Here is a 54700-nt window from a genome sequence, read left to right as displayed (position 1 = left end):
AAGAACCAAAGAGAGAAGAAAGGTGGTTTCCAGGTTCCAACAGACAGCAGGAACAGCGAGCACTAAGCTAGAGCAGGCTGCTATAGAGACAGAGGTATGACTCCATGGCAGCATGCTGCATTAGCCAGGTCGAAGTTGAGAATACAGCATGTTACCCATCCAGACAAAGCAGTGTGGCTGTCAGGAAGGAGTGAAGAGAGGAGCTTTGGTGCCTGTCAGCAAAACTGTGCTGTGAAAAGTGCTGTGAGCACATTTGGTCTGCAGCTCCTCCTAGACTGCAGAGGTACCAACCTGAGCCTCAGTACCTGCTGTGCCTGGGAAGCTAGGTTTGTCAGGGCTCAGAACTACCCTGCAACGCAAGTCCCTCTTTGCTTTGTGCCTCTGTCCTGGTGGAACATGCCAGCAGTAGAACTCTGGAACATGCAAAGCCTTGCAAGCGCATGAATGCCAGCTCATGAAACAAACACGGAGGAAGGGTTTTCTTTCCCAAGCCAAACTATTTAGCCATTCACAAAAGCTGAAAAGGCATACATTAGTTCTACTGGGGAAAAGAGACCATGCGCAGAGGTGCTGCGGGGCTGTACTGGGTGGAGTGCTGAGGAGCAAAGGCAGGTTCTGAACACACACTTCTTTTGCAAAGTAAGCTCTCTGTATTCATCCAAGAATGTCTGCAGTACAGGGTTCATCTGGTATAAATAAAATACAAAATTTTACAATGTCTTAATCATTATTTTAACAAAAATACTAAAAACTGAGTAAAAACTGAAACTAAAGTGGGGAGGGAGACGATGAGCCACAAGGGATCTCCATAAACATCTGTAGAAATTGGATAGTAAAAACACTTTCTCTGTACAACAAAACCATCTTCTTGGCACCTCCCTGTGCGACAGGCAGCAGCAGCACTGGCCACAGGACAAAGGTTGCGCCAGCCCCAGCTTGAGGGTCAGGCTGGAGAGGCTGTGTGCAGTCCACAGTGACGTCTGCCTCCTGGATCAGGCTGAAGTGCCACGGATCAGTAGCGTCCAAATGGGTTGTTGTTCTGCTGTGTCTGTGTATCTGTTGAGGTCAAGACAGGCAGTCACAAGGTCTGGTTCAGGAAAGAGACCCCTCTCCCCATACCACCAGCACCAAATGACAAGCATTTCACAGGCATGAAGTATGACCTTTATGGCACTTTCTGCTCTGCTCATTTCTCTGAGCCTTGAGGCAGCACCACAGTCAAGACCCACATTCCTTGAGGAAGACACAGATAATGTGCCAGTCCTGATGCTGAAGCTCTTCCAGAAGCAATCTCCCTATCCCTTGTGGTGGAACTGGTGCACCATCACAAAACCCTGAGAGGTGGCAGCGAGCTGGGAGGGTGAGTCTGGGGATAAGTTCTTTCTGATTTGGAAAGAAAAACCAGCCTATAAGATTCCACAGCACCTGCAGGCATACAACTGCTCAGCCAGTATCAAACACCCATCCTGAGGCACACCCAGAAATCAAAGCCAGTGAAGGTTTCAGAGACAACCATCCTAGCCCTCTGTCAGTACCTCGGTACAAATAAAGTAACATGCTAAAGGACTTCCAGATAGCACAAAAAGGGCAGGAAACACGGTAAAGTTGTATTCAAGAACATCATGAACTTCCAGACTGCTGGGACTGATGTTTCGTGATGTACAGTGCTCACAGGATGCTCGAGTACTGTCCTGTTACAATGGAACTCTGTCAGTCTTTCCTGAAACCCCATCAGCACACTTGATCCTAAGTCAGGTTAAGTAAAAGGAGACCAGTGTAACCTGGTTAGCCTGCTTTCCTTCTCAACCCTGCTGGACAATAGCACATTCAGAGATACCCTGGAGTCTCCTAACAGAGTCTATCCTGGGGCCAAAGTATTCTTGTGCCCCTCTTACAGGCTGTTCTTGGTTTATGTCCTGCTTTCCACCCTATCCCAGACACTACAGATAGGAACTCCAGATGGAACTGATACAAACCCATTGAGGAAGCATGGAAGCTGCATGCTGACACATGGCCCATGTAAACCAGCTCTTTGCTGTACAGAGAGTATACAAATATATGGCTCTTCTGCTACGATACATTTGGATTCCTATATGAGGTCTTGCTGTACCTGAATGTCCTGGCTGGAATCCTCACACAGACTTGTGGTTTGTGAATCAGACCAGTGGGAAACCCAGCACTTAAAACTGCTGCTTTGGGAAGGGTGGTTTTTTTGGTCACAAGGACTACAAATTTTTCATTAGGGGACAAGTATAAGTGCAATTTCCAAGTCCCCATTCCACACATTATTACATTTAGCACAGCCTCACACTTAAAGCACTGCAAAACCCCTGGCAGTCCTTTTCTGGGCATTTTCATAGCATGTCTACCATTTTTATGGCAGAAAAGCCAGCGAGGTGACAGTAAAAGAGCAGGCCATTCGGAAGGGAACAGCACAGACACTGGGTTCTGGTTCTTGATTCCCCAGACAGTAGTTCAATGCAGATTATAGGAATACAGTGCCAGACTGAACACCATCTATGCCATTACCCTGTCTCTGCTGGCAGCCACAGAGGCCCACATAACACTGCAAACACAGCAAGCATGCGGTAAGACTTCCCAGAACACCCTCCCTGCCTCCAAGAAGTCTTGTCATGATCACAACATGAACACAGTATCCCTGGGTCATCCACCAAGTGAGTGCTCCCCAGGATTACAGCCTCCTTGTGCCACTTGGAGGTCATCAGCAGCAGAGGAAATACCTCTGGATGCCTTAAAGCTCCAGACTGTCTCCTTTCAGGTAAGCTCCGTGGTAGTCCCTACAAAGGCTCAGCTCCCTCATCCCTCTGCAGGCAGCAGCAGGAGCATGTGTAAGGCTGCTCACAAGTTGGCAAGTACTGCCTGCCCAGCTACTGTGTTCCCTTGGGCCAGGAGCTCTAAGTCCTGATGCCACCTCCCTGTCAGCATCATTTGTGGCCTGAGATGGACAGTCTGGCTTGGTCTTGCTTCTCTACACCAGGGTACCTACAACAGAAAACAGTGGAGAGGAGACAAGAGACAGGATCAAGAACACTAAGGCTTACTGGAAAGCTGCTGCTGGAGCTGTCGAACCAGAGCAGCTGTCTGCTGCTGCTGCTGTGTCTGCTGAAGGCCCTGGCGCTGGAACTGCAAAGAAAGAAGTGTCATTATAGCCACACCACCAGGCTTGGCATACACAGAGCCCTGGGAAGTGCAGGGGAGGGGGAAGGGGGGATGCAGGTGGAGCACTGCTGGCTTTGTACTGGACTATCATGTCCCTCTGCCTCTGAGCAAACACTCACAATGGGCTGCTGGGGGGGAAGAGCCTGCATCCCCAGCCCTGGGGGCTGGCCCTGCGCCTGTGGCTGAGGCACTGTGGAGACCTGGGGTTGCTGCTGCGGCTGGGGTGGCTGTGGTTGTTGCTGCTGCTGCTGCTGTTGCTGCTGCTGCTGTTGCTGCTGTTGCTGCTGCTGTTGCTGCTGTGAAGACGAAAAGGGACCATCAGGGAAGTGTCTGGGCAATACACACAGCAACAGGGCACAGGAAGGACTGAAGGAGGAAGGATGTTCCATGCAGTAACACAACCCTCTTACATCGGTTTCTCTACAGGTACCTAAATTACCCAAATTTCACGAGGACCCTGACCTGGGCTGGGAAATGGCAAGAAATACAGGGACAGTAACAGGAAAGTAAAGCTTTTCTGCAAGATTAGATACTGACAGACAGCAGGAAGAGAGCTACAAGTCTACTGGTCAGCTGGGGAATGACCAGCAGCAAACAAGAAACCAAAGAAGAAAACTAAGAGCTACCTCAGGAGGTCAGCTGGCTCCTCCCCTGCCTCCTGGGTAAGATCAGCAATAGTGGCTTCACTGAGTATTTGCCCTGACCTGCCCTCAAAATTTTTCCAGAGGCAGCAACAATGCTCCTATAACCTCCCTACACAATCCACTGCAGGTCACACGTACTCTACTGTTTTCCCTAACCTCTACCCTGACTCTCCAGTGTTATGACTGAAGATCGTTTCTTGTCCTCCAGCCAAGGCACAATAAGGGGGGGGGGGGGGGGGTTGGCTTTTTTTTGAAGACAAGAACTTTGGAGATTTTCCTCTCCTCTTGTCCCTCCCCTCCAGCTCAGTGCTCAGCTATTTCAGCCTTTCCACCTCAGTTACATTCCCCAACTCCTCGATTTATCTTGCTGCTACCCTTCTCTGCCCCTCACACCAGCCAGTGCTGCACTTCAGTATAAGGATGCAAATAAAACTGAATGCAGTGTTTCAACCTAGATGTTGACAGAACTAGTTATGGTGAGAAGAATATTCAGCATGTTGGACTTGGAGTCAGAATATACCTCCTATTCCTCAGCGTTTTAAATTTCTCCTAATTTTCAGACATTTCTCCCACCTGCCAAATGTAGTTTTGAACTCTAGGTCAACAGAGAATTTCTAGCAGATCTAGAAAACCACTAATGATATCACAGAAAACCACCATGGGGATGCTAGGTACAGTCTCAACCACTGGCTCTAAAGGTTAAGGTTCAAATCTTGAACAGACTCAGAAAACAGACAAAAATACAATCAAGAGAAGGGACAGTATTTTATGAAGAGGTTAGAAAAACCTGGACCTATGGAAGCTGCAAGTGCTGCTTAGGAATACGTTGGGTAAACAGCAGAGAGAAAAAGGAGCCAGTAAACAGTAGGACAGAGCAGACAATAATAGCTGGATACAAGAAGCAGTCACAAATGCATTGAGGCTTGGATCAAGGATTAAAAGGCAAAAGGGAATGAGTTTGTAGAAGAGCCTCTGAATTTTCATCTTAAACCAGCTTGGCCACTTAGGTTCTTGAAATGGATGCTATGACTTGGGTTCAAAAGAAAGTACATGGCTGGCTAAATGAGCCAGGATACCTCTCCTGACTTCACATCCTACCTTCTTGCAACAGATGACTACCAACCCATGCAAGACAAACCAAAAGGCCATCTGTCCTTTCTACAAGCTACTGCACCATGACAGTCAACCCAAGCACCAGGAGTCTGCTCTGCATCTGGTATACCTCTGATAACACAGCAGGAGACCCAGTAACAGGGGAGATTTTGTGCACTCCACATGTTTTTTAAGCATCCAAGCGATGTCAGATAAAAGCTGAAGGTTTACATGAAGTTCCTGAGCTAGGAAGTGTGAGCAATTTGTCTGGGACATGTTTTTTTCCTAACTATGACTGATGGAGAATGCTTAAAGAAACCAAGTGAATAGTCAGTGGTGCTACTCATCAAAAGCACTAAAAGCTGCTGACCACCCTATGGTCAGTCTCTTGCTCAGTGCAAGGCAGCAATTCTCAAATACTGTGCTCTCTGCAGGAACCACTGTCTCACCCAGGTCCCTCTCAGAACACAAAGCCTTAGCACTCTGTGCCATGTAAAGTCTCCCCATATTCTACAGGTTTGCTAAACCTTGCAACTCACCAACTAACCAAACTGTTCCTGTGTTTCTGTCAGTTCATTACATTTCTGTAACTCCAAGAAATGTATTCATAGTTGTACATCATATAAGCATGTAATGTTTGTAAGACCATAATGCAAATCCATGGAATACTCATGTCTGTTGACACATGCCTCTGAACTTCTTCAAATCTAAAGCTGGGTCTAAAAAGCTCACTTTAGACCAGTTTTTCACCATCCACTGTTAGATGTGCAGTACAAGGACTGATTCACACCAGATTTCCTGCCACTGAATACTGCAACCAGTGTTTAATCTTGTGAAAACGCAGCTGTAGCCCTAAAAATGATCTTGTAAGGAACAACTCTATGTCTTGTGTGGGCAGGGGGATTTTCACTTTGTTTCTAGCTCTTGCAACATTAACAGCTAGCTTTCTGTGCAATCTTACTGGCTCAGCTGGAGGAGGAAGAGGTGGCGGCAGGCCACAGGGGACTAAGCAGACCTTTACTGCTACTAACTTCCCTTTGGCTCATGCTGGGTGATTGGCAAAAGGCAGTGCAGCATGTGTCTCCATCCCAAATGGCCAGTTCTAAGGAAGGAAGAACCAACTAGCAAATTGTTACAGACAGGCCTGAACAGAGCTGACATCGTTCCTGACTCAGAGGGGCAGAGCAGAGTGTCGCTGATACAGAGGTAAGCAGCTCTGAGCAAGCCTCCTCCAGGTCCAGCAGCCTTTCTGTTGTCAGCAACCACTCACCCTCAGCATCTGCTGCTGCTGTTGCTGCTGCTGTCTCAGGTACTGCTGCTGCTGCTGGTCAGGCAGGATCTGGCTGGGTCGAATTCCTGAGGGGACTCCTTGGGGACCCAAATGGTTCATCCCACTCATCATGGGGGCCTGCTGTATTGACTGGTGAGGAAACCTGCAAGAGAAAAGGACAAGCTCATGGAGTAAAACACTGATGGGTGGACAGCTTCTTTAATCCAAACCCACCTTCTGCCATCAATAAGACAGCCCAAACAGCCCCTTTTGCAACCCATGCTGCCTCTCTGCAGAAAGGTGAGGGACTCCAGGGCCTCTCAAGGGTTTCAACCAACCTGTTTTTTTAGAAGCCCTAAGTAACAGCCCTTGGCCCCCTTTTCTGCAGGTTTCCATGCTGGATTTATGCCTGCTCAGGAGCATTGTAAATCCCATATCCAGCCCTTTGATGGTGATCTGCTGGTTATTAAAACCAAAACTATAACTTTCTCAGGTAATCTTTCTCATACTTCCCAATACCACTTTCTCTGGCTGCTAACACTGTCTCCTGCCTGCAACTAGCATCTCCAAATTTCACCCTCTCTATTTCTTTCCAGGACTGAAAGCTAGAGAAAGATGTCCCCCTGAGGGCACAAAGGACTCAGATGCTGTGAACTAAGCATAGAGAACAGGCTCTTCATGAATTGCTGTTAGGGCTGTCTGAGGAAATACAGCTTACTAACATCCATTAGGGTGGGAGGTACCTCTGTGTATTGCCCAAGGTGTGCCCATAGCCAGGAGCTTGCTGGTGTACGTAGCCACTTGGTCTCTGCTGCATCTGTCTAACAGGATCCACCAGGGCAGGATTAGAGCTGGGGTGGGAATTCTGGTAGGGCTGGCCAGAGTAGGTAGGAGGTACCATTGTGCCTGACTGAGAGGGATGCTGCTGAAGGCCTATGTGGGAGACGTAAGATGTGTAACCCTGAAATGAAACAAAAAAGCCTTTTTCAGTCATGGGGTCAAAGGTACAAAAGAGATCTGGGACAAGAGGACATCAGCCTCTTGCAAATACTATCACAAGGCTGCCCATCTCTGGGATTCAGATTCACGATGCTCAATAAATGAGAATTTAGCAGCAGAAATGAAGATGCTGCCCTGTGCTGGAGTCAGATGCCAGTCTTACCTGTGGTCACTGCCACTTACCTGGGAGGGCTGCAGTGCTCCATAGGATGGGGTTGGAGCCATCTGGCGCACAGGCTGCTGTCCCATTATGCCTTGGCCCTGCTGGAAGGCCACAGAGAAACACTTTTTTCAACATCTCCAAAGGGCAGGACATTGCTGCTGTCTTTTGGGCAGCTCCCACCAAACCAGACAAGTAGTTTCATTGCTAAACGTATGCGGCTGCTGCACAGCATGCAGATGCCAGTGACTTCTGCCTCATCCCAGCCTGGGACAAACAGGCCACTAACATCCCTATCCCTCCATAGCCAGGATGTGGTGTGCCCCTTTCACTGCCACAGATGCCCCCATGCACCACAGTTACAGCCTCCACCGTGTTAGTGACATGGGCCCACAAAGCAGGTGACACACACAGTGCTGCACCAGAAGAAAAGACAGAGGAGACACCAACTTTTCAGACAGAAACAGATAGGGTTTGAGAGCTCTGGCTAGAAGGGACAGCTACCCCAGCAAACCAAACAGCTTGGGCTTGCTGTACTGTGGGGTCTAGCAACAGTAAGAGCACAGCACTGACTTACCAACTTTGCTTGAAGCTGCTGTCTCAGTATCTGTCCCTGGGACACTGGAGGCTGCTGTCTGTACACTGCTGGCTTGTAAGAAGGGTCAATGCCCATCATGCTCCCCATCCCTGGAGGCAGTACACCACTATAGGGAGGACGACTCTGAACTAGTTTCCCCAGTGGCATGCGTACAGGTCTGTAGGATGTATCTAGGCGAGGGCCACCTGCAAGAGGAAGAGAAAAAGGCTGTCAAGTTCCATGCTATTGCTGATCCAGAATGACTGCTCATCACTAGACACATGACAGGAAAAGTGGGAGGGAGATGTAGGGGAAAGTGGAGGGACCTGCATAGGACCATCTCACAGAAATGGTTCTTACAAGAGGCTCCCAAAGAAATGCAATACACTCCTGTCTCCTGTGCACCTACCTGCTGGAAGAGGCTGATTCTGGGCATAGAGACCCACTGGTGATTGCCCATATGCCAGCCTTGACATAGTGCTTCCTGACTGGTGATGCAAGAGATCTGTAGGCATACCAACTCCATATGAAACCCCTCGGCTAGGGCCCAAAACAAAATCCTGCAAAGACAATGAAGGAGTAAAAGATCAATGTCCACTGGGAATTCACAGACGGATGAAGAGTATGAAATGGTTGCAAAGTCCACAGGAGGAAGCCCAGGACGCTATCTGAACTGGGCAGCCTTCTTCCCTCCCACCAGGTATTAAGGAAATGTCTCCTCTGCTGCAGGCTAGAGAGTGGGACAGAGCTCCAGCACTCCCAGCTGAGAGGAAACACACCCCATCTTCACCATTACACCACACTCAGACTTCTCAGGAAGAGAGCTCTGTGGGAGTGCTCTGTGACCAGGAGATGGGGAGGCCCATAGCTGTTGGGCAGTCAATTACCTCAGTTTTGCTGGCAGATTGGTTGCGTTTCTTGGTTTTGCTCTGTTTCTTCTTGCGTTCTTCAGTAGAGGTGGCAGGATTGGAGCTTGTTTTATCAGCCTTGGCTGGTTCCGCTGCTTTCTTCTCCGGCTCTAAAGCCACAGGTGTAGGAGGCTCTTCCTCTTCAGGGGGCAGTGGCAACGGCTCCAGGTAGTAACTGCGGGGCTTGGGTTTCAAGTGTGTGTGGTACAGAAGAAGCCTCTGCTGCTCCTCAAACCTAGACACCTTGCGATCCACCCGGACTGTCCCAAACCACCCCCAGGAGAGGGGGGCCGAGTGCTTTAAGCCCTCAAACAGATCCCAAGGGGAAATCTTCTGCTTTGTAGAGACTTGCAAACCCTTTAAAGCAAAAGAGACAAGAACCTCCAAGTCCCTGTTGTTTCTCCTATGAGGGTACAGGAAACTCAATGCTTTCTTCAGGCTCTACTCCATGTGTCTGAGTAAACAACCTGAGCCCTTATTAATGGTCCCTGCTCTTCCACATGCAGTCATTTCTAAAGACTTTCATCAACAACTGCAAGTCTTCTTCATCCCATCTCTGCCAGTCTTCTGCACACTGGTACTGCCCAGTAACTTACATGACAGATTACAGGTTTCTCTTTATGCTTTATATAGCCGTAAGTATAAAACCAAAGTTTAAATAGCTTCTCAAGGCCATAGCAGCATTTACCACTGAGCTTTAACACCCAGCTTTGCCCTTTTTGGGCATGGTCATGTGCCAACTTGTCTGTGTACAGATAGCCACTTCAAGCTCAACAGGCAACAAGGCGCTACATACAGAGGCCTCTCAAGCTTTGTAGACTCAAGGCATCAGAGGACAAGGTGACACCTGCACTCGAGAGCTATGATGCAGACAAAAAGGCTTCACTAACCTCCTTCTTGAAGATGGAGTCAAATCCAGCTATTTTATTGCCTTTAGTATCAATGAGGGATCCCTGAGGTTCACAGGTGATGACATCTCGGGTCTGCTTGGGAAGTGGCAGTAGCTGTCGCACCTTCTCCAGGCTGTCAGATTGCCGGTCCCCCAGCTCTTTCTGCACAAGTGGAATAGAGAAGACTTGAATAATTGCTTAGGAAAAGTCATCCAAAGCCCATCTGTGCCACTTGTTTGGTGTCAACTTCCAACCCTGCAGTACCTCGCACCTTTTCACCCTTCAGCCCTACAGAGCCATTGGGGTCACCCTCACTGCTTCATCTAAACAGCAGCAACAGGACAAGTACCATTTGTGAGACCCAGGTAAATCTGCATAGCTTGTCAAGCACTACACATCACACACTGCTTCCCATACAGGGTTGGTGTCCCTCACCCTGAGTTTCTTGACAAGATTCATGTATGCCCGCTTGTTCTCCTCCATGCTGCCCTGAGAAATGCTAGACATATCAGCAGCCAGGGTGCCGTTGATGAGGACACTCAGCATGTCCAACACAGTGGTGAAGAGTTCACTGTTGGTGAGAGCAGAAAGGTCAGAGCCACCAAGAAGCAGATATAAAGCTTCTATCATCATAGTAACACCAAACATTACTAGATTGCCAAGAGTCAGAAGTGCCAAGCACTCTTCAGACTAACCTGCCACACTAATCCTCCTTTTGCTTATTCACCACAGGGTGTTCACCTTTGCGTCAAGTGCAGTATCACAGATTAAGACTGGTCTCCTGTCTATCCATTCAGCTTCTCCAAAAAACAGCTCTCCCCTGCTTACCTCTGTGCAACTGGAAATCCAAATTTGCCTGCTATTACTCTGAAATCTCTTTTGGCTGTCACAGTGCTTCTGAAAAATAATCTACAGAGACAGCTAGCTCACATAAGAAAAGGGGCCATGCTAACAACTGCCTCGCTTGAGAAGTGCATGGATCAGAAGTCAGACAGAAAGTTACTTGTTTGACTGCATGTCCACAGTGCCACTGCTGATGATGTCCAAGAGAAGCACAGCCCATTCAGTTGTCTGCTGTGTACTGCGTTGAACTGTGTCAAACATTCCTCCCACCTGGCAGAGAAAAGTAATTTAGTCACAAGGAGACCATGAAGAAATACTACAATTTAGAAGTGCGAAAGGATCTTAAACCAGAGCAACTCCTGTACTACAACAACTCCTCCTGAGAGCTGAACCAGACTGAAGTCAGCAGGACAAACCTCAGATGCAAGTAGTAGTGCTATGGAATGCAAAAGCATTGAAATGGGAAGGCACATCAAAACAGAGGCCAAGGCTGTGGATTTCATCCTGGCAAAATACAGCAAAAGAGTTTTTCCATGCACCCAATCGCACTCAGAGCTCAAGACCCAGAAGCAGCACAAATGCCTCTCCTGCTTCCTTGCCTCAGAACATATATAGCCCCCTCCAGCGTGTGCCTGCTCCAGAGAAATGACAGAAGCAGGCAACTCTTCATCCCATATGGTTTGGTGCAACTGCTCACCAAATTCAGCCGCAGCTTGAGGGCCTCGTGCATCAGCTGCTTGGCTTTGCAGTCATCTTGGTACTGATCTTCCCGCCAATTCGTTACTATCTATGAAATGTACAAGAGAGGACAGGGCTCACAAACTGCATGCTCGAGCTTATAAAGAGCTGTTTGTGCTGCCCACTGTTCAGTGACAGAGGTGGTCAGCTCAAGCACCCCATACCAACCAGGCTAAGATCTTTGCAGCGTTGAGCATGTAATCAGACAGACAACATCCCTGAGGATGTGCCCAATAGCCTTGCTGGAGGAGCAAGCCCTTAAGGGATGCAAGGGGAGAACCAAGACACCTACCTGCTGAACCTGGCTGTATAGAGAGGTGAGGAGGCCTTCACGCTGCTCATCTTGTCCTTTCAAGCATGTTAGCACCAGTGACAGAAATGGCTGCTGGCTTAGGAGGGACATGCTGCAGAGAGAACAGAGCTGCAGCTATGCTGCCAGGCTGGGGGATCAGCACAGCAAGCATTGTCTGCCCCTTCCCCAGGACTCACCTCTTCTGCTTCTGGCGGTCCCGCTCTTTGCGGGATGATGACCCCAGATGTTGTCCTTTCTCCAGTTCTTCTCCAGCAGCTTTCAGCACGTGGCCCTGCACTGATGTTGGAAGCTTGGCAATCAGGGGGGCCACCAGCCACACACCTGATCTCTCCAGGGAGCTGTGACAACATAGGAGAGAAAACCAGTTTGCCATCCAACATACGATTCAGACTTCTCTATATACAAGGCAACTGCATACTGGGACTACACCTACCTGAGGATGGGTTTGGATTTGTTACTGGCAGGCGTAGCACTTGCTGAGCTACTGATATTGTTTACTCCATTGCCAGCACAGCTAGCAGAGCTGGTCTCTGCTGATTGCTGGAACACCTCAATGGTGGCTTTGGCTATATTTTCTAACAAGGAGTTCATCTCCTGGAGATAGGAAAGAAGAGATAGCAAAGTCCTGCTCTGAGAGCACCCACTGACAGAGCTTGCACAATTCAACTCAACTCAGTATAAAGCCAGTTTGCCAACTTCCCCATGTCTGCTGCTTTTCAGGTCTCAGACTCATTGCATCCTTCTCATGCTTTGCTTTTACAGGCCTGACACACTCTTAGTTTAGTTTCTCCCTATTCCCACTTCTGCCAGGCCACCTCCCCAGCACCTCGTAAGTAGCCACTTCAACACTGGCAACACACATCCCTCTATGGTCCCTCTGAGCAGGAACTCACATTGTTTGTTGTCTGCTTGATCATGAGCTGCAGCTCCAGTGAGGACTGCCTCATGGTCCACTGGTCCAGATTCTGCAACACACACGTGCATACTTCATGAGTCCTTACCTCACATCAAGCTACCTCAACCCACACCTTCAGCTCCTGTAATAATGAATGTCAGACCCCTCAGACGGCTGCATTTTGGACAACCCCACTCTAATGCTACATCAGGCAGTTACTAGGACACTCAGATACTGCCAGGAGCCTGTACCTGCAAGATGCGTTTAATCCTCTGGCGCTGAGGATTTTCTCCTTCCTCATTGTCCAGCAGACGGTGTGGGTAACAAATCAGCTGCATCAGCCTCTGGGCCTGTGTGCTGCTCAGGACAGGATCCTGCAAGTCATTGCTGTCTTCACAGAGGGACTTCAGACATCGCTCACCTACCCACTCCTGCAAGACGAAGACGGAGTCAGCACAGACAAACTGATGTCTGACTCCAAACTGGCGCCTCTGCTTTCAATTTCAGAGAGATGCAGGGAACATAAACTCATAAAAACCTTATTAGTGTGCAGTTATGCCTGATAATCATTTCTCTTCATTAACTGTACTATCCTTATTCAGCAGGCATCAGGCACAGCACAGCAATCACAACAGAGGAAACATCGACTTTGACAAGTCAGCAGTAGTGAAACACAGTAGCTGCTCTTTCTTTTGGTAAAATATTGGTGTGATTTAACAGTACAGATTCCCTGCCATGCCCAGGCTCCATCGACACTGCTGCTTGAGCTCAAAAGATCAGAGCTGACTGCTTTTAATTATTTGGTCTATTTCCTGCACAACAAAGCCCTGGAGCTGTCCTATGTTAAGAAATTCAGGGCTGCAGCTAACACTATACTAGGACGTATCTTACAGAAAACTACACCCCTTAATTCACAAATTGTGATGGAAAAAATACTCCATCCTTAGTAAAAAAACAGTGACTTTACTTCTCAAAGCCTGGATGGGGAAACAACAGACTGGACCCAAGTTGCTTACAGTCACAAATCATGAGAAGGTAGACAGAAAACTGTCAGCCTCTCAAATCCAGTTGGTACTCCCTAAATGTACAATAAAGGCAGCAGTTTCCAAACCAAACACGGGGTAGGTGTTTCTTCACACAATTTACAGTTAACTGCAGCACTTGTTACTGCAGGATTTTTTCACATTAAAAATCAATTAAGCAAATTCATGAAATTTCAATCTACACAGGACTGCTACACAAGCACTTCTGCAGCTGCAGAGCAAGCCTGATCAGAGAATTCTTCCACTGAGAAGTGACAACTACAGGAGAAAGGATGAGGACCCAGTTCATGAAGCACAGGTGCTGGTGCTAAGCCTAGAAAGCTGGGAACAGCCCCCCTCGCCAGCAGCCAGCATGCTAAGCACTAAGTAGAGCACAAAGACTGAAAAGGCTAAATCTCTGGTTTCAGATCTTTGTGAATCCACAGCCCAGAACTTCAGCTTCATCCCAGATGAAGTCTCCACTTTGCAGTACACATGACCTATTGCATATCCAATGCCTACTGCATTTCTTCCTTTAGTGTTGCTACACCATAACCCCTTGAAACTTCTCTTCCTTGCCTACGTAATATGCATATCCTTGGGAAGACCTTTTATGTCACTTGTTCAGCTTCCTGCAAGGATTCAGACTTCATCTCTAATCCACTTTATTGGTATAATCAACTACCATCTTCAACACTGAGGGATCTCTAGACTCTCTCTGCAGTATTTCTTCACAAAACAGGCACCTCTGTAGGCTTTATAGTACCGAAAAGGCCGCTCATCCGTCTCTTCCCAGGAGAGCACTATGAACACAGTCTCTGAGCACTATGGACAACCCCACCATTCCAATTGCCAGATTTGAGTTAGCACCTTTGACTCAAGCCTCCCTCTTGGTTCCCGTGGTGGTTTATCACAGCTCTATGAAACTAACCTTTTCAAAAGGCCAGTCACAATTATGCTTCTTCATTTAAACAGGGCTAAGGGCAGAGCAGCAACTGAGTCATAATCATTTGCACCTAAGAAACCTTTTCTGCACCCCCTCATGATGCTCCTTTTCTGCACCCCCTCATGATGAAGTCTATTACAAAATATACACCTGAATATGTGATGCAGCATTTTCTGAGCTTCAGAAATCACAAGCCACGGTTTAAGTCACGCTAGACATTCCAGAATTGATAGTGTGAGTCCTGCAGCATCCACTGGTCACACTGGAGGTGGTAATATTAAATGCATCATTTTACCAGCCCTTTCCAGCTGTAGGAACCCTGCAGCTCTGGCATGATTTGGTGGTACTTGCTGCTGCATATTGTAATGCTCACTTCTACATAACTAGTCTCGCCAACAGTTGGTATGAATAGTGATACCTGATACTGCTCTTCCCTCGTGTACAAACACACTCTCTTTCTACCTACTATGAGTCCTTCCTGCATAGACTGGGACCAGCAAGTATCTATCACTGCCAACGCTGAAAGCCGCTTTTCAGTAACACCAAGTATGTTGAATTTATGCTCATAAATAGGTGGCTCCAAATCTTCTTTGGTGGGCTGGGACACCGCTATATAGCTAGCCAATTAATGAACAACACTGTCACAAAGCACAAGGACAACACAGCACTAATGTGTTGTGTTTAGACATTAGTAATAAAGAATATAGGTTTTAAATTGTAACTCTGCATCTTTCCTGTTGACAAAATAAATTTACAACCAAGGACAACCTGCAACACCCATTTTCATACAGCCGCTCCATTCTGCAACCAAGTACCTTATTAGCCAGGTTTCAGTTCCTCAAATGTCAGTTTTCCACAGAGGAACAGAAACACTGATACTGTCAGATTAGGCTAAGCAAAAGATTTTTGTTGTTGTTCCTTTAATTAACTAAACAGGGCACTGCAAAGTCCAGGGATACATTAACAGTCTAGCTGCAAGCAACACTTCAGCTGCATTCTGAAAGGCACCATTTATGATTTCAACAAACTGTCTTATCTTCTTTGACTCCAGCAGACATCTCAGCAAACCACTCCCAGCATTCCCCTTGTACATGAGCCCTGTGCTGTTGCCAAAGCAAAGGGGATGTGCAGTCCTTGCATACTGCAACACCCAATTCTGGACAACTGCTTGTCCCTCTGTTTTTTGCTAATAGTGAGCAATCCTTTGCACCATCACGTGGCAGAAGCTTCTCCACATAAGTACATCCCATATGATTGGATTTGGCAGGTATCTCACTGCAGAAGGGGAAAGGACAAATCTAGAGAGGGGACAGACTCACCTGTTGACATATACTCCTTAGTACATACTTGGCATAAATATCCAAGCTAGCTGTTTCTACAGTTACTACCCGACCACCGGACTTCCTGGCACCCAGTTCATCATCCATGAGATCATCAACACCTCCAAGGTGGGAAAAGCCAGAGCCTTTCAGTTCTGCATCTCCTGCAAGAAAAGCACAAGTGTCACTTAACCACCAATGCTAAACCCAGACTGACCCACAAGGTATCTTGAGCTTTTAAAAACTGTCTCTGCAGCTAACTGATATGAAGCACATTTACAGCTCAACCAAAGGGCTTCAGACAAGCCACATATCCACCAAAACAGATCTCCTCTGGCCTATACAGCCAAATGCATGAAATACAGTGCCTTTCTCCCACCCCCTAAAAAACCTTCTGAGAGGTTCAGGCTAACACAGGTACACACCCAGAACAAAGACAGCCTTCAGCACTGCAAAGACCGCTCCATCCACAATCCGGTTCTGGGAAGCTGCCAGTAAGTGACGGTCACAGGAAGAGCGAATTCCCACTGTGGGTTTGTCTGCAAAGAGGACAATGAGGAAGGGCAATACCCAGCAAGAGAGTAATCCAGAGCTGCCTGAATTATATGCTAGCCAGTACCTCAGAATCCAGCTCAGAGGCAAGTCCTTTTCCAAACTTTAGCATGGGGTCCATTGAACTAAGTTTCATGAAGTATAGTGCCAACCACGAAACTAAACCATGATAGCCAAATGGGGAGCAGTGCCTGTGGCACAAATTCAAGTTCAAACACTACCCTAACTGGATTACAGGCTGGGTTTTGAGATCTGAGCTATCAGGATACTGACGAGGAGCCAAAACCAGAGCTTCCTGGACTGTTTCCAGACAAAAAGGGAGCGCTGTAAAATGGCAGCTTCTGGCACCAAGTTAAGAAGCTATACAAAGCTCAAGACAAAAAAGAAGTGATCACTACTCTAATGGTTTAGTGACAGCAAGGCCACCTCTACTGGCTGGTTTCCTGCCTCCAAGACCTCCTCTTCCCCAACATGCCTGGATACCATGGAATGACATAAATGGAAGGATATTCTTCTTTGTTCTCTGCAGAAAGTAGTTTATCAGGCTTTGCCTGCTTAATTGAAAGCAAGCAGGTTATGATCTCTAATCATAGGACCAGTATTTCTTTTCTTGGGGTGCAAGAGCCTCAGTACTTTCACAATAAAGAAAGGTTCTACTTCCATTCACTTACTGCCATCCTGCTGGCATGGGTTCAGCTGTGGAGTCTTAAACAGATGGAGTAAGATCCGGCAGGTCAGGCGTGCTCCTGGTTCTGAGTCCTGTTCACTGCAGGCTATGTAAAGAGAACAGTCCACTGAGATTTCTTAAGCACTGGAACACTGACTCTCAATCCAAAAGCTATTCACAGTGCACTGCCCTGAAGCAGACAGTTGTATTTACAAATATGGAGCATGTGCAGCAATTAACATGCAAGTGAGCAAATCAATCAGTATTATCCCAAATGACATGCACTGCATTCTGCTTGCTCCATCTTCCCAACTTCACCCTGTCAGAGTCTGAGTATTGCAAACCCCTGGGCAAAGCTAGGAAGGCAGAGTAAAGGCAGAGTAACTCAGGTGCTGTAGGCCCAGCTGGTCAGCTGGCTGCTCTACCCAAAATGCTAAACTGAACCACATCAGCAGTGGGAGGATTACTACTGGAGTTCACAGCCGAGTACGCTGGTCAGAGAGTGTGGCTGATCACACCTCTCTGTGCTTATTTCAGCTTGCACAAAAAACTCCAGAGAACAAGACACTGAAAAACGTCAGCACAACCAGTTTTTGATAGAAACCAAAAGGCCAGAAACTCTCTAAAGCAAAAAGCTCAATTCTTAAGTACCATCCTACAAAAGAAATATTGGAGTCATGTTTCACAACTATGGAGATCACAACGTACCCTTCAAGCACAGGCCAGAACTGAGACTAAAGACCAGTTTTCTGCAGGGATGCACTTACCAGCATTGAGGAGTGAGGGGATAGCAGCACAACGAATCAGGTCCTCCAGCAGTAAGCACTGCCGGGCAATGAGAATGGCAACAAAGGTGGCCAAGGAATCATGGAAAGATAAGTCACTGACCTGGAAGAGAGGATACCAGCGAGTGATCACAACAACTTCTGCCTCATTCCCTCTGTCAGCAATTCCTCAGCTTGCCTAGGAGCTGGGGGGCAGAAGGACCCATAACCCCAGGTCAGTGTCCATGAGCAGCCCAGGCTGCAAAAGGTGTAACACCAAAAGGTAGCCCTGGTTTTCAAAGCCTTTCCCCTGTCCTCAGAAGACAAAGCCTCCATCCCTTGTTCATTTCTGCCTTCTCCCACGGGATCCCTCCACTCCTGCTTCAATTCCTTTTCCCCTTTTGAATGTTTGCACTTGCATCAACATTGCAGAGGAGATCATTGAAGCCACAGGTCCCATTATTGGAGGAACAGCACAAAGCTTTGAGCACACCCAGCCACTCAGCGCTTAGAGACTTGCAGTAGCCAGTTAGCTCAGCACACAGGATAGCAATGTCGTTCACCCTGGTAAACAAACAATGAAAAACAGAGGGTCAACTTTGCTGCTCATGCATGCCATCAGGTCAGTGATTCTCTAAGGGACCCCAGCCTTTGCTCCTTCTTCCTCACACCTCAAGATAGCCAAGGAATGGCTACTGGCTTTCTTATCCTCACCTACAGATTTTACTATCTCAATAGAACCGTGCAAGTTCTGCCTCTCACCTGTCTGGGTCGTGATGTCCCACACACACGTGCATAAGTGCATTACAGACAAAACTGTAGCGGTTGGCTGGGTTTTCATTGAGGCTCTTGCCCAGGTTGGTGTATGTAAAGTTATGAGCAGATGGATTTTCAATAGTGTCAATCATGAACTCTGGTTCCCATAGCATGTTGGAGTCAGATGGCTCAACATTGCAGTAGATTGTGTTCTTCACCTTGGAGCAGAAGTCACTAAACAGGACAGGAAAGATGAGGAATACAAAAACATAAGCTTCTATTGAACTCTGGTAAGTAAAGCAACCCTGTGAAAGACAAGTCCTCCCTGGGCAAGAACATGGGAAACTCAAGATCACTATGTACCAACAAAGCCGCAGCCAGAAGAGTGAAGCGGGTCTTTTGTTGCAGAAGCACCTGGAAGTTACCTGTGGACTGGATGAACGTAGCATAGGACTGGCTATTACAGTTCAGACTGGGGAAACACCTAGCTCAGCCCCTGGTGTCAGAGCAGCTGATGCCCAAAGAGTTTAAGAGCAAGGCAGGCACACGGCAATACTGCTCCAGCTTCCTTCACCACCCTGCTGCAATCTAGGGCTCACAGATGCTCAGAATTAAAGATAATGCCCTCCTCAACAGATCTTCGTGAAAATTTGCCCACCAACTTTTAGAATCCCATAAATTTTTTACATTCACGACATGGAATGAGTTCCATGATAACTATGAGAACTATGAAGTTTATTCTTTTGTTCTGAACCTACCATTTGTTATTTTCCCTTCATTGCTTTTTGTGCTTATATTATAAAAAAGGAACATCCAGTTTATTTTCCATATCAACAGGAATTTACGAACTTCTATCATTCCCCTTGATCTCCTCTTATGTGGGGAGGAGATTCAGTTCCTCATAAGTAAGTCCTTCCAAACTTCTGGTCATATATCCATCCTCCTTTGGGCCTAACTTCATTTCAAGCTTTTTGGAGTCTATTGCCCCAAACCACAAGTCATGGTGTACCATGACTCAGTGATCTAATGATGCTCTCTGATCTGATCTCTGTTGCTTTCCAAACAGTACCCAATATTAAATTTGCATTTTTGACCGTTACTGAACACTCTGATACTCTCAATTCTGTATCTGTTAAAGCTCAGACAGTAGCATATATCCATACCTACAGAGTTTAGAAGGGGTCAAGGACAATCCTATGTGCAATTATTTTACGCTTAACTTCATCTGCCAGTTTATCACCTTGTCACCATCACTGTGCCCTACTACAACAACCTGCAGCCACCCTCTCTTGCTACATGCTGAATAACAGTTACATGAAAAGTTTTGATGTAGCCAATCATACAACTTCCAATAAGGAGAACAGCATAAGCACTAGCAAAGTCCTCAGGACTCCTCAGGAAGGGATCACCCTCAAACTATTAACTTCTTCCCATTCCTTTGCTTCATCTCTAACCTACTGGCTGCCTGCTAGAGGATATTCCTTTTCATCTGTGGCCACTTACTCTAAAGTCTTGCTGAACAACTTTTAGGAATTCAGTCAGACTAAGATGAGGTTTCTCCTTTCTGTACGCGTGATGAACTCTTTCAAAGAACTCCAATGCATCTGCAGCCACAGCACACACTCACTTACTGCTCGGTCATCAGTTTGGTAGGAACTGACCTCTCTACTTCTATGCTTTAGGAGTGGGGTAAGAAAAGACCTGTGGAGGTACAGAGGACTACTGAAGGCAATGTACTAAAACAAATTTGACAATACTACCTGTGAAACAGCTGATACTTCAGCTCCCCATTGAGAGGATCTCAAGGATAACCCCATCAAACAAGAGTACAAGCAAAGCTTAAGCCAAGGTTCTACACTGGTCAGCACCCACTGCATCCCACCTGGCTCATACTCACCTAAAGAGCTCCCCAAATTTACTTTTGAGGTGACTGCAGGAGGTATACAGGTCATAGAGATAGGCCAAGATACAGCGCTCTGCTGAGGAGCCATCTGAGCGGTTCATGCCATGTTTCACCACCCCGCACAGACTGCATAGAAACAAAAATAACTGCTGCAGGGACACAAGCAGAAAATCTGAAGGAGTAACCTCATTACACAGATATCTTCCTGACCTCACAGCAGCACTCAATGGGCAACATATCCTGCTCCCCACAAATTCCATGAGCTGAACTTCCAGACACAAAGATGCTGCCATTTAGGAAGGATACAGATATATCCCTGCCCCTTACAAGCCACCAGAAGATACACTGCTTCCTTCCACACAGTGAGGGGAAGATTCCCTTACCCTTCAAAGACTTGAGCCATCTGGTCCTGGTTCAATATAAGGCAGGAGTGGTAGTGTCGCAGCACAGCCACGATGCACAGGCACAAGCTGGTAGTGTAGCTGCCAACAAGGTCGGAGGATTTCAACAGCAGTTCTGCCTCCACCACGCTCAGTTCATTCAGCAACTGCACTCAATGACAGAAAAACCCTTCAACAGCCACAGGGGTAAGGTATGGTCAGAAATGGAGCAAGCACACCACACCAGCCTATAGGACCTGCCAGGAAAGGGACTGGCAGGCACTCTGTGTCTAGAGATGTACCCCTGAAACAGTTGGCATGCCATACTTGAGCAATGTCTCACTCAGACAGTACCAAGGGCTGTCAGTGCGAGGGTATCAGGGAGCGACTGGGATATGGCCACAGATAGTAGCCGGAAGATTGTTTGGTACTTCTACGCTGAGTAAGTCTCTATCAAGATCCCTTTTTAAGGCTAACAGCCTTAATTCCATCAGCAACCATAGCAAGGCTTCGAGACACCTGGCACAGGCTGCAGAAACAGCAACAGGATTTTAGCAGGATCCAGAAGGCAGCCTGCGCTGCCATGTGCCAAGGATCCTGCCAGGGCAGCGAGGTGGGAGAGCTGCTGGAGGCAGACAGCTGCCTTCTCACTCAGCACAGGGCCTTGCTGCAGCCAGGCACAGAGATGCAATGCAAGTCCTTTGGAGACAACCCTGAAACCTCTGGAAGAATAATCCTCAGAAAACAACATGTAAGACTACCTGCCACAACCTATGCTTAACAGCTGTAGCCCAGGAGCACTGCAAGGACATGACACAGGTCAGAGGGTCACCAACAGTTCCAGAAGTCAATCTATTGCTGCACAGATCTGCTGTCTTTCAGGCTGATGAGCCCTGACCCAGAAAGCATTTAAGGACACTGGCTTACCTGGATGGCAAAGTCGATGAGACCACTGATATTGAGTGAATACTCCATCAAGTCAAATATGAACTGCACATGCTGTACCAGAGGCAGGTGGTATGACATTCCCAAGGCAAAGCTGGTTATCTGTTCCAAGACATTGCGAGATACCTGCAAGTGCAAGAAAACACAGTCTCCCCATGAAGAAGTCACTCAGCAGGCCCATCTCCCTTTCCCTCCAGGGAGCTGCTCTAAGTAACGTGAAGGAACACAGTCAGAGCCCAAGAAGGACAGCAGTCCTGTAAATTTCATACCTGAGATGTGACTTGGTGCTGATCAAAGTGAGAAAGGTGCTGGAACTTTGCAAAGATATCTTCAGCTGTTGGGAATGCTTCTGGTTTGCTCTTTTTCCTCTTCTGGCCTTCCTCTCCACCTACCAAAGTTGGGAGGACCAGAAAACAGTATTAGGTGACCCTTCTCATCAGAGGAGGACTAGACATCAGCCATTAGCACCTGTCAGTCCCTTAGCAGGATCAGCCCCTGCCATGCAGCATAGCCAAAAAGCCCGAGTCCCACACCTTAGGCTGATAAGGACTATCCTGAATTCAAAATAATAAACTGCTGAGGAAGGAACTCCTAACCTGAGAATGACAGGAAGGTTAATATCTAATTTATCCCAAGTGGCAGGTGATGGTACTCTTTGCAGGCAAAAATACTTTCTCTCCATTTAGACATTCACTAATTCCCTGAGGACAGATGTTCTGTATTGGAGAAGTTCAGCCTCCAAAGTTCTCTGTTAAGAGCACCCCATCTCTTTGAAAGAATCATCTTTCTATCACATTTCAAGTTACCTTTCAAGAACCAGACCAAAAGACAAAAGAAAAAATTGTAGCCAGATTCTCAGCCAATGAAAGTCAGAGGCTTTCTATGGGTCCTGACACAGCTATCCAAATTTCCCATCCAGTGTATTTAGCATGTGCCCCAAGCATAATGGCATGCTACATTTAACTTTGCTGAATATGCATAGGCAAAGTCCTCTTTACTTCTTGTGCAAGCATCTAAATGGAAGACTAAAGAAAATCTGAAAAGGAGGAACCTTTGGCTAGGGTCTCACTCTGAACAGACATGACTTACTGCTCTGCTGAAGAAAAGTGGCTTAATAAACAGATATTGTCAGCAGGAAACCAATCATCTCACTTGCTGGTTAGTATGTCTGGGAACAGAGCACCATTCCAGACTCTCAGTGACTGACTGAGTTTACCAGGCACTGTAGATTATATAAAATCCTTTCACTGCAACCCAAAGGAGACAACTCAACTGGAAAGATGCTTCCACTTCAGAGGCTCAGACTCTACTAACCTGTCTCTGCAGTGCTCTTTCTATTTAAGACTTTTAGAATGTCTTTGGTTATTTTCTTGATCGTATGCCGAGCATCATCCCGTTGCTTTCCAACTCCAAAAAGAACTACCAGCCGTTGGTTACACTCGTGACTGCATGATTCCTCCTAGAGAACCAGAAAAGGCAACTGCATTAGCAACTACAAGCCTGAATGCTTTCACCTTGGTTTACATCTTCATCTCTCAAAGGATGAAGAAAGCTTCATCTTGGAAGTTGTTCTGGGTATAAGCAAGGAGACATCTTAAGTAGCACACCTCCTGCAGCAGTGCAGGAAAGCATAACTGCTCCTTACCCACCCACAGCAGTACTGCAGGGAAACCTAGCAGTCTCGTGAACAGAGCACAAGGCAGCAACAGGGGAGGGATTATGAGCAGGTCTCGTACCTGAGGAATAGGAAAGTGTGTTGCATACTGGATGTGCCGAGGCTGGTCATACAGGGATGCTAACATTCCTTCCACAGACTTATCCTTCAGCAGAGGCTTTGCTTCCTTTTCAGGATCTGGTTTCTCAGGGGAAGGGCTGGCTTTAGATTCACAATGCATTGGAGGAGAAAACATCTAGGGAGACGTAACAACAAGAAAAGGTAGTTAGGGAACATAGTCATGCAACAGTGAAGACTGCTGAAGGAAGGTACACCTAACTCAGGTCTAAAAAGGAGCAGGAAGAGAGAGAGTTGGAGAAATATCCAGTTCTTAGGGCAATGACCAAGGCAATGTGCTAAGACACTATTCCCATTTCTGCTTCTGCTCCATGTTGCATACCAAGTTAAAAACAATGGGGTATAAGTAACTATGACTTCGTATTTTGGGAACCACCTCTATAGAACAAGCAAGGACCCCGGGAAAACCACAGAAAAGCCACAGCTCTGTACATCACACCTGCCTAACATATCTTGGAAGGCCAGAAATGGCTAGAGGAATGAAGGTACTTGGGGATTTTTCAAACACCACAAGTTATTTTTATTGTTAAATGCTTCAAAACATTCTGCAACCATGATCTTCATCAGGGACTGCAGAGACAGGACAACGGGTGATGGGTTCAGACTTAGAAAGGGGAAGTTCAGGTTGGAGGTAAGGAAGAAGTTCTTCCCTGTGAGGGTGGTGAGGCACTGGAACAGGGTGTTCCAGGTTGGACAGAGCCTTGGGCACACTGGTACAACCCTGACACCTCCAGCACACCGGAACAACCCCGTCACTTCTCTGGCTCTACAACAGAGAGGAAACGCACAAAAGCGAGGCACCTGCTGGCCTTGACTACCACATACTGACCTACTTACTGAATAGCAGGCAGAAAATGCAGAAACATACCGAAAAGTCTGTTTTCTCCATGTCATCAAAAAGCATGCTGGAGTTGTGGTCAATGTCAATGGGCTCAGAAAGACCTGTGTCCTGGGAAGAAACAGAGCAGCTTTAGAACCTGGTGATGTACCAGGAAACAGGAGAATATTTATTTAACACAGCACTTTAAAGGAACAACACTTATTTAATAGTTGGCGTATTGCTGTCACTTGGACAGTGACAGCAATATGCCAACACACTCATGGGGCTTCAACCCAAGTTGAAGCTTAACACACTGCAAACATCATGGACAGGCCTCACACAGCACCTGCTCTGCTCTGAGCAGTGCAAGATTTTCCTGTCTACCCCTTTACATTCTGCAGGCCCTTTCCAGCCACTTAGGACATAGCTTTCTACTTTTGAAACTGAAATGCTAAAGGAATAGGTTGGGGAAAGGAGAAGCATGAGTCACTTGTACATCCTCCAATAGATAACAGCAAAGAGGCTGCAAAGCTAGTAAAACCAGGCAAGCACAACACAGGGTCATGTTGAGGAGGGCCATGATGCTTGTGCTTTCACCTCTAGCTTGATGCCACTGTTTCCTTCTGTCTCCTTCCTGTCATGCTCCTCAGCAGGGTCATCAAAGGGTGAGGGCGGGCGAGGCCCATGAGAATCCATAGCAAGGTCACCCCGGGAGATGAGTGTGCACATGTAGATGTTGTGAGAGAAAACATCGTGTCGGATTAACTCACAGAACAGCAGCACCAGGTTAAAGAACTCCACCTTCTCATTTTCCTTCCCAGGATCAGCTGAAAAGGACAGCACAGACAGTCAGGGCTATCAGAAGTCTTCTGCAATGCTAAGCAACAGCAGCCACCTAACCTAGGACTAGAGAAAGCATTTCCAGAGATCTCAACATAGCGACTGATAGACAGTTGTGAGATTACAGCAGGGACTAAAAGCAGAAAGTTCAGTTTCAACAGATAGCAGTTAAGTAAGTCAGAAGCTCTCCAGTTAATCCCTCAGGCCAGATGCATAGGACTTCAGCCTGGAAGTGCCATTTCTGGGTGTACAAACCAGCATCATTAAGAGTTGGTAGTATCCTGTCCCCCTTAATCTGTTTCAGTACTTCCACTGAGAGTACTTCCACTCCATTCCAGAGCTTTGCCACTTACTAGTTAGAAACCTCACTCTAGTTCTCAGCCTGAATTAATTCCAAGTTAAGCTGCACTCATTTATTCTCAGCCAATGCTCTGTTAACAGAAGGGCTTCTGCGTTATCTTTCTGTCACCTGGCCCTCCAGGATGCTTTCCCTCCCTCTCCAAGGTATGCTCTGGATCATGAGAAAGCCAGAAAGAGATTAAAGTACATTCAAGACCTACACACAAGAGAAGAGCACACAAAGTCTGCAGGAGAGGGAAAACTAGAAGTTTTATTACATACTTAACATAGGAGCTTGAGTGTCAAGGAATTGCATAAGGACATCCTGAAAGACAGGAGCGCTGGCTGCTGAGAGAGAGCCTGAGGAGATGGAGCCCTTCTCATCCACAACTTCAGAGTCCCCACATCTCTGTGGAAACAGAAAAAAAGTACTGCAAGCTGTCCCAGAGGAGAAAGTCACTATCCACAAACCCCCAAAAGAAGTTTCAAGAGACTTCTCCTATCTTGCACTTACAGGAAAGTCACCACAAAGGCTTCTGTGAGCCACTTCAGTCTCCAAGTATGCCAATACTTCTGCACTGCAATCACCTGTCTTCAAATGCAATCAAGAAATGGGATACACACCATCCCACTGGCTCATTTATGATCTACTTTGAGTTAGATGGAGCAAATGCCATAATTAACAGCACCAGCATTAAGAGGTGCTGAACAGCCTTTCTTTTTGGTGCAAGGTAGATAATAATAGTTGTGTAACTTCTCCTCTTCTCATCACTGCTACCTTTCCAGGTATAAGGGCATACCTCAGCTTCTATCTCTGCTTGACGCTTCTCCAGGAGTTTGGCCACAACCATAGCCCTGTGGCGCCCAGAGCGCTTATAGCTGACAGCCCACTCGCACAGCAAGGCCACCACTGCATCGTCATCAGGGGAGATCTGTTGAGATACAAGCACTGCAGTGAGAACCTGAGCCAAGCAGAAGAGGTGAGCAGTCCTAAGGCCTCAGGCTGGATATAATAGTGAGTCTACTCCTAGTAGAGCACAGCCAGAAGACCGCTACATTCCTGGAGGACAGGTGTCAAGCTAAAGCTTTGACATCTCTGCCTTGACTCCACTTTGCAGCATGAGGTGATCCACAGCCCTTGACAAATCTCAGGATGGCACTGCTTCAGAAAATCATCTCTTTGGGCAGGACATCTATGGAGTGTTAATCTCAGCACAAAGTGAAAAACAGCTTCGAGCAGTATAGGGAGCATGTAAACTATCATACCTGAGCTCAATGCCAGGAACCAATACAGTATTGCTAGCACTATGGTCCTACATGTAAGTGCTAGGCTAAAAGAAACTTGAACTGTGAACTCTGACTGCCAGGAAGCAGCTGCCAGCCCAAAATCTGATCAGGCTAGCATTTACTTCTCTCAGACACATAATATGTCCTTATCATTAATGTGCTATGTGGACTCACGTCCTCCATCAGGAGACCTCCTCTAACGGCTGCGTAGATTCTCTCAAGCTTACACATATTTATTAGTGCAGACTTTCTAGAGCATGGACTCCCTTTTCTCACTTTAGTACCTCCCTAACTTAAGGCTGTGCAAAATCTTTTTCAATGGAGACTGCATCTCCTAGCCAAATGCCACCGCCTGGTCAGCTCTGCAGATACAGGACAGTAACCACGGAACAGAAAAAGGAACATAGCCACATGGAAGATCAAACCCAGCAGCAAAGTCCCAAGGCACCTCATGACTGTCTTTGGTTGGACCCAGCCCAAATATCCTGTTATACAAGGAATCCAAAGAGTTGCTGAAGTCAGATCTCTCAAAGCTGTGGCTGTCCAGAACTTCTAAAGTGTGCAAGACACGACCAATAGTGAAACCTAGAAGAGGACAGAGAAGAGAATGCCTACTTGGCAACTGGTACGACACACTCTGGAGCAAAGGTTTCCGTAAGCTCGGGAGGCTGCCTAAGGAAAGCTGTACCAGTCAGGCAGGGATAGCAAGCTTAGTATCCTGACTCTCACAGAAGCTAACAGCTGATGTTAGGGGAAAGCATCTGAACATGGCATGTATACAAAAGTATAGTTCTCTGATCCATATTCCCAGCTTCCAGTAACAGGAACTCTTTTATACCTGGGGAAAAGGACCTGAGCAAGATTTTGCACTGGAAAGAAAACCAGCCATTTGTGTTTCACCCACTGCTGACAGTAAACACCAACAGCAGCACACAGGAAAAACACAAAGAAAACAGTCAGACAGGAAGTTTCTCAGGGTAACACATGAAACACAGGGAAAGAAACTTTAACCTACAGCAAGTTACCTGCTGTGGTTTCTTGGCACTTGTCAAATGACCAGCGAACCTCCACAGCCTGGCCACGCTCCTTTATCTGCTGCTCAATCTCACGCAGCTTTGCCCGAACCTGGAAGCAATGCACTTGTGTAAAGATACAAAAAGATGTTTTACAAGTACTGGGTACAAAATTATCAGAAAACAAAGAGCAAGACAGCAATTCTACTCAAGGTTAGATTCTGCCCATCTTCCAAGGGCATGACCGTCTTGCTTATAGCAGAATGGGAGCAATTAATTCCTTGTGAGCGAGACAGCACATCCAGCTCTGCTTATCACACAACATGAAAAGAAAATCCTGAAAGAGCTAAGATACCGCTATTACCTTGGGCCAACAAGAGCCCCCTTTTTTGAAGGCTGCTCACCTGCTGTGTAAAGGCTGAATTTCCTCCTGGCATGGGCAAGTTGGATGGGGCTATGGGCAGGTGGTCCAATGGGGAGCCAGTCTTTATCCTGCTATCAGTCAGTGAGTAATGCCACACAAGGGCACTTGGGCAACACAAAATTATACTCTGCAGCAGACAGAAAAGTCAGTATGGTTGAAAGGTCAAAACCAATGAAGTTCAAGTACTTTCTACAGAAATAACCACTCCTTTATCCCACACCCAGACACTCATTATCCTGCATAAATATTTACTATTTGGGGGAAGTAGAGGTGAGTGTTTAAGCTCTCAAAGTGTTTGGGCTAAAGACCATATTAGAGTAGAAAAGAAAAAACTACTATTTCTGCTGCATTGAGTTTCTTGCCCTAGGTATGCTTAGGAAGCCAAGACCAGAATTCCACATTATCCAAATGCAGTACACATGGCTGCAGAGCTCCCTGCTGCTCCTAAACAGAACTTATTTTCTATAACTCACACAGCCAATGCACAACCCCAACCCTCATGGTCCAGAAGAAGCATTTACACTAGTGGCTTACAGCCCTCATCAAGAGTAAAGCGTGAGAAGAAACATGAGTCAACAAACCCAAACACTTTATAATGTATTATTTAATAATCACAAGTATGATTATAGTAATGATTCTAATAACAACACTATCACAAATGTATTTTCATTCTTTTGTGACCTTGTACACCCAGACAAACACATAAAACTTCACTGAACAATCCCAAGGAAACACCCCTACAGCTTCTGGCTCACAAGGAACCAGACATTAAAATGGACAACCAAGGTTGTTTTAAACACTCAAATGAAAGAATTCACCATATCTGGAGAACACCTGAGCAGAGGTTAATGATGTACACTGCTAGAAATGCGTGTTTCCAGCCTGACTTTACCCAGCTCCAGCATCCAGCCTCTAGGTCTTATTCTGCCTTAGCCTTATCTACTATCTGCAGATCAGATCTGTAGATTTTCTATCAGAAGAACTCTTCTAAAACATAGCAAAAAAGATCAGACCATCATTAACCAACTTGAAGTTGTTCATCAGGTTGTGTTCAAACCCCAAATCAGCCACATCTTTGAGGTGTATACGCTCATATATTTTTCCTAAAGCTTCCCAAACAAAGTATTTGTGTATTTAAGAAGACATGTTTTATCACACACAAACTAGAAAAAACCCAAACAGCTGAGCTCCTCCCCATCCCTCTGTGAGTTAGGGGGAAGAAGATGGGAAGTGAGCAGGCAGCTGTGTGGTTCTGAGTTACCGGCTAGGCTTAACCCATAACAGGGGCTGTTTGTTTTTAGGAGCTCACAAAATTACAAAACACTCTTTCATTTTTGACATAATTTCTTTCCTGAGATGACAACCTGTTACTGATGTCCTCCAGGTGAAACAACCCTTTCTTTCTCATCCCCTCTTCAGCAAAGCTTTCCCAGCTATCTGGGGCACCTGTGAATAGAGCAAAAGGCTCTACTCCAACCCATTTTTCTCATGCAAGTCAGTCAAGGGCATTGCTATAGCACTTATGATTGGTACAAAAGCTCTGTAACACCTCAGCCAAGACCCACCCTCAGACAATCATGGTTTGATATTTCTGTACTCAGGAAGTTGCTGACTCAGACAATAATGATGTTTCTGCGATGGCACACAACCTAAACTCTCCCTGTTGATGCCAGCATCACCAGCCACTCCTCAAACCTACCTGGAGGATGCAGCTGAGCCCATAAACCACTGGCCGGTGCTGGGGGCACAGCAGCAAGTCACTGAAAGGGCTGGGAGGAGGATTCCCTGCAGCTGGCTGAGGGGTGGGAGTTGAAGGAAGAGCATTTCCTGTCTGGGCAGACAGGATGTGGGGTGGGTGCCCACCAGCACCATCCAGCTGCATAGCAAGCCTGCGGGTGCAGAAGTAGGCCAAACGTCTGGACAGGTATGCAGACTGCACAAACTCTCCAGAGTACTGCAGGAGAAGAGTAAAGCGGGAAAAATCCTTGTTACAAGCAACACAAGAGAAACCCTTGACTGTCCAAAGCAAATACTGTGTGGCACTGCCGTGGAACGACAGTCCGTTTTTACAGAGAACTCATTAAACATCATGTATTGCCCACTGGCTACTAAGCATCAGAAAAGCCTTTTAAATGCTCTATGGGAATGACTTTCATGTATCAAAATGTACCCACACCCAGTTCCAAAGGTCTGCCTATAAAGTGTTGCAACAGGAAAGAAAAAAAGAAACAGTTGTCATGTACTGGTGAACAGCCAGTCCAACTATCACAGCTGCGACAGGCGCAGGGATTACCAAGTCCAGTGCAGAGAAACAGGAGAAAGGAGAAAGAAACAGAATACGGCAGGAGTAAAAGGTCTCCTTCCATAAGCAAGGATCGCTGTGGCTCCCAGCTACCCCTGAAGCCCAGCAACTGTTCAATGGATCCTTTTTCTTCACCCATTTTACATTCCTGGTTCTGACTTCATTTGAAGTATTTTGTGCTCTCTACAGAAATGGATGGTTTCGGAGCTAACCTGGTTAGTGCTGTACAACATTCTACTCTTGCCTTGAAAGTCCACTGTGTTTAATTCTGCTTCCGAGAGGTGACTCTGGGGGTGTAGGGTGGAGGGAGGGGGCCTGCAGCTGTAAAATGTGAGGCAATGTTGGCTTTCTATGTAATTTTTTTAATGGCCAAAATACTCAATTTGCAATTTTCTAAGAAAAAAACAAAAAAAAACCCGAACAAAAACAAACAAACAAAAAAAACCCAACAAAAAACCCACCAAACAAACTGTAGAGCTGTGGAAGCTTTCTTGTAATATCTGAAAGGAATAAATGGTGAGCCCTTTATATTATATTAAAAAGGAAAAAAAACAAACACAGCAAACAGATGCTGCAAAGCCTGGAGCAGCTCTGCTCTGGAGCCAGGCTGAGAGAGCTGGGCTGGGTCAGCCTGGAGAAGAGAAGGCTCCTGAAGGGGAAACCTCAGAGCAGCTCCAGTGCCTAAAGGGGCTGCAGGAAACCTGGAGAGGGGCCTGGGACAAGGGCCTGTAGGGACAGGCCAAGGGGAATGGCTTTAACCTGCCAGAGGGGAGACTGAGATGAGCTCTTAGGCAGAAGCTCTTCCCTGTGAGGGTGCTGAGGCGCTGGCATAGGGTGCCCAGAGAAGCTGTGGCTGCCTCATCCCTGGCAGTGCTCAAGGCCAGGCTGGACACAGGGGCTTGGAGCAAGCTGCTCCAGTGGCAGGTGTCCCTGCCCGTGGCAGGGGTTGGAGCTGGAGGAGCTTTAAAGTCTCTTCCAACACAAACCATTCCAAGATTCTATGATTCTAAGAAGGATGCTCAGAGGGACACACCCCAGTGTTCTCTGTGCAAAACAGCTCATCCTGCCTTAGGTGACAGGAAGGGGAGAGACAACAGTGGAAGTCAGCACCAAGTACGTATTTCTCACCCGCAGCAGCAGGGGCAGGAGCATTTTCAGAAATTCATCTTCTCCTGACCGTATCTTCTCAAAGCATTCAAGGACCCACGTCAGGAATTCATGCCGGTCCAGCATGCCATCCTGCACACAGATATAGGCAGAGCAAAACAAAAGCTGAAGCAACATGACAGAAAGGCAGAGAAACAGCAGCTGCTTGCTTTTTAGCAGTGGAAATCACTCTAGAAGTTTGCACAGTTCTGTACTACCCCTTTTCTACTACTGAGCTCAAAACTACCTCCAGTTCTACAAGTCTATTCATAGAAATAGAATATTCTGCAAAAATAAGTCACTTTGTACCACCTCCCCTAGCCTTCTTGTGCTGCACACACAGGAGCCCCCTTCAGTGCCTCACCTGGAACATAAACATAGCTAGTTTTTCATTGTAGTCCCACTGCTTCAAAGCTTGTTCCACCTCTTGGGGCACTGGCCCAGATGGTGAACCACATCCTTGCGCTGGGAGCTGCCTATAGAACTCTGCGATTTTCTGCAGCTGCTCTGACAGGTACTTGGTGATGATCTGTGTCCATTCTGGAGAGGGGGAAAACAAGTCAGCAATGAGTGTTGTGGTAAACAGAAGCAGGAAAGAACCAGGCTGGTGCACAGGAAGAAACACAAAGTGTTCCTGTCATTTGAAAAGGACAGAAAGACAAAGAAAGAATACTAAGTGACACAATATTAAGCTTGCTTGTGGCCTGGGGGTGGTATGGAAGAAAAGGCATCCAAAGAAATAGGAAACAAGGGGAAAAACTTCCATGTTTAGGGAGCATGGTTACTTTGTACCAGAAAAGTTGGGAAGAAATATTCCTCATCCAAGCTGAGAGAGCTGGGCTGGTTCAGCCCAGGGGGAGACCTTAGAGCAGCTCCAGTGCCTAAACGGGCTCCAGGAAACCTGGAGAGGGGCTTTGGACAAAGGCCTGTAGGGACAGGCCAAGGGGAATGGGTTTAACCTGCCCGAGGGGAGACTGAGATGAGCTCTTAGGCAGAAGCTCTTCCCTGTGAGGGTGTTGAGGCGCTGGCACAGGGTGCCCAGAGAAGCTGTGGCTGCCCCATCCCTGGCAGTGTTCAAGGCCAGGTTGGACACAGGGGCTTGGAGCAAGCTGCTCTAGTGGAAGGGGTCCCTGCCTGTGGCAAAGACACAGGAAGTGGAACCGGATGAGCTTTAAGGTCCCTTCCAACACAAATCAGTCTGGGATTCTATGAAACCAGAAAACAGGGGAGCCCTCCTAGTCCATGTAATCTGGGGGAGGCCAGGATGCAAAAGATGTTAGATATGGGATCCAGTGAGGCTAAATCAACAGGGAGGGAGTAACACACCAGAATTCTGTGGGAAACGTACTTACTCACTTGAGAAGAAGCTAATCAGTCATTGCTCAATTATCATTTACAGTCTTTGTAAGGTAAAAAAAACCCCAACAGATTGTACAGTAGAAAGACACGGCAGAACTTAATGGGGAGAACAAAGAGGTAGGCTTTCAGGAAGTATTTGTGGCTGCTAAGACTTATTGTTCAACAGTGTACTTTCACAGGTGGGCCCTGTTGTTTTAGTTCTTCATGTCAGAGCACTAGGACTTAGCAGCAGGAAACAAGCATATATGGAATCCCAGGCCACCTCTTACTATTCAACACCAGGCTGAGAAGAAAACATCTGTTATGGACAAAACCAACGCTTACCAATGAAGGGATCAATGACATGACGCTTTTTCACCTTGGTTTCTGTGATAGCAGCATAATAGGCACAAGTCATTTTGATGAGCCAAGCTGCTCTCATTACTGGAACAGTGTATTTCGCCAAATAACCAAAGACCTCTTCCTTCTTGCTAAAGATTGGCACCTGTAACAGAATTGAGAAGAACTGCAACCAGGGACAGAGACAGGAACTATTCCAAAGCAACTACACACACCGCTCGTGCTGCAAGCTGTGAAAAAGGTAGTGTTGCTCTGCATCTCAAAACACCGCAAAAATTCACCTCTGGTCAGAAAGTACCAAATCCACATTTCAGTATAAACAGAAACAAAACAAACTGAAAGAAAACAGAAAACACAATTACATTACTGTAAATTCACACCCCGAATCCTGAAAACAGCTTTGAGGGTATCCTCCAGAGGTGATATAAAAAAACTACAAAAGATACAGACTAAGAACTGAGTCAGAAACACACAGTATCTACTCCAAAGACTGAAGACAGAACTCTTCATAGTGGTTATAAAAGTCTTGTAACATCACAAAAAGATTGCGAGAAACAGGGAATTTGAGTATTATAGTAAGAAGGGATTCATAAAGCCAAGAGTCAAAATTCAAGATACAATCTGGGGGAGAATACCAGTGAAATCATCACAATGAAGATCTATAAACCAGGAAGCAGTAATACATCACAAGAAACAGCACAGTTGTGGGGCTCACTTACACACAGTATTATGGAGAGCAAAAGTATGCCCATGTTCACAGAGGAATGAGACAAATTCACAGGGAATGTGTCCATTTGAGAGCTAGCTCCAAGTCTCCCACTACCTGAATTACCAATGCTTCAATCACTTACTTGCTGTGTTTCTTATATTCTTCCCAACCATTCTGATGCCTCAGAGACACACAGACAGACTACTTGGCTACAGAGTCACTGCTTCCATGTCTAAGTCCATGAAAACTGATGGAGCCCATTGCAGAAACCTGGGGAGGGCCTCAAAAGGTTCAAGCTTTCAAAGTGACCTCAGAAAATTGACAGCCAGCATGCACAGACAGACACAAGGGCTAAGTTTACAAAGAGACAGATTCTGTGAAAATCTGATTATTTTCCCCCCAGAGTGACTCAGAACACTGAGGACCAAGCTCCAGCTTCTAAGCTACTTATGCTACTGTTTCACAACTGGAAGTTATGTTTTTACTCAATACATACCCAATTCCTCAGTTCCTTATTTACAGGCCCACCCTGACAATCAGCTCCCACTGCTACCAGGCCTCATACAATGCAGAGTAAGACCCTTCTATCTTCTTTCATATTCCACAGAATTCACTGCTGTCAGGGAACTATCTAGCCCTGGGTGCCAGGGCACAGAAATGCTCTGGCCTGGCTGAGACCAAGCTATTATACACATACACTTCTCAACTTAAAACCAGAAATGTGTCACTGCAACCAAAGCCTGGGAAGTCACTCAGCTGATTATGCCCAGTAATTCTCACTGGCTTTTGAGAACCTGACAAGCCCCCCCACTATGAATAGCCCTAATCCAAACAACAGAGCAGAGGCAACAGTGGCAGCTCTTCTGAAAAACTAGCCAAACCTTTAAATAGATCAGTCGTATCATGCAAGCAAAAAGCTTACACAACCTCCAAACAACAGACAAGGAACCAGTTCCCTGAGTGGGGATGACGAAGCCAGTGCACTACAAAACCTGGATACTCTTCAAGCTGAAAGCTTCAAGAGATGAAGAGAGAAGAAACATCTCCAAATTATAAAAAACTTCTACTATAGAAACATTTCAGAAACAAGCAGAGATTAAACACTCTGCCCTGCCAGGCAGCCTCTCCTGTGACATACCTTCTTAGCGAGATGAGTGAGGGGCTTAGTTCCAGCCAGGTCTGTGAACCAGTTGTTTATGGCACTCTGGGAACGTGCTGTCACCAGCCAAAAGTTATCCTTCTGATTCACCTGGGGTTTCCGTCTTCCTGTGTCAGGCAATGTATTGCACCGCAGCTTTTCTGCGATAATACTGCTAAAATTTGAGCTTATCTGGGGAGGGGAAGGGGGAAAGGAAAAAAAAAGATGAATTACAGGTTCATAGGTCAGAGATCTATTCGCTGTGCTTAAAGATCTCATCATTCCTACCAGCAGTCTCCCCAGTATCTACACAAAAAAAAAAAAAACAAACCCAGCACATAGTTGCCTTTGTTGTATTTGCAGAGAGGAATGTTTCTAGACAACTCATAAATTGACCAAGCAGGGACTCAAGTTGAGGTGAACACAGTTCTCTATAAACACCTGTCAAACCAGACAGAAGGCTTCGTGGACAGATGTCAGCCAAGGAAAACAAATATACTGTGCTTACTGATGCCTTACATCCCAGGTCACCACTAGTCCTCTGGTCAGGGAGGCCAGGAAGTCAACATCTTGATTTCAGAATTACAAATTACAAAAATGGTATTGAAGCCCATGTTTAAATTGCCAGAGGTTTCAAGAAATCTTACTTCTCTTCTACCATGGCCATAATGTAACCAAACCAGTAAGTTTCTTATTTCCAGTATCCTAGCCTTCTGCTTTAATTATGGAATATAAGAACTATATAAGAATAAAGGAACTCTGGATGCTGGTTTAACATAGACCAAGACAAGAACCTACTCTCTCAAAGGTGGGACACGGTTCCAAGAGAATGCAGAACTTTGACTCTACAGGGAGAGAGAGTTAGGGAAGGGTCTCCTGGGCCTGGACACCAGGAAGGAACGAGCCCCAGCACTATCCAGGACCCAGCAGCCTACCCGCACAGGCACCAGGCGCTGCCGAGCCCCCACCGCCCGCCCGGTGCTTACCTTCGCCGGGTTGAAGTTGACATTTTTGGCACTGCCGTGCTCGTCCCCGGAGACCGCCGGCTGGTTGTTGAAGCCTTGTTTGACGTTCAGCGCAGTCAGCTCGTCCTGCGAGGGAAGCGCCGTCAGCAGGGCCCGCCGAGGCCGCGCCGCACCCCACGGCCACGGCGGCTCGGCCAGCGTGGGGCCGAAGCGAGGCGAGGGCCCGGCGGATCCCGGCCTCCCCCAGGCTCCCGGGGGCAGGCAGCGCCCCTGCCGAGCGCTGGGACACGGGAACCCCGGCTTCCCTGGGCCAGGCCCGGGTCGCTCTCGCCCAACCACCAGCCGCGAGGCTCCTCACCCAGCCCCAGCCCTGCCGCGGGCTGCAGGCATGACCCCCGGCCCCGGGACCCCCGCACCTCCTTCTGCTTGGGGTCCTGTGGGTACACGTCGGGCGGGCCGAGGCGCGGGCGCTTCAGCGGGCGGTGCTCGTAGCTGAGGACGCCGAAGGCCGCCATTCCGCGCCGGCGCGGCCACAACAAGGGCCGCGGGGGCCGCCCGCGCCTGCGCCCTGTGCCGGGGAGACCCGAGCGCTGCCGGAGAAGCCCGAGTGCCGCGACGCTGTCACAAGCGCTCCGAGAGGAGCCGGAACGGCCCGAAGCTGCGCCGAGGAAAGACGAAAAGTCCCAGGCGCCGCAGGGCAGGGCCCGACCCTGCGCCGAGCGGAGGCGGAAAGTGCCGAAGAATCACGGAGCCGCCCGAGGGGCGCTGCGCCGGCGGAGCACCGGGCTGAGGTCACGTGGTAGCACCCTGCTGCCGCCGACCCCAAAGCCTGGGACATCCCGTAGGCCCGGACACCCCCCATAGCCCCGGACACCCCCCATAGCCGCGGACACTCCCCATAACCGCGGACACCCCACACCACGACCGACGCCCCCGAGCACACCCCCGTGGCTGTGCTGGTGACCATTCCCCCGTCCCTGCCCATCACTGGCACTAGCACTACGACCGCCCCCTGTAACTGTCCCCTTCTCCTGCAGCTGCTTCTGCGAGTGCCTTGGTGCTTGCCCCGGCACCGCCGCAGTGACTGCCAGCGCTGCCCAACCCAGGATGCCCACGGGCGGGCTGTGGGTCACGACCTCCACGCTGACTCTGCTCGTGGGGGACAGAGCTCGTGGGATGAGCCGTGGGGACACGGCAGCGTGAGCCCGCGGTGCGCAGAGGGGTGAGCTGTGCGGCCTGGGCAGGAAGGGTGGCGAGGCCCCAGTGTGGTGGGCGCTCGGGCCCTGTTGGAGTGAGCCGTGTTTCCCACAAGAGTCACCCGTGGGGCGGTGCCATGGGGCAGGAAGCGGCAGCCCTGCGTGGTGGGCTGTGCGCAGAGGCTGCTCGCACCCATCCTGCGGCTCACCCCGCCATGGCAGTGCTCAGCGCCTTCCTTGGCTCTGTTCTCCTCTTCGGGCTGGGCCCCTACCTCGCTGCTGCCCGCAGCCCCCCAGGTAAGGGGGCACATGGGCCCCGCCGCAGGGCTGGAGGCTGTGGTTACCACATGGGTGGTGGGGCTGGGGGATGTTGGTCCCTGGTGACCCTGAGGATGGGGTGTGGGGCTGTGTGGGCCAGCGAGCCCCTGGGAATAGCTGGGAATCCTGTGACTGCCCCACTGCATCCTGGGACCCCCAGCACCTTAAGGGCCCCTTGAGGGCCATCTCCATGTCAGGAGAGCCACGCTGTGCTTGGGTGTCCTGTTGGGAGTCCTTGCTCCTTCCCCAGTGCTAGAGCATGGCTGCCGGCTGCCTCCTGGGCCTACGGCTCTGTTGGTGCTGGGCCTCTCAGTGCTACAGGAGGGACACTGGCCATGGGGGTCCTCTGTGGCAGGCCGGGACGAGGGGCAGCAGCAGGACATTGATGTGCAGGTCCTATCAGCCCCATGCATCAGACAGGGAGGGCATCAGACGGTGGATCTGTGCAGCCGCCCTTTTCATCCTGGTCTTGTCAGTGGGGCCATGCTCAGGAAGGAGACAGGGGCTGGGGACAGTGGCTCCTCTTTCCGCCAGCACCCTCACCCCAGCCATTGTTTCCTAAGGAAAAATCCACTTCTTGGCATGTGTCAGTAAAACACCAGCTTCCCATGGAGCCGCAGCCCCTCCATATCCCTGCATCTCCTGGCCTTCCAGGAAGGTGCCCTCCATCTCCATCTGCAGAAACAGCCAGAGAGCAAAGCCTGTTTGCTCCATCGTGTTGACATTACAACCCAGAAAGCCCAGCTCTGGCTTTCTCTTGCCCCCTCGGTGCTGGCTGGTGGGTTGGACCTCACAGAAGGGACCACGTGTCCCATTGCCTGAGTTCTGGGGGGAAAATACCACCTTCGGGGAGCCCCCAGGACAGCTCGCAGCCACCAGCAGCTGCTGTGATGCTTGCAAGGGCTCTGTGAGGTGCCCCAGTCCATTACAGTTGCTCATTCCGCAGCGAGCTGTGCCATTACTGCCAGACCAGCACCGCGCCGGGGGCCCCGCAGCCCCCAGCCAGCCCAGGATGTGGCTTCTGGTTGTGTGTCAGGCCCAGGGCTGGCACAGCGTGGTGGAAGAAGGGGGCAGAGGAGACGATGTGGGTGCCTGGGGCGGCTGCTCAGCCTCTGGCACTCAGCAGTGCTTCCTATGGAGGCTGAACCACCAGGGTCTGTGGTGGAGGGGCTGCAGTGGGGAGCACACCCCATTCACCAGACACGAGGACACGTGGGCACCTGCAAGCACCCAAAAGGGTAACAGCGAGAAGAATTTAGCCAAGATGGAGACATCAGGCACAAATCCTGGAAAATGCCCAGTTTTCTCATGGAGCAATCAAAACGGGTTGTCAGGGAGGGATTTCCATCCTGTCCCACAGTGCCCAGGGCTGTGAACAGCAGATGAAGGGAGTGGATGAAGACATCGGGGTGAAACACCACATCCAAGCAGAGGAGCCAACAACAAGGATGTGGCAGGGAGAGCTGCTTGGCCAGCACTCCTCTGGAGCAGGATGCAGGGCATTGCCAGCACAGCCTGTGTGATAGGGATGGTGGGGGCCCGGCACTGTGGGCTGGGAAGAGCTGGGCTGGCTTGGCTCATGTGGAGGAAAGCCAAGGGGATGTGCAGGGCCTCCTGCCCCATGCCGTGTCTGCCCATTGCACCCCTGGCACTGCTGCCCACCGCCACGGTGCCTAGCAGTGCCTGTCCCTTGCAGGGGTGGAGTGTGTCCTCTTCAACGAGGAGTACATGACCTGCACGTGGGGGAGCAGAGAGACGCTCACAGCCAACTACTCCCTCTACTACTGGTAGGTGTCACTGCCCCTCGGCCAGCCCCACAGCAGGGTGTCCAGCAGTGGGTCCCCACATAGGGGTCTCCTGCCAGCGTTGCTGGTCCCAGCAACAGCCTGCTCCTCGTCTCCAAGCCCAGAGTGGGGGATGCTCTGTCCACAGAGCAAGGGGGGTGGAATGTGCTGGCGAGAGGGGTGCTGGGGAAGGCTGGGGCATGCAAGGTCCTGGGGAGCTCTGTTAACCTGTTGTGGCACAGGTACAAGAAAGCATCCCCTGTGGTGGAGTGCAAGCACTACCTGCAGGACCATGGCACCAGCGTTGGCTGCCGCTTCAGTCAGAACGAGATAATCCAGTTCCAGCCTTTCCATGTTCTCCTCAACGCCACTCTCGGCAGCAGGACCCTGAAGATACTCAGCAAGAGCATGGAGCTGCAGGACCTGGGTATGGAGTGGTGGGGGGCACACACTCTCCTCTGTGGGGCTGCTGCAGGGGCCAGGAGCTGGGTTGTGGGTCCCCAGGGCTGCCCCATTATGTCCCAGTTGGTGTTTGGGCCACTGGGGCATGGGGAACGGCACTCACTGGGCATCAGCTGTACCCTGCAGTGAAACCAGAGGCACCCGTCAACCTGACCATCCACAATGTGAGCAACAACCAGCTGCAGCTGACCTGGAGCTCCCCATATCCCAAAGCCCAGTGCCTGGAGCACGCTGTTAAGTACAAGAGCAACAAGGACACCAGCTGGATGGTGAGAGCCCCCGGGATGCAACCACTGTGCCTGGGGACCAGCCATGCACCACAGCAGTGCTGGCCCGCACTACACAGCCCACATCTCCCTGCAGGAGCACCGGGTGAATGGAGACATGTTCTCCTTTCCCAGCATGGACCATGAGAAGTACTACACCTTCTATGTGCGCAGCAAGATCAACAGCTACTGTGGCAGCACCCAGCTTTGGAGCGAATGGAGCGTCCCTGTGGTCTGGGGCAGCAACTCCACCAGCAAGGGTAGGTCCTGAGTGCTGCAGTGGGACAGGGTGGGCTGAGGGATGGTTGGGATTGGCAGAAAGGGCCACCATTGTGCCCACCCCACTGCCATGGTGGTGCACCTGCACGGGCCCATGTCACCATGGCTCTTTCCAGGCACAGCAGAGGAGCAACTACACTGGTTCTGGATCCACACAGTCTTAGTCCCCATTGCCTCCTGCCTGATCTTGCTCGTCCTTGTCATCCTGCTGGTGCGCATGGAAAGGTGAGGGGGGGGGGGGGAGGCTGATGGGAGGCAGCATCGCTGGGGCTCTTCTCCGACACGACACGTCTGTCCTGCGCAGGGTGTGGGTCATCCTCATGCCCCGGATCCCCAACCCCAGCAAGAACTTTGATGAGCTCTTCATCACCCACAATGGCAACTTCCAGGTAAGACATCTGCAGGCAGCCCTGCCCTGCAGGCTGGGGCCAGGCTGGGTGGGGGCTCTTCTCACCCACTCTGTTCCCTGCAGGAATGGGCTGGAGTCTCCAAAGACATCGTGGAGAGCTTCAAGCCCAACTATAGCGAGAACATCTGCTATGTGAGCGAGCTGCCCCCCAACAACAGCTACGAGCCCCTTTGGGAGGGCAGCAACCAACCCCCGTCTGCAGTGCCTGGGGCCCCAGCCCCCCCTCCTGAGCACAACCCCTACAAGAACAGCTACATGGGGGTGTGACGTGCTGCTGCACGCTGCACCCTGCACCCTGCAGTCTGAACCCTGCTGCTCCGCAGCCCTTGCTACCTGCTCGCACCTAAAGCCTGGGACCCCCAGCCCTGCTCCCTGCCACAGCCCCAGTGACCCCGCAGCTGCAGGGTGTGGGGTGAGCACCAGCAGCACCGCACGGCGCAGGGTGCGTCCTGCATGGTGCTCAGTGTGCGGTGCACAGCACCATGCGTGTGCTATTTCAGAGAGTCATAAAGTCAACCAGCTTGGAAAAGCCCTTTCAGCTCCTCCAGTCCAACCCTTACTCCAGCACTGCCAAGGCCACCCCTAACCCATGGCACTGAGGCCTTGTCTCCACGGGGTGTGAACACTCGCAGGGACGGTGACTGCAGCCCTGCCCTGGGCAGCCTGTTCCAATGCCTGAGCACCCTCTGGGGAAGGAATTGTTCCTCAGCTCCATCTAAACCTGCCCTAGTGCAGCTTGAGGCCGTTTCCTCTTGTCCCATCCCTTGTTCCTTGGGAGCAGAGCCCAGCCCCTCCTGGCTCCATCCTCCTGTCAGTTCCTCTATGGGGCGCACTGGGTGGTCTGTGGGGTGCAGCGCCCACAGACATGGGGACACAGGGACGAGGGTCTGTAGGGATGGGGGGACATAGGAGTGGGGTCACACCGGGACTCAGGGATATGAGGGAATGGGGGGCATGAGAGTAAGGGGAGGCGGGAACGGGGAGGACACGGGAACGGGGGGGACACGGGAACGGGGGACATGGGTAGGGGGGATGCAAGTACGGGGGATGCGGGTAGGGGGGTACCCGGGTACGGGGGATGCGGGTAGGGGGGTACCCGGGTACGGGGGATGCACGGACTCACTTCCTCCCTCGGTGCCGTAGCGCCCCCCAGCGGCGAGCAACTGCGGGCGCGGGTGGGCGTGTCCTCCGCGCTTGACGGACAGGTAACTTTCCGTCCCTGCCCACGTGGTTCGCCGGCTCCCGCCCCCTCGCCGCCGATTGGTGGGCTGGTGTCGGAGGCCCCGCCTCCTCTCGGCGGTGATTGGCGGAGGCGCGGCAGCTGGTACGCCCCCCGCGGCTGGGGCTACCGCGGAGCCCGGTCAGTGCTACCGGCGGTCGGGACCGGTGCCGGTCACCGGCGCGGCGCGGGCTCACCATGATCGTGTGTCCACAGAGCGTGGAGCACCCCCGAGGAAGCCGGTGCCAGCGGCTGCCGGGGCAGGTAGGACCCGCCCCGCCGCCACCGGAGCCCGTACCGGAGCACCAGGCTGGGCTCTGCTCGCCGCCACCGGCCTGGCCCGGCCGCAGCACTAGCAGGCCAGGGCATTCCCGTCCCCCAGCGGTGCTGCGCGGGGTCGGCGGGGTCGCGCTCTCTCAATGCGGTGGCCGGCGGCCCGGTGCCGGTACCGGTGCGGCAGCGCCGTCCCCGTCCCCTTTGTGCGGGATGCGGGAGGCGCCGTGCCTCCATCACTGCCAATCAAACTTGTTTTTCTCTCTCCGCCTGCACTGCTCGTGCCGCGCACCGGGGGCGCTGCCGCCGCCGCCGCTCGCACAATGGGGCCCCAGTTACGGGCCGCCAGCCCGGCCGTAGGGAACCCCACCGCCGGCACTAGCAGTTTTCCCGTCCCCTCGAGAACCGGGGCGGGGGGCGGGCGAGGGGTGCCCGCTGCGGCCGCGTCCTCAGCGAGCATCACCGGCGGAGCCGCCGGTACCAGCGGAGTCGCGGTGTCGCCTCGTGCGGGAACGGAGCCCCGGGAGAGGCGGGCGGGGGACAGGCGGAGGCCCCCGGCCCCTCTCCCGCGGCTTCCGGCGCTGCCCGTGCTCGCACCGGGAGCAGGGCCTCCTGCCCGGTCCGCAAGCACTGTGCCGCCCACCGGTTGTCTGCCCGGCATCGCCGGGCCCGGGGGTGCTTGGGGGGTTCACGGGTATTGGGCACGGGAAGGACCCGAGGGGGGGTGAGGGAAGCGCCCCCCGCTCAGCGTTCAGGGACAAGGAGGAGGAGCGTTACAGCTGGAGAGGCTGAAGAAGGTGGCCGCGGGGCAGTGGAAGAGGCAGTGCCTGGGGACCCTGGGCTGAGCCGTTGCCGTAGGGAGCAGGCAGGAGAGCCCAGCCGAGGTGGAGGCTGCCCTGCATCTTCCTTCATCCTCCCCTTCTAAGCCACGTCTGCCTGGTCCCTTATTCCCATCATCACCTGGACAGAGCAAGGAGACCTGGAGCTATGGGCTGGTGGCATGGCTCCTTGCTGGAGATTGTGTTCTCCTGGGGGAGCAGAAGGGCCCCTTGCCCTCCACCTCTGCCCACCAGAAGACCAGTGGCTGTAGTCCATAGGTGTCCTCAGGGACATTTCACCTCATGTCCATGATGTTCCACCAATGTCCTGAGCGATTCCCTGAGCAGGGGGACTTTCGTAGGTCTCCTGGTTTGCACCTCCTCCTGTGGGACAGAGAAGCCGGTGTTCTTCACCCCTCACCATTCTAATTTGAGATTTGGGTGCTCTTTTGGACCCATTTGGCCAGAGGGAGCAAAGAGAAAACTCCAAATGGCGTCAAGTAAATCTTTTGATCCTGAGCAATGGTGTGTTCCTCAGAATTGCAGGATGGTAGAAAACAGATGGAGTTTGTTCCTGCGACTGCTCCATGCTCTGCAGGGCAGGGACAGCCTGAGGTCACAGTGGAGCAGGCACTGGTCTCCAGCAGTGCTCCTGGTTTGCTGCTGCAATGCTGTGGTTGCCTTCGGGTGGGTGGAAGGAAGATGACAGCAGTGTCAGTGGGGCTGGTTGCTCCCAGGAGAGATTTGGGGTTGAGCCTGGGAGGGGAGGAGCAGCCGCTGCACCCGAGGGTGCTGCCCAGGCTCAGGAGCGGTGGTTTCTGTGTCACGGGGTTTGTGGCTGGGCTGCAGGAGCTGCCCGGCTGCACATCCCTGCTCTCTGCTCCGGCCACCTTCTCTGTGGTGCTTGGGGCCATGGATGGATGCCCCTTGCCACATTCCCACCTGTGTTTTCACTGGTGGTTGGGTCTCGTGTGCTGCAGGACCTACATGGGGAGTGCAGTGCATGGGGACACCTCTGAGCCCCCCAGTGTGCTCCTGACCATATGGTGGGTGTCAAGACATCGCTTCCCCCTTGGTTTTCCAGGGCAGGGGACCGAGAGCTTGGTGTTGGTGGGAAGGGTGATGGGATGCTCCATCCTAGGAGGCCTTGCCTTTGCCTCAGCCTGCAAGAAAACATCAGTGTCCCGGCAGTGCCCTCTCCCTGGCACAGACCACCCTGTGTTTCTTGCAGCCTGCTGCTAGCAGTGACTGTGCCCAGCAGTGCCCAGCTCCCCCGGCCCTCTGACCTCATGGTGTCCCTCTGGGAGTACCAAGCCAGGAAAGGGAATCCCAGCCCCTCGCAGAGCCTGGGCCAGGCTGGGGCCCGCTGCTGCCATGGGGAGGGCTCAGCAGAGTGTTCCCCGCAGGTAGTGAAGATGTCCAGCAGCGATCCCGAGCGGCCCCAGCTCCTTTTCATGAAGGTGTTGGCGAGCTGGGGGCGGCTGGAGGCAGTGACCCAGCAGATGGGCTACCACCCGCAGTACCTTGACAGCTTCCTCAAGATGCAGCACTACCTGATGCACATGGATGGGCCGCTGCCCTTTGACTGCCGGCATTACATCGCCATCATGGTGAGCACTGCCAGGACTGCCCAGGGACACGGGGGACACCCTGCTCCCCTTTGCCAGGGAGCCTGTGCTCAGGCTGCTCTGCAGAGGCCGCAGTCAGGGAGTGCCAGGGCTGGGGGAGGTAGGTGCAGGGTCGCAGGGTGCTGGTCCTGCTGTGCGGCCTTGGTGACGTGCTGCTCCTGCAGGCAGCTGCCCGGCACCAGTGTCGGTACCTGGTGAACCTGCACGTGCTGCAGTTCCTGCGCGCAGGGGGAGATCCCCAGTGGCTGCGTGGCCTCGACTTCATTCCCCCAAAACTCCGCAACCTCAACGAGATCAACAAGATCCTGGCGCACCGGCCATGGCTCATCACCAAGGAGCATATCGAGGTATTGGCAGAGGGGCTGTCAGACAGGGACAGGGCAGTGGTGGGGACAGCAGCATCCCGTGGGGGGGCTGGCACCCTGCCTGTGTCCCATGGCTGGTCTGTCCGTGTCCTGCAGAAGCTGCTGAAGATCAGCGAGTGGAGCTGGTCGCTGGCAGAGCTGGTGCATGCTGTTGTCCTCCTGGCCCACTGCCACGCACTCGCCAGTTTCGTGTTTGGCTGTGGCTGCGAGCAGGATGAGGGGCCGGGGGGCCGGGCCGTGCTGAAGCCTTTGTCCCCTGGGAACCAGTGCTTCTGTGAAGCCACCACCGGCAACAGCTGCAGCCAGGAGCTGCTGCGCATCAACCGCAAGCGGGTAAGCCCTTGAGGTGGGTGCGTGGGGGCCAGGGCTGTGGCTGGGTCTGCTGCCCTCACCACAAGCCTGTGTCTGCACAGTCCCTGGACTCCTGCATGGAGCTGGATTCCCTCCGGGAACGCATGCAGCGGATCCATGTGGAGACAGAGGGTAGGGAGGAGAGCAGGCTGCTGCAGCAGGACCGAGAGGAAGGTGAGAGGCACGAATGGAGGTGGGTGTGCAGGATGGGAGCTCGGCGGGGAGGAGCAGCAGGGCTGAGCATCGGGCTGCCCCATTCACGGGGCTCTCCCCTCTCGCAGATGTCGATGGGGCAGTCACCAGCGCTGCCAACCTCGCGTGCTACATGCAGGACCCCGACTTTGGGTACCAGGACTTTGCCCGGCGTGATGAGGATCAGACACAAGTATTCAGAGTCCAGGTGAGGTTCCTGCTCTTCCCGCCTCTCGCGTCCTCCCTGCGGCCGCAGGGTGCCTGTCCAGCACACATCTGGCAGAGCTGCTTTGGTACCGTGTCTGTGCAGGGAAGCTCAGCTCTGAGAGGGGACTGGCCCCGTGAGCCCTGGGGAGAGGGAGGGGACCAGGGACTGCTGTCCCCCAGGACTACTGATTCCGTGGCATTTCTCCAGGTTCAAAACCTGCCTGATGAGGGAAGTTGTGGTTTGTGGCAAACCATGCCCAGAGTAAACTTACTGAGTTCTGCTGCATCCTGAGGGCTCCAGCCCCTCGTTCCTGGAAACACACCCTATTTGCAGTTGTAAAAGGCTTTCACTGTGCTCAACAGGATTACTCCTGGGAAGACCATGGCTTCTCACTGGTCAACCGCCTCTACTCGGACATCGGGCATCTCCTGGATGAGAAGTTTCGTATGGTGGACGGTCTGCAAAGCAGCACCATGGCCAAGCGGCAAGGCTGCGAACCCTCAGTCTTCAAGCGAGGCATCTGGAACTATATCCACTGCATGTTTGGCATTAGGTAGGGAAACCAGCCTCGTGGTCACGGGCAGGAACCGAGCTCAGCCAGGAGGGAGGAGGGTCGGACACTTGGCTTGTCTTGCAGATGGGCTTGGGAAAGCAGCAGAGGGGAATTGCTTCCCTGGATGAGCAGGCAGGGGAGAGATGCTCGGTTTTGGCCAGGGCGCCTCAGGGTTGGGACTTCAGTGCCTGGTGGCCGCTGCCGTGTGCCCCTGCCCCGGCAGAGCACAGGTGAGGTGCTGCAGAGCGACGTGGTGCCGGCTGCGAGTCGCCCCTGTGCTCCCTGCAGGTACGATGACTACGACTATGCAGAAGTGAATCAGCTCCTGGAGCGAGTGCTCAAAGTTTACATTAAAACTGTAACCTGCTACCCAGAGAAGACAAACTCAGAAATGTTTGACAGGTTCTGGAGGCAGTTCAAGCACAGTGAGAAGGTGGGACGGTCCTTCCGGGCCCAGTGGGCAGTGGCTGCAAGCGGAGGTGCTCGGGGGTGTGTGGGAAGCGTTTGGTACACCAAACCAGGCGGGTGGAGGGGGGATGGAAACTGTGAGGAGTTGGGGTTAGCGTGGCACAGGGCTGCCCGCAGTGCCCCGAGCACAGCGGCGCTGCGGGGGCTCCAGGGCCATGGTCCCACCAGGGAGAGCCTCCGGCAGCTCTTGGCGCAGTGTCGGGTGCTGGGCACTGTGCGGTACCCGGAGGCAGCCACAGCCTGCGGGGCCAGGAGGAGCCCAGGGGGAAGTGGTGGGAAGCGCGGTGGCATTTTGTCCTGTGCCAAAAGCCTCCCTACCGCCCACGGGTGCTTGCCTGCCCCATTGCCTGCCCCACTGCACTGCTTGCCCCTTGCCTGCCCCGCTGTGCTGTCTGCACCCTGCCTGCCCCTTGCCTGCCCCGCTGCGCTGTCTGCACCCTGCCTGCCCCATTGCCTGCCCCACTGTCTGCCTCCTGCCTGCCCCGCTGCAGTGACCTCAACTGCTTTTGCTTGTCCCACAGGTCCACGTGAACTTGCTCATCCTGGAAGCCCGGATGCAGGCAGAGCTGCTGTATGCGTTGCAGGCCATCACCCAGTACATGGTCTCCTAGGCTGTGGGGAGCTGCGCTGCGGCAGGGCCGGGCAGCGTCCTCTCTCTGGACTCGTGCTGGGACGGACGGCGAGGGATTGCTCAATTTAGTTTACTTGACTGTCTTGTTCCCTTTTCCCCCTTGCGGGGCTCACTGAGTGGCCCCGTTACGTGCAATTACCAAACTGTGAGGCAAGTCCGTGCTGCTGCGATGTTGGTGCGATCCTGGAGACTTGACCCCGGCCGAGGAGGACCACCAAAGGCACGGGGCAGGGGGAGGCGGGAGGGGACCGGGGCTGCGGCGGGAGCAGGAGCTCCTCGCCTGGGAGCCGCAGGAGCTGTGGCTGAGGGCAGAGCTGCCCCCCCCGGCGCGGGGCAGCCGTGTCCTGAGCTGCGGGGGCAGCAGCGGGGCGGCAGGGGCTGTGCTGGTGGCCTGGCCCGTGCTGCCCGCGGGGTCTGGGCGCCAGAGCCCCCGGGGAAGGAGAGCTCCCGGCTGGGAGGCTCCCGCTGGCACTGGCGCTCCCGTGCTTCGCCTTCGCTGCTGGGGCCGAGGTCTCTGCCGGTGCTCAGGTGTTGGAGATCGCTGCAGGAGGCTTTGGGCAGCTCCTGGGGGAAGCTTGCCCCGAAGCCCCCCCTCTGCCCACCATCAGCAGAGGGGCCAGAGGAACGAGGGAGTCCTCTGCGTTAACGTGACGTGTGGGTGCTTAGCACCGCGTGACAGCGAAGCCCAAAGCCTGCTCGCTGCTTAACCTCGAAGTGCAGGAGCACGGTGGGAGCATCTCCTTGACCCTGGGCTGGGGGGGCACCATCCCATGTGAATGGAGACTGCCCCAGCCTCTGCCCATGGGCACAAGTGTGCACCCCCCCACCCACTGCTCCCCACTTGTGCCACAGCCCCATGGTGAGAGGGTTGGCGGGTCCAGCATGGAGGGCAGCCACAGCGGGGGGCAAGGCCATGGGGGAGCCTGAGCCCCGCGCTCGTTGCTGCACTCAACGTGTTTACTATGTAAAAGTAGGGGGAGAAAACCTTGTGTATGGAAGCTACAGAAAATAAGCCTATTTTTGCTATAAATACATTATGTTTGACATGGCTGCGTGCTTCATTTCTGCCAGATGCTGGGGAGGGCTCCTGCTCGTGGTTCGGGGCCGCAGCGGCACGGCTCTGCCCCTGCAAAGCGGCGCTGTCCCCCACAGGGCTGGGGGACATGCACAGGAGCCAGCTCCCCAGAGGGGTGGGCCCTTCAGAAGGGAGCAGTGCACCCCCAGCCAGCTCTGCTGGCAGCAGCTGCATGGTGCTGGCTGGGGGCAAGGGCTGCCCAGCCCCAAGACATCATAAAATCATAGAACCACACCTGGTTTGGGTTGAGAGGGACCTTAAAGCTCCTCCAGCTCCAACCCCTGCCACGGGCAGGGACCCCTTCCACTAGAGCGGCTTGCTCCAAGCCCCTGTGTCCAACCTGGCCTTGAACACTGCCAGGGATAGCTGCAAAGCAGGTTCCCATTGGCCCCCCATCTATGCATACAGAGTTGGCTGTGCAGGAGCCAGGGCAGCTCCAACTCACAGAACAAGCACCAGCTGCAGCAGCAAGACTAAGGGCTCCACGGGCTGTGACCCTGACCAGGACCAGGACCTTGCTGCTGGGAAGGCCAGGAGAGAGCACCAGTCCCCATGCCCAACACAAACTTGTCCTCTGGGGACCTCAGAGCAGCAGAAAGCAGATGAAGCAAGCACCTACTCCAGAGTCACCAAAGTTACCATCACGTCCCAAGCAGGTCGTGTAGCAGATGAGTTGAGTGGGGGGGATTCTGTCACTGGAGAAGCATTGACCAGACATTACAGGACAGTTTGACACCCACACCAGTAACTGCAGGTCAGCTTTTGGAATCCAGCTTCATTGCTTTGACTCTGCCCTGCTGCCCCCTTCACCTGCTCAGACAAAGCTGTTCCTCTATTGTGCTGGGACCAGGAAGAGGACAGCTGCCACGTTCCTCTGCGGGGACCTGCAGGATGCCCAGCTCACCTGCATGGGAGCCAGGACACCATCTCCCCACTGCCCAGCAGTGCCTTCCCCATGTGCCCACGTGGCTCCACCACGCTCCTACCTAGAGAGCTCCTCCACCACAAAAGCCATGTGAAACAGTGCAGCAGCCTCTCCCAGCGTGCTCTAACACAGGGTCCCATCACTGGTGGCACAGGAGAAGTTTTCATTGACCAGCAAGCACCAGTGGAAAGCAGGTCACTGAGCTGAGCAGTGAAGCTGGTGCACTGTGTTCAGGTACTGCAGCTCTACAGGCACCTCCTCCATAGGGCAAAATGCTTGTGGTGACAACTGGAGGGAGCTGAGAGGTCTCCAAGAAAGGCTGACCTACTGCAAATCAGGTCCACTGAACCCACATAGCTGCTGGGACTACCCTGAGCCAACAAACCCTGGTCCCAGCCTGGCATCTGTTCCATGCTCTGCTCTCCCTGGCAATGCTGAAATACCCAGTACCAATTGGCATAAAAAGCATTAAATGGGGAAATGCACGAACCCTGCCCTGTTGAGTTTTGAATGCATCCTCTCTGACCTGATCTGCAAAATCCACCCCAGCATTTTGCTTCTCCAACAGCACCCACATTACACTTGTGCAGGAAGCACTAAGAAGTGCCCAGGGAGCAGATACAGGACAGACAGCTTCCCTAAGGAGCTCCCATTTTTAGCGGTTGACTCTGTAAACACCCTGACTTTGCTCCATGTCTAACTAGGTCAGTGCAATCCTTCACCCGTTTCTCTCTGAACTTCTTACCTGCCTCCACTCCAAAGCCACACAATCGAAGCTCTGAATTGGTCTCATCTTCTGCAGGGTCTGTCCTGAGCTGTGGGGCACTGAGCAACCCCAGGGCAGAGGGGCTCCATGTCCTGCAGCTCCATCCCCGCTGTGAGCACAGACCTGCTTGCATCATAGAAATGGTTTGGGTTGGAAATGACCATAAAGCTCACCCAGTTCCAACCCCTGCCACAGGCAGGGACACCTTCCACTAGAGCAGCTTGCTCCAAGGCCCTGTGTCCAACCTGACCTTGAACACTGCCAGGGATGGGGCAGCCACAGCTTCTCTGGGCACCCTGTGCCAGCGCCTCAGCACCCTCACAGTTCAAATGATGGGTTTTGATTCAAGGGCTCCACCACGTTCCTCAAAAGCTGCTTCACTGGCTCAGCCTGTATCTGCATCCCTACCTGCTTCCTGTCAAGGGAGGAGGCCTTAAGGCACTTAGCTGAAGCCTGCTCCTACCCAGAGAGGCCTCTTACCCACTTGCACACCCACGAGCAGTCCCAGGCAATAACCAGCACCTGGCTTCCACTCTGACATTCATGTCCCCTTTGATGGGCAGCTCCAAGCCATTATCTTCTCATATCAGAAGTGCTCCTCGGTGCTTCCTTTTGCTGATGGAGGACTTGGGGCCTGCAAGCAAAGATAAAAGCTCACTCACGTGCTCATCTGTCCTAATGAAGTGTCGGCATCTGCTCGTGCATGAGGTGGCGGAAAAGAAGAGAGTACCAGCAAATCCATTTCTCTATCCCTAAAGATAACTTGGCAGAATTGCTGACACTCAAACACATTTGAATGGGCCTATATAAAATGAAGTCATCTCCTGCACGCAGAGGTCTGCAAGGGCAAGGAGGACTCTAGACTAGTCCCGCAGAAACTAGAACTCCCCAGGGTCAGTTTTAGGGCTTGGCATCCCCACGGGTCCCCCCAGACTGCCAGCAAGTTGTAACCATGGTTTTGCACTGCAGAGAACACCAGAGCCTTTGTGGGCTGCCCCACTGCAACCCCTCCACCTCTGGCAGCTCAGGGGCGTTTCACGGGGGCTGCCCCAGCAAGAAGCAGAGGGTAGAAGCCAAGGGCAAGGAGCAAGTAACTGGACCATGCCAGAGAAGCAGAACAAACTGCAGGAGACACAGCGAGGATTACAGGTTTTTATTTGTCAAACATTCTCCCCTAGTCTAGCCCGTTCTACAGCCTTGCCAGCAGGGAGGCACCAGGGCCCGCGGCGGGGCAGGGCTCCGCTGCTCCCGGGAGCAAACACAACCAGACTTTTCTATGGAAAAACCAGAACAGTGAGGAGTGGGTGCGGGGGGATGCTGGAAATGACCGCGAGCGGCGCTGCCCTGTGCGCAGCCACGTCTGTGCCAGCAGCGCAGGAACCCTCCTGGGATCACAGCCGGTGAAGTCCGCTGTGCTGCAAGCATCATTTCACAGAACCAGCCCACCGCCCGATGAACAGAGCTCCTTTCAGGAGCAGTGACCTATCTCTGTGTAACCAACCCTCTCAAAGACACCTTGGGGAGCACCACAGCACCAGCTGCAAACATCCCTTTCTACCACACACTGTAACATTGCCTTAGCCAGAGGACACCAATGCAACACCATCAGCTCTTTGACCTTTAGTTCCTGCTGCCTCTCCTCCCTGCTCTACACCACAATCCTGGATGCAGGTTTGATTCCACCCAGAGATGGTTTTCCATCACCCACAGACACACCGGCTGCAGGGAGAGACATAAAAGCTACTGAAGAGAGGGGATCCCCTTCTTGAGGGGCGAGCAACTACAGCCATGGATTGCCACGTGCCACAGAGCTTTCACATGGACAGATCTTCCTGGCTTCAGGAGTCACCTCTTGCTGGCTTTTCCCCACCTTAATTAGTACACGCTTTCCTTGCAACTGAGGCAAACCCTAAGCAAGCTACCCCTGTGCATGTTCTTGCCCCAGAGCAGATTGATTTCCTGTGGGTTTTTTTTGCTAATGGGTCCAAACTTGAGTATTATTGGGGTGACATCCAGGCCATCACTTCCAAGGCACTTCTACCTGTGGCATCAGACACAGGTTTCTCTTTCTTGGAGCACCGCTAGCCCTGAAGCATTGGAGTGTGGCTATAAATAAGCAACTAAGTGAGAGAATTAAGAAATTATTGTCTACGTGAGAGCTTTGTAGGCATTTCCTTTGGAAAAGCTGATTAGTGCTACTTGCTTCTGGTATGAAACTAGCTTATGAATGCACTTGGGCTCTGAAACGCTTCATTCCTTCCGCTTACGAGGATGGTCTGTCAGCTGGTTTTACTCAGCACAGAGTAGGGGATGACATGGGTTTAGACATACCAACAAAGAAAATTAAGGGCTCCAAGAAGCTTTCAATATTCCAAGCTCTGAGAAGAAGCTGGGAGTAGAGCAAAATGCACTTGTTATAAAGAAGGCTCAAGCAGTTTGATAAATCAGGTGTAACTCAAGGCAACGAGTCTGCCTCATACTAGGCTTCACAGGCCTAGTTACCCAAATCCTTTGCAGCCCAGAGCTGCACGGTGGCTTCACACTATGGAAGATGGCATTTGATCCTCTAGAGATGAAGAAACTTGTCACTCAAGCTTAGTGAGGACAAGGAAAACCCACACAGCACAACATAAGTCCCCTGCACACTCCCCTCAGGCACTTACCCAGGAGCATCACTCCCCATGTCACTGTCCCCTTCCCTCCCCAACCAGCTCACAGATGCTCTCAAAATCCCAGCCCAACCCTTCACTAGAGCAAACACCAGCCCACAGGCATGGGGTCTGTAGGATGCAGATCCACCAAGACACGCTCCTGAATCCAGCTGCAGTCAGCAGCAAACACTTTTGGCAAGAATGCAAAAAAGTGGAGAAGTATTGAGCCAGGTTCAGCCTTTCAGCAAGCAGCAGTTTAGGAAATGTAAAGTCTCCTGTGCCCTACAAGGAAATATCCCAGCCTAGAAAAGCTCAAGGTTTATGAGAGGGAAGCGATTTCAGAAGGGGCTGGAGAAGTCCTGAATTCTCTGCACCCTGCCCTCCGTGCTCATGATCCAAGCTATCCTGCTACACAGAGAAATGAGAAGCCAAGTTGCCTGCTTTGGCCTGCAACATTGTATTAATGATTTACTGAGCACTCCTGGAGCACCACCAGTCTCTGAACACCATCCCCAGACTTCCTCAACCCCTGCTGGCTTCTGTTGTGTTGAGGAGATAGAGAGCATCTGCGCAGACTGCTGCAAGACAGGCATCGCTGTCAGCACACTGGCACAGCAGCACTCCAGCCTGGTGCTCCTGTCTCCAACACTGTCCCCAGGAGTCCAGCCTGGGAATATGGGGACCCCCCCCTCAGTGAATAGGTGCTATTGTCCTTCCTATTGGTTTGGACTCCATTTTAATGGGAAATGAGCTAGAGATTCAGGTAACATGACCACACATACCAGTGTCTTGTCCTTTGATACGTGGCTGCGAAGCACCACCAGTCAACTTGCTCTGGAGATCATGGGGTTTATTCTCCCTCAGGGCCCAAGCTGACAAGGTGGCATATTATGTGCCAAGGAACACAAAGCCCTCTGGATCTATTAACTGCAGCACAGAACAGCCACAGACTCTTCTGTGCAGCACATCCCATCAGGTGACTGTGGGAAGGGTATCTCTGCATCTGTGTCATGAACTAACTGCAGCGACTGTCAGTACATGACTCCAGTCTGCAAGGCCTGGGGTTCCAGCTTAGGCTCTGCCTTTTTGTTTTTACAATGAGGTGTTACCAGACATGCAGACTGTGGGTAAATTAGAAGCATATCACCATGAGGTCTGCCAGGGAGGCAGCCTTCAAAGCAAAGGTTATCCAACAATTCAAAGGCTCTGATGGCACAGCATGCTAAAAGACTGCTGAAGACTACTTGTTGCAGGTAACCAGACAAACCACTTTTCCCACTGCCACTCAGATGAAAATGAAATTAAACCCATGCAAACAGAGCAGACGAGGTGGTAAAACAGTATGGCTCATTGGACTGCATGATACAAACCTTCAGAAAGGACTGGAAAGACTTTCTGCCAGACCAAGCCTACCAGAACACCACAAAAGCATGTCCCACATAGATCCTGCCACTGCAAACACCTGAGACAGGAAACACCACCTAATGAACTGAACTCTTGACTCCTAGCTTCTGGCCTGCAAGAACAAAAAGACAGGGCAGGATCCCAGGCACATTCCTAAGGGTGGGCCTACAGGCTTCAAGTCCCCCCACAGAAGCAGAAACTTCACCAAGAAAACAAAACCTTG

General features: G+C 51.3%; 3 protein-coding genes across 3 annotated transcripts; 2 read left to right on the top strand and 1 right to left on the bottom strand.

Annotated features, from left to right (window-relative positions):
• Positions 1 to 627: 627 nt before the first annotated feature.
• On the bottom strand, positions 628 to 37018 carry MED12 (mediator complex subunit 12). Its single transcript, XM_061446320.1, has 44 exons — positions 36653 to 37018; positions 36258 to 36362; positions 35272 to 35463; positions 33410 to 33569; positions 32091 to 32266; positions 31709 to 31819; positions 29978 to 30232; positions 28259 to 28405; positions 27867 to 27966; positions 27290 to 27426; positions 26355 to 26486; positions 25837 to 25963; positions 24973 to 25202; positions 24424 to 24504; positions 23500 to 23673; positions 23078 to 23222; positions 22033 to 22151; positions 21746 to 21889; positions 20822 to 20985; positions 20433 to 20564; positions 18542 to 18769; positions 18199 to 18343; positions 17783 to 17903; positions 17020 to 17121; positions 16222 to 16335; positions 15797 to 15960; positions 12761 to 12940; positions 12508 to 12579; positions 12048 to 12208; positions 11791 to 11952; positions 11594 to 11705; positions 11261 to 11350; positions 10724 to 10833; positions 10156 to 10291; positions 9721 to 9882; positions 8810 to 9187; positions 8332 to 8482; positions 7923 to 8128; positions 7369 to 7449; positions 6930 to 7147; positions 6187 to 6349; positions 3300 to 3476; positions 3063 to 3144; positions 628 to 1056 (listed from the first exon to the last, which is right to left on the bottom strand). Exons 1-44 carry the CDS (start codon positions 36749 to 36751, stop codon positions 1013 to 1015), a joined length of 6489 nt encoding a protein of 2162 aa, XP_061302304.1. The 5' UTR covers positions 36752 to 37018; the 3' UTR covers positions 628 to 1012.
• A 565-nt stretch (positions 37019 to 37583) lies between these two features.
• On the top strand, positions 37584 to 41479 carry IL2RG (interleukin 2 receptor subunit gamma). The gene is made up of 8 exons (XM_061446319.1): positions 37584 to 37729; positions 39447 to 39537; positions 39777 to 39961; positions 40123 to 40265; positions 40360 to 40522; positions 40658 to 40766; positions 40846 to 40930; positions 41014 to 41479. Exons 1-8 carry the CDS (start codon positions 37648 to 37650, stop codon positions 41215 to 41217), a joined length of 1062 nt encoding a protein of 353 aa, XP_061302303.1. The 5' UTR covers positions 37584 to 37647; the 3' UTR covers positions 41218 to 41479.
• Positions 41480 to 42294: 815 nt separating this feature from the next.
• On the top strand, positions 42295 to 47823 carry LOC133265610 (sestrin-3-like). Its single transcript, XM_061446318.1, has 9 exons — positions 42295 to 42433; positions 44667 to 44870; positions 45053 to 45235; positions 45350 to 45586; positions 45667 to 45778; positions 45886 to 46004; positions 46367 to 46557; positions 46846 to 46990; positions 47547 to 47823. Exons 1-9 carry the CDS (start codon positions 42368 to 42370, stop codon positions 47634 to 47636), a joined length of 1347 nt encoding a protein of 448 aa, XP_061302302.1. The 5' UTR covers positions 42295 to 42367; the 3' UTR covers positions 47637 to 47823.
• Positions 47824 to 54700: the final 6877 nt, after the last annotated feature.

This window comes from Pezoporus flaviventris, unplaced genomic scaffold (genome assembly GCF_033815535.1).
Source record: "Pezoporus flaviventris isolate CSIRO_AGI_PZ_B2104156 unplaced genomic scaffold, CSIRO_AGI_Pfla_v1 ptg000005l, whole genome shotgun sequence".
Classification (NCBI taxonomy): Eukaryota; Metazoa; Chordata; class Aves; order Psittaciformes; family Psittacidae; genus Pezoporus; species Pezoporus flaviventris.
This window is presented reverse-complemented; position numbering and strand designations above follow the sequence as displayed.

What these genes read in the sequence shown, in the direction of transcription:
- LOC133265610 (XM_061446318.1), top strand. Translation starts at nt 42,368, where the DNA reads ATGATCGTGTGTCCACAGAGCGTGGAGCACCCCCGAGGAAGCCGGTGC. An exon ending in GCCAGCGGCTGCCGGGGCAG is followed by an intron (nt 42,434 to 44,666) that starts GTAGGACCCGCC and finishes TGTTCCCCGCAG; the next exon opens with GTAGTGAAGATGTCCAGCAG. An exon ending in CACTGCATGTTTGGCATTAG is followed by an intron (nt 46,558 to 46,845) that starts GTAGGGAAACCA and finishes TGCTCCCTGCAG; the next exon opens with GTACGATGACTACGACTATG.
- MED12 (XM_061446320.1), bottom strand. Translation starts at nt 36,751, where the DNA reads ATGGCGGCCTTCGGCGTCCTCAGCTACGAGCACCGCCCGCTGAAGCGC. An exon ending in CCCATGCCAGCAGGATGGCA is followed by an intron (nt 16,336 to 17,019) that starts GTAAGTGAATGG and finishes TCCTCTTTGCAG; the next exon opens with ACAAACCCACAGTGGGAATT. An exon ending in TTCCCCCCCAGCAGCCCATT is followed by an intron (nt 3,145 to 3,299) that starts GTGAGTGTTTGC and finishes CTTTCTTTGCAG; the next exon opens with TTCCAGCGCCAGGGCCTTCA.
- IL2RG (XM_061446319.1), top strand. Translation starts at nt 37,648, where the DNA reads ATGGCAGTGCTCAGCGCCTTCCTTGGCTCTGTTCTCCTCTTCGGGCTG. An exon ending in CATGGAGCTGCAGGACCTGG is followed by an intron (nt 39,962 to 40,122) that starts GTATGGAGTGGT and finishes TGTACCCTGCAG; the next exon opens with TGAAACCAGAGGCACCCGTC. An exon ending in CCCACAATGGCAACTTCCAG is followed by an intron (nt 40,931 to 41,013) that starts GTAAGACATCTG and finishes TGTTCCCTGCAG; the next exon opens with GAATGGGCTGGAGTCTCCAA.